At 36.7% G+C, this 60948-nt stretch overlaps 2 protein-coding genes and 2 long non-coding RNA genes across 6 annotated transcripts; all 4 read left to right on the forward strand.

Annotated features, from left to right (window-relative positions):
* The first annotated feature begins 11632 nt into the window (after window positions 1–11632).
* Window positions 11633–31733, forward strand: LOC134662328 (transcriptional regulator ovo-like). Of its 2 annotated transcripts, none has more exons than XM_063518513.1 (4): window positions 11633–12024; window positions 27184–28883; window positions 29224–29649; window positions 29908–31733. In XM_063518513.1, exons 1-4 carry the CDS (start codon window positions 11862–11864, stop codon window positions 30091–30093), a joined length of 2475 nt encoding a protein of 824 aa, XP_063374583.1. In that variant the 5' UTR covers window positions 11633–11861; the 3' UTR covers window positions 30094–31733. The 2 variants fall into 2 exon arrangements, with proteins under 2 accessions (XP_063374583.1, XP_063374584.1); XM_063518514.1 differs by having other exon boundaries at window positions 11635–12024; window positions 27184–28826.
* Window positions 31734–35596: 3863 nt separating this feature from the next.
* LOC134662635 (uncharacterized) lies at window positions 35597–42397 on the forward strand. Its single transcript, XM_063518908.1, has 3 exons — window positions 35597–36383; window positions 37984–38140; window positions 42204–42397. The coding sequence occupies exons 1-3, from the start codon at window positions 35748–35750 to the stop codon at window positions 42395–42397; spliced, it is 987 nt and encodes a 328-aa protein (XP_063374978.1). The 5' UTR covers window positions 35597–35747.
* Window positions 42398–51527: 9130 nt separating this feature from the next.
* On the forward strand, window positions 51528–53911 carry LOC134662991 (uncharacterized). Its single transcript, XR_010098115.1, has 3 exons — window positions 51528–51587; window positions 52949–53056; window positions 53858–53911. It is a non-coding gene; the product is annotated as an uncharacterized LOC134662991 (long non-coding RNA).
* A 1763-nt stretch (window positions 53912–55674) lies between these two features.
* LOC134662343 (uncharacterized) lies at window positions 55675–60099 on the forward strand. 2 transcript variants are annotated; one of them, XR_010098064.1, is made up of 3 exons: window positions 55675–55772; window positions 57336–57363; window positions 60035–60099. It is a non-coding gene; the product is annotated as an uncharacterized LOC134662343 (long non-coding RNA). The 2 variants fall into 2 exon arrangements; XR_010098063.1 differs by lacking the exon at window positions 60035–60099 and adding an exon at window positions 58256–58295.
* Window positions 60100–60948: the final 849 nt, after the last annotated feature.

Below are 60948 nucleotides of genomic sequence, written 5' to 3' on the forward strand. Positions count from 1 at the left end.
CAGACTGCAGTGCATCTCTCTCGCACTAATATTTAATATGTACTTACGCTATGAATGTCATAAAACCTCACCTTTGTTCTACAAGAAGAAAATGCTGCCATATCAATGTAATATTTTATATCATACTTAAATATGTACCAAGAAAACGTGTTACAAGTCCAAGTGTATTTTAAATATGTACTATCAGCAGGCACTTTAAAGCCCTTAACATTGTTAGCGCTGATAGTGCACCCGTATATTTAAATATCAAATTATCTACCTACCCATAAAACAAAACGAGGACTTCCCGATCGATTTGTATTAACATTTCCATTAGTTACCTACGTACAGTAGGTACTACGGTTTATAATTTTATATTGTAGGTTTTAATAATTTTCTGTACTTTGAGATACTTTGAAATTGCGTAATTTTTGAGAATGTTATGCAACACACACAATACTAGATTGGGATCCGAACGGGTTCCCGAACCCAACCCTGTCTCGACTCGACGATGGAATCTTCCGTTCGGAGTTGCAATTAGCTAAATATATAGCTACTGTAGTGTAGATATGCAGATTCTATTTTAATGTTAGTATTTATCGTATCCAATGACATTTGATAATTTTGTCCATTTTACGAAATAATCGATCCAAATGATTCACTTTCAACTATTACGGGATCGAAATATCAAATGGAGATAACGTTACCATAAGCTTTATAAAATGCATTAAACGTAATGCTAGTCCGTAAGGAAGGCTCGTGCGACCAATTGAATAATATGACTGTCCACTTGAGGGGTAATCATCGGACCGGTTCAAGCATTAATACATATTGCTATTGCAGCCTGCCGCACACGGGAGACCACAAGATGCAATAATCTGACTGAACAGAGTATCACTGATAAGATAATGGTAGGTAGATAGTGTTTATGCAAACAGTTAACCAAAAAAAAATTACTCGAAGTACGGAATGGGTATGTTGAATCTGTGTTTTAATCGGCAAGGCTTGCAGACTATTTGTGTTACATGCACGCCACCTGGCTGCAAATGGCATATCATGAGAGTCACGTGAGGAGATTGTTACTCGGAGATGGACTGGCGAACTGCGATCAGCACGGGTTTTCATGACTCCGAAAGCGCCCGCCTTGCAGAATTTACGCCAAATGCCAGCTCGGAAAATCTTGACACATTAAAAAAAAATATGGTGAGCTTTAGGTTAGGTACCTCCTGCATGATATATTTTACTGCCAAATATTATTTGATATGATATGTTATATGATATGATATAGACTTTTTCAGCTGTGTGTACACTGTCTTAAATATATTATTAGCAGAATACCAATCATCATCTTCTATCTCACGTTGTCCTGTCATTTTACCACGGCACATGGGAGTCTGGGGTTGCAAGCTGACCTTCCAAGCCAGAGGAGAAACTAGCCCTTGCTTTATCATAGATAAGTTCCGAAAAAGTCGTAGCTCGTAGGTACCTACGAGCCGGGGTTTAAACCCCCGAACCTCTAAATTGAAAGTGCGTACCCATATGATAAGAAAGAAGTAATTTAAAAGTTATTTATATCGAAAGAGCAACAAAATAGAGGTCAATTATATTCAAACAACAATATACTTAGTTACAATTTGATTTCAAAAGCAAGTTTAAGCAAAAAAAATCACGTTCTCTCAGTCTGCGGCCGGTCTTATACACATTCGCAATTTATTCCCCGCACCATGGTTGCGTTGCACGTTTGGCGCAATCACCGGGAATGCACACGGCTGTACCGTTGGCGCTCGATCTGTATCAACGACACACTTGATGCATTGGAGCGGGCAATCGCCTTAATTCGCGGTGCCTTAATTAAACGAGGTTATCGAGCCTGGACGTGTCCGAGCGGTTTTAAATGAGACGGCAGCATTTTTGTGGTGTCGCCAGAAAGGATATTTGCATGCTACAGTGTTACCGAATTACATTTAAGAATATCGTTATTTTTTTCTGGCGTGTACCGTGTACCCATATTGTTTTTTATTATTCTGTTATTTTCGTGATGAAAGCGGATTCCTTAATGAGCCGTTTACCAAGGACATATATTAGTATGTTATTAACACATAATAATATTGCATAAAATAAAAATGTTGCTTACTGCATGGCATACCTTGGTAATCTTGGTATAACACATATGTTACACTATTTTTTAACAAATCCGCTTCAAGTTTTTCTCCTATCTGACGGGACAGAATTACAACAAGAAATACATCGAACCATATGGCGAAGTTCGCGACCCGAACATAGTAAGTAATTATTTAATATATTCGATCAGCGCCGTTTTGATATTCGTGCCGTGACCGCCCCAGACAGGATTAAATACTCGTATTTGACATATTTAACTTTATCCTCACCCCTGGCCCCTGGTTAGGATGGTTATGTCTGCTTTCCCTTTCAAATTAAGTACCTAAATCAGTGTCATTTCTTTTTATCAAGCAGATACGTCTGCGAACGATACTACATTTTTATTACATTAAAGGAAAAATAGAAAAATTCACCGCTTTTGGCAGGATTTGAACCTGCGACTGTTGTACAGGTTGCAAAGGTCGCAGGTACAAGGCCTGCCAGAAGCGGTGAATTTATTATTTTTCCTTTAATATAAAAAAAATATCAGTGTCAGTGTCTAACTTAATAAGATGTCAAATTCTTTTCGAAACAACCAAAGCGTCTGAAACAAATACAGCAAAACCCGCTTAAGACGATTCTGAGGGGACCTAGCAAAAAAAGCGTCATAAGCGGGAAATCGTATTTAACGTGAAAAAATCAAAAAGAGTATTATTTCATGGAATTTGTTCATTTAGAATGAAAAACACAACAAATATTATAAATCAACATTAGGGTAGATAGGTACTTAATATAATTTTACCTAAATACATAATTGTAGTGTTTTTGTGCGATAATTCTGTTTATGTTCATATTAAATAACAATAATATCCGCTTTACTTAAAGTAATTATTTATTTTAATTTGACGTAGAGATTTGGATGCATTTGCTATAACAATTTTTCAATATAATTTAATTTATGGATCGCGTCTTCGCTATTACCCATAGACGATACATGACGTCTCAAATTTGCCACAACTGACAACGTCTGAGCATTTGTATAGAAAAATATACTAAGACAAGAGTGCTCACTCTTGTATGCATCAGTTAGACTATTAATTTCAGTGTCTACATCTAGCATCGAGTAGCGGAACTATCAGTACTGCTATTTGACAATAGATGTAGCACCGACCGGAAAGTCTTATCTCAACAGCATAAGACTTTCCGGTCGGTGCTACATCTATTGTCAAGTAGCAGTACTGATAGTTCCGCTACTCGATGCTAGATGCTAATAGTCTTTTTGGTACTAAACTTTTTGGTTTAAAGTCACGAGTGAGCTTAGCTACTTTGTTAAACATAACAAACATATTCCTATCATTATAGTAAATGTTGTTAAAAATGATTATGTAAACCGAAATCTACTAAACAAAAATATGAATTTACTATGTAAAAATTATAGAAACTGTCATTTTATAAATATCACTTCACAAAATAGTGATGAATTCTTAAAAAAACTGTGTTATAAGATAAACATTACAATTGACTTTCTGGATTATGAACGCACACATCTTTGCCCCAAGATGTTAAAAAACCGTTTGAGTTGCCGGTATCCTAAATCCAAATCATGTTCCGTAGCTGTAAACTACTCTGAGCCAAAAATAAAAATAAAAATGACTGACCAAAGGCTAAAACAAAAAAGTATAGTAGATTATTTCCGTCAAAAAGCACCTGCTAAGGTCACATGTAAGTCAAATCAACCAGTAAATGTTGTCAATACTCACAATGATGAAGTTAAAGTTACAGATCCTGATTTTTTTCGTGACTAACATCAGTCTGTTAAATATCATGCATCAGAATATAGCAGGTTTTCTAAGTAAGAAAGATACTCTACAAATAACGCTCAATGAATTGTCGAGATGTGACACAAATATTGACATAGATATACTTTGCTTAAGCGAGACCTTTATTAAATTAGGTGACGAGCGTAATATACAACTTAAAAACTTTAAACTAGCCAATTCATTTTCTAGATCAAAGATGAGGCGTGGAGGAGTCTGTATCCTCTGTAGAGAATACTTAGATTTCAAGGACCTTCCTATTTTAGAGACCTTATGTCAAGAATTTGTCTTTGAAGCGTGTGCCATCGAAGTGCCTTCATTCAAAAGTATTATTACGTGCATTTATAGAACACCAAGCTCAAATACATCTACGTTTTTAAAATTACTGGAAGAAGCACTGGCGATGCTTCGCAAGAGGATAAACAAGCAAATTATATTAGTTGGTGATTTTAATATAGATCTACTTAAAGAATCTAATGCTACTGCTGAGCTAAACCGAATAATACAAAATTATGGCTTCATTCTTCACAAACGAGAATCCACGAGACAAGGGGCTTGCTTAGATTTACTTATCAGCAATGTTCCAAATGCCCTTGGTAAAAACTTACCACTTTGTTTATCGGATCATGATACAGCACAGTTATTGTCCATTCCAGTAACAAATAAAATTGTCCCTCCAAAGCACTGTTTCATAAGCAAACGTGACTATAGTCCAGAGAATGTCGGTAAATTCTTGAAACATCTGAGTAGTTTATCATGGTCTGAAACATTTAAGGAACGGGATGTAAATGCTGCATTTAACAGCTTTCATGAAATGTTCACTCTCCTTTTTAATTTATGTTTCCCTGTCGTACGTATGAGAATAACAAACACTAAAAAACAGAGTGCTTGGATCACAAAAGGCATAAAAAAATCCACAGCCGCCAAAAGAAAACTACGTTTTAGTCATTATTATTCGCCTAGTGACCGCTCTAGGCTAAAATACTTGAAATACAGTAAGTTGCTTAAAAGATGTATTTTAACAGCCCAGAAAATTCAGAATACGAAAGCTATCAACCATAGTAAAAATAAATGTAGAACAACCTGGACTCTAATAAAAAAGGACACCAGTCAAAATCTCAAATCAATCATGGATAAAACTCTTGATAAAATTAAACATGACGAATCTATTATCACGGACCCGAATACCATTGCGGATTTGTTTAATGATAACTTTGTCGATTCAACAAATCTAAATAAGGGAACAAATGGGTCTTACTCTTATCCATACCGTATTGAATCAGTAATATCCAGCATATTTTTACACCCGGTGAGCCAAGATGAAGTTTATAAATATATAATGTCCTTACGTAATACAAATTCTGTGGGCTTTGACCAAATACCCACTGCTATATTAAAATACTCAGCTCTAGTCATAACACCTTTGCTGACTCATCTTATTAACATATCTTTTGAGCGGGGTACATTTCCAGAGAAATTAAAAATCTCTGTCATCAAACCCCTATACAAAAAAGGAGACAAGCAAAATATTGAGAACTACAGACCTATAGCCCTACTTTCCGTCATATCTAAAGTCTTCGAAAAAGCCATGCACGCCCGTATCGTAAGCTTCATAAATAAATTTAATGTCTTAAAACCAGAGCAATACGGGTTTCAAAAGGGAAAATCCACTACAATGGCGGTTTTCAATTTAGTCCATAAGATATTAGAACATGTAGATAAAAAAGTGCCATGCACATGTATTTTCTTCGATATGAGTAAGGCATTTGATTTCGTGGAGCATAACTTACTTCTTTTCAAGTGTCACCAATATGGTCTTCGTGGTACAACCCATGAATGGCTGAAAAGTTATCTTTGCGATAGGATACAATATGTTGAAATAAGCACTCTATCCGATAAAAATGAACTGTGTCCGGTAAGATCAAAAAATAGACATAATAGAGTAGGTGTCCCGCAGGGAAGCATCTTAGGCCCATTACTTTTCTTACTTTATATTAACGACTTACCTGATGTATCAAATCATGATTGTACTTTATTTGCAGATGACATTTCTTTGATAGTACCCCTTAATGATAATTATAATAATGAAGAATATAATAATGACATAAACAATACTATTTATACAATAATTAAATGGCTTAAATGTAATAATTTGAATGTAAATATTAATAAAACTACTTATGTGCAATTTCACAACATATATGGCAAAAAGCAGGACCTAAAAGTTGAATATGATGGTAAAACTTTAGTAGAGAATAACCAAGTGCCATTTCTTGGAATACTTTTAGATGATAAGTGCTCTTGGAAATCGCACATCGACAAAGTATGTGGAAGAACAAACAGCTTTGCCTACGCTCTTTGGCGATTGACTAAGGTAACAGATAGACAAACTGCTATTCAAGCATATCATGGCTACATCTGCTCGATACTTAGATACGGGATTTTGATATGGGGTAACTCGGTACATATAAATAGACTTTTTATCGCACAAAAACAATGCATACGCAATATTTGTGACGTAAGACAACATGTTTCTTGTAAACCTTTATTCAAAGAGCTTAAACTTTTAACATTGCCATCACTGTATATTTATGAAATGTGTGTTTTTGTAAAGACAAATCCAAACTTATTTAAAAAAGTGAGTGATGTGTGGAGTTTTAATACTCGTTACCCAGATAACTTGTACCTGCCTAGAATAAAAACAAAATTATTTAAGAACAGTTGTTATCCGATGGCCATTAGATTATTTAATGCTCTTCCGAATAGTCTCAGAAACTTGTCCTTAAGGGAACTGAAAAGAAAACTCTCAATATGGTTGCTGGAGGAATGCTTCTACTCTGTTAACGAATTCCTGAAGAGAGATGAAATTGCTCGTAGCTATTAAGGACCTATGTTAAATGTTAATTAATGTATTGAATTATGGTTTCGTAAAGATAGTTTAGTTACTAGAATAAGTGTGAATATTTGCATGTCTCTACTGACAAAGCATGTGGAACTTAATACCTCTGTATACCTTTGTACTGACCGTGTTTTAAGCAAATAAATTTCTGATTTCTGATTTCTGATAAAACTGATGTATGGAGTGAGCAATCTATGTATTTTTTTCTCTATGGTATTTGATAAAATTGGAGGCGTTTCCTCCTGTTCATGAGCCTCGTCATCATCACCTAGGGTTGGGTTTAGGATGGAACCTGCGGTTCCAATAAGGTCTTCGACTGAAAGCACTTCGTAAGTTGCAACATTGTCGTCTATGGATGAATATCCAGGATAATCCTGCAATATGGCGGGTTCTCTTTCTTCTACCCAACTTTTTAAAACAATACCAGCTTCTGATTTCAAGTAGGTGCCTATTTATTAGTTAATACTCATCTTAAGCATTTTTTTGCTTTTAGCTACTCACCACTTAAGTGTATCTAGATGGTTGGCATTGGCTGTCCTCAACTCTGCGTTTCTCCAGAAACTTCTACCTCGCACAGCTAAACTGTGGAATGAACTGTTCCCTGCGGTATTTCCGGAACGATACAACCTTCAAACCTGTAAGAAAAGAGCGTACTCCCATCTTAAACGCCGGAAATGCACTTACAACCCCTCTAGTGTTGGGTGTCCATGGGCGATGGTAATTGCTTATCATGAGGCAATTCGTCTGCTCGTTTGCCTCTTTCATCGTTAAAAAACCTACTAACGCATTTATTGAAGTGGTGGTTAGAATCCTGGCTAGAGGCTAAAGACCTTAAAATACATATTACATAAGTTATAGACATACCTAATACTATCTACGTGGAATTGTCGGCAACAGTTTAAAAAGAATAATAAGTAATACAATTTGTGATAAAAGCTGTGAAATTAGCAATCGCACACCGCAACCGTCATCGAATCGCTTTGTCTCCATTAATGACTTATTAATGGCCGTTCCAAGTGGCTGATTAAGTACGTTTAACTTTTCACTCAAAATAATATTTACCGATTTAAGTCTGTAGAACGACATGCGTTCCTCAATAATTGCGGGAAGCTTCATCGATTCCGTTCTATTCTATCACATTCCTTTCAAGATCATCGAATTTGTAAAGTATCAACTGATGACTGAATTCAACTGATGTAATCGTGCACGCGATGTCTTGCTTATATGCTGATACAGTTAGTTAACTGCACTATTATTTTTAAGGTTTCCCAATAATTTGGAAAAGAAAAACGCACAAGTCTTTACGATAACGCCTCCCGTAACGGTTTCCGAGTTATAAGTATTACGGGTAAGAATTAAGATCTAAAATGGTAATTTTATAAATAAATCAACTTCGCCGGCATTGGCTTCCAATGTTGGTTCAAAATACAGGTCTGTGGTTAAACTTGATTGAGGTTAGCGTTGCCGAGAACTTGAGGTGAGACGCGACGCAGAGCCGGCGCATTGCATTGCGCAATCTCCCGCGCAGCGGATATAAGAAGTTCTGACACGTAATACGGTATTTTATCGCTTTTAAAGTTACTAGGTACTATACTTTGTTTCTTAACTTACTATTTTCAGATACAGAATATTTTTGTATAATTACATTAATTTAATTATAGGTGCCATAATGCACACTGTCCTTTTTGTTCGCGTTCATAAGATACATTAAATGGTCCTTCGAACCAGATTCATTTTATTATTATGGAATGATCTCGATGCGATGAAATTCAAATTACAATGTATATGTGCTATGAATCTATAATATCTACTTCTGGTATAAATATTCCAAGAACAATTTATATAGTTTTTTTTTCTTATGTTAAAGTAGATACCCGCTTTACCAAATTTCGCTTGTCAAGAGGAACGAATTACATCTAAGAGTTGGAGTTCAACAAACTCGCCTTTTCTAGTTTGATGGTCGGGCGAGAGGTCCCGAGGTTTGCACGAAGCTCCGCGAGTGGCACGCTGGCGCTGGCACGCCGCTTGGGCACGTGCAGTGTCCGATTTTTAGATAATTTCATGGGAATGGTCACGCTGAATTTGACGTGCCTAGTTTTAATGATCGTTAGGATTTCTGATGTGATTGACAACCAATAAAATCACGAATCGTAAAATAAAAAAAATAATATTGGATGAACAAAGCCCATTTTTGCAACGCAGGTGGCCATATACTAATAATGTAGCTCCAATAGATAAAGTAAATAAAATAATTTTATCAAGAAAGAACATAATGTCGTTGTTCAAAACGTAATAACGACAGACCGACGGACGTTAAATTAATGCGGGTAAAAGTTTACATAAGTTTCTAATGTTTGAATCTAACTACTACTAGCTAAGCTAGTTTTTAATTTCTTTTAGTAATACTCTGTATATATCTTGTTTGTAAATAAATGATAACTACTACTATAGTATATGAACTAGCAATTTTGCATCCAATCCAAACAGGCCATTTAATCCTTAAAAAAACTCGGATGCATACAATTCCATTGAATCATTTACATGATCGGTAAATTTAGGTTAATGATACATAAGGGGCAAATATGTATAATTATATTTTAATTGGGCTATGTATTTCAGTGTACCTGATGTAAATTCAGCGTTGAAAACGGCGGCGGCGCACACAAAAACGCGTTTCATTTTTTACCAAAGTTAAAAAAGTAAACAGAGCCAATTCGGTAGCATATTACGGTTTCATTTTATTTGCTTTACCAAAACAACCTCTTGCCACTTTATGGAGTCGTTAGTTGCATTTTTAAATAAAAATGATTTATGATCCCATGCGGAAGATTTATTTCGCTTAAGTTTTGAACATTGATTAGGGTTCAAGAAATATATACCTAAAGCTATAGTTAATTGCTAAGTCGATTTGGAAGATACCGTTTAATCCTTGCATTATAAATGGGTTACAGTAGGTGTTTTATCACAACATAGTATAAAACAAATTCGCTTCACGCTGTCTGCAATGTCTGTCTGTCTATATGTATGCTTAGATCTTTATAACTACGCAACAGATTTTGATGCGGTTTTTTTAATACCTATTACGTAGAGTGATTCAAGAGGAAGGTTTATGTATAAGTTGTTAACCCGTGTGAAGCCGGGACGGGTCGCTAGTTTTAAATAAAACACAATTTTAGGTAATGTTAAAATTTCTCGAAATTATATGCAATTTGCATGGCTCCACCCCCATACCTGTGCTACATCATCAGTAACATACTATATACTCGTACATAATTTAAAGGGCAAGCCTTAATGTTTTTCAAAACATTTCTACGTATTTTCTATTTTACTGAACACAACGGAATTCTTCGGACGAAGCTAAATCCCGAATTCCCGATATAGCGTTAACGGAGTGCAAACCCTTGCAGATTAGTGCGGTTTTTAATCCCAAATCCTACATCTCTATTTTGAGCGTCACATCACGTGGAAAAAACACAAAACCGTTTTGTATTTAGAGCTGTTTACCAGAAAAAGTTACTTGCAAACGATCCTTAGTCCGACATTGTGTTTAACAAATCATTTCACCGCTCGTTTCTTTAAACAAGTGTTTAGAGTTTTTCAAATTAGTAACGTATTATCTGTACTTGCTTTCTTTGAGATATTATCTCCGACCGATTCTTCAAAAATATCCTCGGATACCGGATACCTATCAATGCTTGCGGAAGTGTTAACACTTCAATTCATTCTTCTTAACTACTTGTATTGGTAGGTTTCCTTCAAGAGATTCGAAGTATATAATACCTAATCTCCTGATATTTTTTTCCAAGAAATGATGCATCATTTCGCCGCGTGTCAAAGAAAAGACTCCTTTCGGCTATTGATAGTGACGGTGCTGGTGGAAATGCCGCAAACGTGGCGTCATGCCTCGAACATGTGAATATCAAACAAAAACGCCGCTACTCCTGCAATGAACTAAACAAAAAGATAATAATTTCAACGTCAAAACTTGGCGCAGACAATACGGGCTGTAAAAATTCTTACAATACTTTATAACCGTAATACTGTTTCCTTTTTCAAATACTTTTCACTGATTGCAACCCTACCCATGCCCGCCAGGTCTATTCTATTGTTTTGTAAAACTTGCCGTTTATTGAAGGAATGCCGGCGACTGTTTCTGTGAGGTCTATACCTAAAGCAGGTTAAGTTTTATGAAACAAGTAATGAATATGCAAGAGATTATCCGACAAGTCATTTATTTCAGATTGCTTTTTCAGCAAAAAACATGAATGCATTAACCACTTCCAGTCTCATCATTATGCTAAAATTTATCATCCGCCTGAATATACAATCTTATTGAGTAACTTCTCAAGGATTTGGGTTCGGGGTGATTCATTAGTGACTCCAATGACACAGATATCATTGCGAATAATTTTCTATATTGCAAATTAATTAAGACATTCTTGGAATTGAATATACTTACCTACAACCATGTGTAAATGACCTTTAGATCTTCTTATTCCTCATACCAATTAAGTATTATGTTAATACCAATTAAGTATCTATTTCCTTTCAGAAAATGCCTCAAGTGTATAAGGTAGGCTGCAAAACTCAGTCAAGTCGTCGGAAAACTAACAAGGGTCCCTAAATAAAAAGGCATTGTTATTGTTGATAGGATAACGTCTTAACACAAAACTGCACTTTTACTGTTGTGTAAGTGCAGAGCGGTGCCGCGACAGCATGGAGCGCGGTGCTTATGGCCGGGCTCGGGCCGCGCGGGCGCAGAAGGCGGCGCCGCGGTCTCGGCCGGCGCGGGGGCCGCGGGCCGCGGCGGCGGGGGCGGACCTGTTCAGGCAACGGTGTCGCGGGCACCGCACGCACTGGCGTTCGCTCAGTCCTCTTGCATCGGCCAACGGTACTAAACGTGCGCCGGCGCACAGCTGCGACGCACCAAATAAACAAACTCAAAGAAACTTGCCGTGCAGTGTGTACAATGCAAACTCGCGTTGATGCATCGGCGGGGTGAACTTACAGACTTAGTGATCTAGACTAATTTAAGGATTGAGTGCAGTGTTTATTAAAACGCCAAGATGCCGAAGATATTCCTCATCAAGAAGCGGATGCATGACCAGCAACTGGGGTTGCAGGAAGGTCAGGAGCTGCTCGCGAGCAAGGCGGACTCGCTCTGTCCCGGCTCGCCGCTCGACGATGGTCCCATCGCTCTCCTCTCCAAAAAGGACAACGATTGCGGTGGTAAGTCTCCACAAGCCGGCGCCCACATAATGCGTCCATTCATCGCTCCAGTCTGCATATGGCTCACGTTTTAAATTATTCAATTCATGGTTATTGTATCAGAACTCTATTTCCTGGCTGCATGTAACTGTTACTTTATCATCATTTTTAACACTGACCTCATCCGTCTGGTGCCTATTGTATTTTAATTCAATGCCAACTACAAACGGATCGCTTTCTTACGAATTTATTTAGCGATAGGTAGATTTAGGTATGTACTCCATAACAAGAACCAGTTCAGATACTTACAGTCATTACCACTCGATTTCGTCTGCCTACCGTCTTATCCGTGTTTTTACTGAAACTACCTGAGAGCAGAATTAGCGCGATCCCAATCTGGCATTGTCATCTTACGTGGGACGATTTAGTTACTGAGACCTGTAGCGGGTTGAAAATTTTCGAGTTTTTTATTAATTCTTAGAATGGTAACTTTACAAGCAGGGAAATAATATAAAACAAAATTTCTAAGTTGGTTTTAAGGCTCATCCCATTCACCGGCATCAGAACAAAAGTATTTAACGTATACTATACTATAGGAGAACTAATGTAAAGCAAGTAGGTATAATTTGATGTTACATACAGTTGGAATTATATATTATAAATTGACGTAGCTATGTATGAACACAAACAATCGTGCCTCCGCTCCGTTAACGGTCCGAGTGAATCACTCTTAACTGTCGTGTTTTTTCGCATTTCCACACTATGTTAATTCTCAATGACATGCTAAAATCCGAAGCTATCGTTTGCACGGGACTTGACACTTCGTGATCTGTAAGACTGTTGCTATTTTTGCCGACATTGAAACCACCTACAAACATTCTGATAAAGAAATTTAAAGTTTAAAGGTTTTTTTATGTTAGATAAGTTTTGTAAATTTGACCCTTTATTGATCTACAGCTGATATGATGATGATGACGTCGAACAAATAAAAGGTTATGAATTTGATCTGGATTTGGTTTTGATATGGTCTGTCAGCTGTCAAGTGTAATTTTTGGTTGAAAAACAATCAAGTTCATAACCTGTTTTCACAATCAGAATACGCCTCCTACTCCTAATGAAAATACAATATGTAAATAAGTCGAGTCATATTTGTCTGGGAGTGTTTAAAATAGGTAACATAAAAATCACCACGAACTTTTTATAACACATAGCTGCTAATAATCCCGACTATCCTTCAGGTAGGTACTTACCTAAAACTTTTATTCTCCCTATTATTTAATCCTAAAACAACAGGCGCATTACTAATGACTTAGCCTACAAAGATAATGGGTTCTTATGATAACCATGTAAAAGCTTTTAGTGTCCCAAACAATGGACAATGTTCTTTTTCTTATATAAGTGTAGAAACACACTCGTCGTTTCTAAGTTTTGTCTATTTTACCATAGAGAAATATGTAGAGTCAGACCAAGCTAAAAGCGATTTTGGTAGCCTCAAGCTTTGCAAGTTTAATTACACGTCATCGTCATAATTTCATAGAAGCTTGACGTTTAAAACAACACTTACACCGTTTGGGCTATCAAAATCGCTCCCAACATAGCTTGGCCTGACTCTATATATATCCCATTTCGTTTATCTAATGGAGGTCGCTTTTAGAATAGGTATGCATATATGAATGAATACTGTTTGAGGGACATATTTACACAATTATTGTATGGTTAACTCGTTCGCGTCTTTACTATAGTCATCACAAAGAGAATAACCAGCTATTTTCTACGCTGCAGCCTGCACATGCGGGATAGGTACACTTTTTCAGTACATGAGACTCAGACAAGAAAAACGTGACACATATATTAACGGGACGATAACTTTAGTTTTTTTTTCCGCGGAAGGGACCTTTTTCTGAAATGTGTTTGACTCATTAATATGAAGATTCGCACTATATTATGACCGTTGGAGAACGACATTGGCAGTATATATTAAATTAGGTACAGACAGCATCAATAGTTGTCGATGAAACAACGCGCCTATCTCACTAATTGCCACACTGAGATAATTTCGCATTCAAAAGTACCTGTCTGTTGTATTGTATCTGTATCTGACTATAGTCAAATTGTTCTACATGGAGAGATACCTGTATATCTTTTTGATACGCTGTTTGTGAATGTTAGATACTTTTGAGGCATAGTCTGATCCAGGGATGTTGCGGATGCCGATTTTTTGACATCCGCGGATGCGGATTTTTAAAAGCTCACATCCGCGGATGCGGATGTCAAGATAGGTACCTACATAATAAACATTTTAGTAAATTTTATTTCAATAAACCGGCCAAGTGCGAGTCGGACTCGCGTTCCAAGGGCTCCGTACATTAAGTCCCACTCACGCTTGACTGCTAATTTTTAATAGGTTTTTTTGGCCAATGACTATAAATTACCTAGCAGTCTAGCACTTACGCCGATGCTAAGACGTTCCAGTACCGACCTGTTCCACATCCGCATCCGCATTAAATCCGCATCGATTTTATGCGGATGCAGATGCGGATGTTGAAAATAATGCGGAAGTTCCGCGGTTGCGGATGCGGATATTCGCAACATCCCTGGTCTGATCCGCTACTTGTGATGCTGACTGTACAAATGATTCAAAGCCCCCCCCCCCCAATGCTACCATACGCGCCAACGATCACACTGCCGATGCCGGCACGAAACAGGAATTGACCGGATGCTGTCGGAGGTGTCAATGATTGCAGGACAATGGCGGCACTTCCGGTGCACCCGCTTTGAATTTAGGTTACTCACAATCCCTGCCATTTTAATCTAACTTCTTCACACACGTACGACTTTTTCATTTATTGGTTAGCTTGATTCATTCATGCGTCTTTGCCAAATAATTATATACATATTATAACGTTAATATCTAATTTCATAGATTCTACTCGGATAAGTAACAGGATATACTTACTCCGTAACAATGAAGCATGATTAAACTAAAGTAAAAATAACATAAACCTATACCTAAATGGGATAATTATTACTAGATCAGCTGTAAAAAAGTAATGAAATAAATGCATTTGTATTTTGTAATTTAATAAATGTAAATATACAAACATTTGTTTATTATCAGTACATACAACGTTCAGTCGCTGTAAAAACAAAATTAAATATAAAATAACTATATTATTTTCCGAAATTATCAACTTCAAATTCCACTATTTTATCGTTAGGTATGTCCTTCCAAGTTTACCAACCAGATAAACCGTAATTATCTTAATGAAATAACAAAAGAAACAAATTTAACCTTGCATATCCATATGTACGTCGAGTGGGTTTCTACTTCTACTTCTCATTAACTGAAGAATAAAACATTCCCGGAGCTATGGAAAAACGCAAACTCCATACTTATAAAGTTTTTACGAACTACTAGGCCAATTCGAGTTTTAGTTATTAGATCTGATTCCAATATGACACTGGTCCATCAGTGTCAAAGGTGTCGTTTTTGGTTGAAGAAATGCCGCTTAATACCTACACTGTCAGATCAATATCATCTTGGAAACGGATCGAATAACTAAAACTGGAATTGGCCTGTACGTTTCATCATAGGGAGCCGGTCGGTGCATCTGCGTCACATTATACAGGCTAAAGGGCGAAATAGGGATGAACGAAATGAACTTATCGCAAATACAGGTGAGGAGACACCTGTGGCTGAGGGGCGACATACAAAGGTGGCACAAGTGCAAGTGCAAGTGCATAGGGACCGACGCGAGGGGCGGACTCTTGACTAAGTCACAGAATAAATAATAGTACTAAGTACAGAAGACTCACTCTCTAACAAAACGCGTCTGTTACGATCAGCACAGATATGGCCGCTAGGTGGCGACAGCGCCACGCGCGGTTTATGGCTTTCTCCAAAATTAGGGCCGAACCGATGTACTTTCAGCTACCTGTAGCAAAGCGACGCAATCGCGGAGTGAGACACGCCTGACTAAGTACTAATTTTATAAATAAATGTTTAGATAACACTTAATCATTTTAATAAATAAGAGTACGTTTTAAAAATATGATCTTCTCATTTGGACTATGTTTAACGGGAATTAATAATGAACCAAACGAAATGAGACAAGCATACAGATAGACGACAATGTTGTATCGTTAGCGTCAGTACAAAAGACTTCAACGGGTTGCTAAACATGGGATGCATTCAAATATATCATCAATACTTTATTTACTGTCAGTATTATACAAGTTAATGCATTATTATTGAATGCGTGCAATGTTATAATATTACAGGCATACAGTTACACGCCACACTGTACTCTAAATGTATACACACACACACAGCAGAATTATTGTAACTATGTAACTGACAAGTGTAAATACAAATACAGTAGTTACAAGTACATGCCTTGTGATGAAATGTCTCAAAATACGAGTAAATAATTTGAACGGATTCTTTTTAATATGTAATTCATTGGCCTTAGCGTCTAATGCAGACGATTCATGGCGTAAACCCGGAGAAATATCCTATTACACCGCCTGGGACGAAATTAAGGAAACGCAGGGATGCCCAGCACCTGCATTACCCTCTCGGCTTCACTGTCTTATCCCACAGGAAAGGCGAGCCAATACGTGTGGAGACAGGTCAGCTGCAGGAATCTGCCGCTTATTTCAGGTTGGACCCTACTCGCGCCTTACGGAAACTCCATTCCGGGTTTTATTTGGAGTATCCTTCTCCTAGATGGATTGCAAACCAATGCTAAGAGGACGACCATCTCCCCTGTAACGAAATACCTTCTTGCTTCGTTTGTGGACTTAGTCGCCTCGTACGACACCCTTATCCTATGTGATGTGTAATATGTAATTAGGTAATAGTTAATTCAGTATTCGTTTATAACAGCATTCCTTTAAATATTTGCAAGAAGCTACCAGTAAACCTAAATAAATATTAATTAGACACGTAACGAGGCCCTAATTGTCTTATAACGATTACTAATTTAATTATTTTTTATAGTAAATGCATTATACATATGTATGTCTATAAGGTAAACGTACTAGTGCTCGACATGCTAATGCCCAATAGATGACAGCCTACTGTCACCTCTATTGACAATGACTTAAGTTTCAAGATGACACGTACCGCGTCGAGCACCAGTACGTTTACCTTACTCTAAAGGTGACAGTCCATTTCCAACCGCAGCTGCACTACTGTTCATTTTACTATGGAAATTAAAAGTAACAGCGACGCGTTCAGTACCAGTAGTGCAGCTGCGGTCAGAAATGGAATGTTACCCTTATGGTCCAACAATTCAAATGTGGATATTTGAATGCAGTTTTTAATTACAGCAAAAGAATTTAACTTGTTTTAAAGTCATTACAGGGACATTAATATTAGAATATTATTGAAACTAATTGCCGTCAATCGCGTAATGCTCATGTCATCTTCGCTGATTATAAATAATATCTGGGAGGAGCTTTGCTCGGAAAACATATAAAATCTCAAAAATTTGCGTTTTCCCAGAGATAAGACCTAGTTAGATCGATTTTTCGCCCCCGAAAACCCCCATATACCAAATTTCATCGAAATCGTTAGAGCCGTTTCCGAGATCCCCGAAATATATATATATAAATAAATAAATAAATATGCAAGAATTGCTCGTTTAAAGGTATTAGATAGATAGATTAAGGCAAGTGATGAACTTGCAATCGTACTGCAATTACCTATAGGTAGGTAGTGGCATACATTCTGAAACGACGAGTGGTAGACGCAAAGATGCAATCAATGTAAAAATTGCTTTTTGATAATCCCGATCTCGTACGTGATGGTTTTGGATTTATTTATATACATATTGACACAAAGCTTACTACAGAGGTTATGGTAACATTCGGGTAGCGACTGCTGAGCGACTGCTGCAGCTTTGCTGGTGCGGCATAACAATTTTCTTACGTACAGACTGTTTTACACATTTTGCCAATTAATCTCCGATGCCACGGATGAAATATTTCAAGTCGAGCAAAATATAATCTCTTGGGTGATTCGGAAACAAAGAGTAGTATAATAGGAACACCTACTTCAGAATGTCGGGTTATTCCGACCACCAAAAACCACCTCCATGCCCATAATATTCGAGCCCATTATAGGAATTACACGAATGTATCTTTCCAGAAAACATAAAATAATTCATTTCAAAGGCAAGACCTTACCTTTACAACAGTATTTAAATAAACAAGAGCCATATACTCTACTGGTAATAAACTACTATAATGCTGGCAACAATGCTTATCGCTACCATGTTGCCACTTGCCATTTACGAACAGTAAAAAATCTGCATCTCTTCGAAGAAAAAAACAGTTCCACCATGTGGCCGTCTGCGCTATTGTAGCCCGCCCCATTGTGTTGCACCTACCTTTTTATTTTTGCGTTTTATTACGATTACTGAGTAACTAAAATACGAATGGACTTGGAATAAATAATAAGTCTTAATTTAATAGGTATATAATGAAAAAACCTATTTATGAAAGTAATATTGAACAGTCGGGAGTCTGGATGTTGACGTTGACACGAATGTAATCTAATTTAATTTTAATATTAATGGGTAATAAGAAAACAGCATCCCAGCCAGCGTATCACATTGGAAGTCTATTAAAGCACAATCTATTAAAACTTATAAATATTAAGGGTTTGTTTTTATAAAAGTAAATTAAATCTAAAAAAAAAAAAATTTTGTGAGTTGAATAATAGTCTCGTTGAAGTATTATTTCAATCACATTAGCAAGTAAGTAATGATATCTCAATTAAAATTACTTTGCTGCGAAATGATGGGAAGATCCGGCGCAAAGAAATGCAAGCCGCCGCTCGTCAAAGAGTACTTAAGAGTATGTGTTTTTTTTACAAAAACACGTCTTCGTCTTAAATACTTTTTTGCAGCATACAAATGTGGACTAACATTTACATATATGTAAGTATAACGAAACATGTTTAACTATTAGCTATGAGAAAATACTTCATTGGGGGATGGTTGCTTTACAGGAAATTTGTTTTGAAGTGTCAACATCCGATCTAGAGGTACACGGTCGATTGCATGCCATCGCCGTTTTGTTTTTGCAATAACGAGTGTTCTAGGAACACCGGTCGGAGCGCCCGCGCCCTGAGAGCCTACCGCGAACCAAGTTCGACGTGATGCCTCCCTGTCACACTTACGTACGAATTTACAAGTGCGACAGAGAGGCAATACGTCGAACGTGGTTCGCGGTAGGCCTTCTGTCCTGTCCTGTCCGAGATGCGGGAACGGCCTTTAATTGCCATTCGCCCGTTTCAGCCAACACATCTGCTGATCGCACCTCGCCTTGTCCTTAGCAAAGCGTAATTACGCGAAACATTAAAGTTACGGCATTAAGAGCCATTATGAATATTATGATCTATGTTGACTCACTGTAATATAATAATAGTCCAGTAAAGTATAGTAATAGTCGTTTCCAGGGCAGCCCGGAGGACCTCTACACCAATCTGACACCTGATGCGATCGATTGGCTGCGTAGCCTGGATGTCGACTTATAATTAGTTATACTAGTTGCCTACAATATTAATACGCCATACGCTTAAATAAATAATAGTAGTTTTATAGTGCGGAAGTGCGGTATCTTAGATACATTTGCGAAATGTTTATGTAGTTCAGAACAAAACGTGTTTTAAATAATGATCTCGAGACGTCACGGTTCTGACATAAATCCTGAGCTATTACTGTAATCTCCATGCCATTTTGGTCAAGTAAAGCTCATCAATTAGCGGACCTGAAAAGGTAGATACAATGCTTCTTGCTTAAGTATTCTAAACAAACACATAAAGAGGCCATAAACCGCAATAATAACTGTAGGAGCGTTTTCTTAATGTAACCGTCATTACCACGTAGTTACTGGACGGCATCACCGGCGCGAGGGCGGGGCGGGAGGGGGGCGAAGCCAATCGTTTAAATTGCGGAAACAATAAAAGTAATAGAACGCGATGTTCGCGTGATTGATATTATAAAATCATCCCGAACGCCTCTTTTCCTCGCATATGACGCTAACGGGGACTGCTAGTACACTTAAAGATAAAGATAAAACATAGTTTATTCAAGTAGGCATAATTACAATGCGCTTATGAACGTCAAATAAAGCTCCAACCCTACACCTCTGCCCCGAGAAGATTTAAATCCCCCCTCAATTGGAGGAGGGTATCCCAATATGGGACCGGCAACAAACTCGACGGGACACATCTTATCAAAAAAAATTACATCTTATAATTAACATGCATTACGAGAAAATAAGGAAAAAAATACAATTTAAATTACTATAGAATTCATGCAATTATACACATAAGAAAGATCCCTTCTGGAAGAGATCCCTTATAGGGATAAGTTCGCCTTTGTACATTGTATACATTCTTTTAATTGTATCTTAACCTGTCTTATGTACAATAAAGTGTTTACATACATACATACATAAGGTGTAATAGAAATTTGATTTAAAAAATATACCTAGATAATATGTAAGTACATGGAATCATATAAATACGTAGCTCTTTCAGAAAACATATCAAATTCTTACAAAAGGAAAAGAAAATAAAGTTATTAAAAGAAATGGTAAAACTTGGTGGTACTAATGGTTAAAAATTGATACTTTCGAAACAGGAGACTCGGTTCATGTTCAGCTCAGGTAATTTATCCCTGTGATTATTGATATTAGTCATGGAACTGAAAGCTTTGTTATCGGATACCATTACGGACCATCAAGACCTCAGGTTTATCTACCTACTCAAAATGAACGCTGTCAAAATAAGCTTTCGTTTCTTCAATTTTAACAAATAAATAAAAAATTAAAAAGTATAATAGGAAATATTGAGGTACATTTAAATCAAATGCAATAAATTGCTATAAGTAGCGATTCAGAATAAAATAAAATAAAATATAGCTTACATGCTTACACGTCGCGAGCGTAAGGTCATCTCCGCCATTGTTGTGTCGTGCAGCTATAAAAGATAATCATTTCGTGTATTTTGGAGCAATTTGGGTTCCATTGCAACCTTAAAGAGACCGCCCACAAGTAGGCACGCTGAGGACGTCTGTAGTGCGGACAATTACCTACGCTTTATGAGACCAATCTCTTGACAAAATCTTACCAACATCCGTGTAGCAGATTTATAAGTAAGTAATAAGGTAGATATTGAAACCGGCGGATGAAATTAAAGTGTTATTTCTCTGTATTAGCATAGAGAAATACAATAAGACAAGAGTGCTCACTCCATACATTTGTTTTGGTACCAAAAAGACTATTATTTTCAGTGTCGACATCTAGCATCGAGTAGCGGAATTATCAGTACTGCTACTTTACAATAGATGTAGCACCGACCGGAAATTCTTATGTTGTTGAGCATTATGTAGTTTTAGTTTGCCATGAATAAACGAATTTATTCTTATTCATTAGACTTTCCTGTCGGTGCTACATCTATTGTCAAGTAGCAGTACTGATAATTCCGCTACTCGATGCTAGATGTCGACACTGAAAATAATAGTCTTTTTGGGACCAAAACTGATGTATGGAGTGAGCAATCTATGTATTTTTTTTCATAGATTGTCAACTACGAATTATATTAGTACTAGCAAGCATTGTACTGTACTTACGATAAGCAGTAGTTTGCTTTGACTTGAAAGGAAACCTTGCCGGGAATGCTTATACATACATAATAGCAGTATATTTCAGCGACTGTCATAGGATGATTAAGGGCTAACTGAAAGAAACCCTACGCCGTTAGGGTAGGTTTATGTATGTACCTACGAGTAACTAACTCGTGATTACGGTTACATACTTTATGTAACTATGTAGTACATTTTGTTATGATTACTTATGATTTACGATACATTTTCCATAAACCACTTAACACTGGTTATTATTTCCGTCATTCAAAAATTCAAATAACGGTACCGGTGTTAACGGATAAAGCCGTAATAAAATTCAAGTTTCCTCCATAGAGCGGTGCGGCCGTGTGATCGAAAACAAACCGGCGCGGCGCGGAAGGCCCCCTTGTGGGCGGCGGGTTTTTTCTACTGACTATTTGAATTATTCGGCAGCCGCTAACCTTGAACATTCGCTAAACACATTTGGGTTATTAACCCTGGCCAAATCTGGTTGTGATTCACGTCGTGAACAAAATAATAATAAAGGTGTTTAACAGTTTTTGTGACCGTTCGTTTAAATTTAAAGAGACGGCAATTGGAACCAGCATTTTCACTGCACAGGAGCCGCGGCTTGTAACTATGCTCCGTAGGAGACGTAGGTGCTTCGGACGTCGTCTCCTCCTAGCCCGGCGACGCATTCGTGAACGGTCTTTAAGCAATTTTGTTGCAAATTGAAAAGCCTTTGTTCTTTCAATGTCAGACAACCGTGTTACAGCATAAATTACACTAAAGGAAACATATACATAATTTTCCGCTAAGCCTTCCATTTGTTAACTGTAAATTGGCATAAACCTACGGTTGTATTACACAACATTTCGCACAGGCAATTTCACATCGCAGCGGTCGGCCACGTGTGGACTCCACATCTGGTAAGAACAGTCTCCACATGTGACCAAAACCAGGGCACTATAAAATTCGAGACAAAAAATGTCCTTCGGAACGACCTTTTGTCTTGGAGCGATCCTCTCGAACGCTCCCGCGGTACCGTGTGCTATCGGTACCTATGGAAAAAAGACTTGAACGGAATTTTATTTACCGGCCGTCCGGAGCGGGTCTTCATAGCTGTTTTATGTTTTATTTAATGCGTTAAATGCTAACAGCGTCCAATAACCTCGCCGCAAGGACATGCTAGTCTGCCGGCAGCTCGTTGGCTCGCTAGTTCAAAAGATAATTCAGCCCCAGGCAGTTTTACTGCCGCTTCATTCTCCGTCTAGAAGAATACGTATACATATATGTTAGTTCATATAACGCATTTTAAACAGAATCTTATAGCTTGTTAAAAATATTATGACTCAGATTAGACAATCGAACATTCTCCATAAAACGTGACGCCCTCGAAGGTTTCGGACAAGAGTAATACTTTATGCTCTGCATTTTAATTGTAACATTGTGCTGTACAGACAGACAGGTTGCAATTAATCATTTCGACGTAACGATTAGAATAACATTTCGTTAGTGATTAATGTCTGGATAATTACTAGCAACGCGAACACCTTAACGCCAATAAGTATAATGGTACCAGCTGTAAGAATGTTTTAAGGCTACGTTCATGTATTGGCCAAAACGACCGACTCGCTAATGACGAAATTATTATCTAAACAATTATGCCCGTAATTCATATTTCTTTAAATAGAGTCCTCGATATCACAGTCAAACACGTTTGCTATTTGCCAGTGTTCAAAAAAGCCGAAATTATTTAATAAAAATTGCTACGCTCCGTTATTATCTAAAAATTGGTTCTAATTTACACGAGGCTCTATAGTTGATGAGTTCTCGTACAGAGATCTAACCAAGATGCACTAATTATTGCCAAAAGTGTTGCAAAGAAGGCTGTGTTTAATGGTCAAATAACGAGCACTCCAAGGTTGCGCTGTTCCTCAGCAGGAAACCGTAGGTACTAATAGATATGGTCATGGCAATTACGGGGCCTTGACTTACCGTTTTAGAATAAAAAACCGCACAACTTTTAAATAGATTAAAGGTAGGAATGAGTCTATGCGTAACGCTTCGCCATACTGAGAATGATTAACAAAGAAGTTCGGAATTGTAGTGCTAATAACTGCCCAAGATGGCGGGTGTTTAGCGTAGAATGCAGGATGACGGCACTTATCTGTCGCTCTTTGTTGGGGCGTAATAATCCCAAGCTAAGTAAATTAAATGTATGCAACGGCAGTAACAAAATTCACTGGTATTATGATTATATGTCCAAGTGACTACAGTATTTTTTTGTCTCATTGTTACGGTACACCTATAAGACAGATCCGATACTTCGACGCCGTTCGACCCCGTACGAGGCAAACGAAAACGATGCATACAAATGTGTGATAAGGTTAGCACAACACGGCCTGAATGCGTAATGTTTTAGGATGATGTAAAGAAAACGATAAAGGTAGGCATATAGGTATATATGCGATACAACCGCGAACCTAGCACAAAAGACCTACACGTGTTTTTCACTTGCTTTGAGGTTTATTGACAACAAAAATAAGTCTAGATGATTTTACTACGTGTGTTTGTTGTTTGTTGTAAATAGTTATTTACAACAAACGTCACGTCACACCTTTTATACTACAATAAAGAGGGTCAATTATTTCACGCCAAGGTAAAACTTAACTACGAAACATTAAAAATAATTATTTTTAAATTAAGAAATAAAAATATATCTATTACCGAAAATGTTTTCCGTCGATAATGATCGACACACCGCAAAGCAAATATGTAGGTATTGATTAACAAGTTATAGCCATCAGGTACTGGTAATGATCGGTAGTTTTTAGGGTTCCGTACCCAAAGGGTAAAAAACGTGACCCTATTACTAAGACTTCGCTGTCCGTCCGTCCGTCTGTCACCAGGCTGTATCTCATAAACCGCGATAGCTAGACAGTTGAAATTTTCACAAATGATGTATTTCTGTTGCCGCTATAACAACAAACACTAAAAACAGAATAAAATAAAGATTTAAGTGGAGCTCCCATACAACAAACGTGATTTTTGACCGAAGCTAAGCAACGTCGGGCGGGGTCAGTACTTGGATGGGTGACCCTTTTTTTTGCTTGTTTTTTTTTGCTTGTTTTGCTCTATTTTTTGTTGATGGTGCGGAACCCTACGTGCGCGAGTCCGACTCGCACTTGGACGGTTTTTTTATTATGCACACATGGCACTTTAAAAAAGAATTAATTTAATGTTGTTATTGGGATTAATTAATTTGATTTGTATAAAATGAAGTCTTCAAAATATCCAGATAAAAATCGCATAAAGTAACCTAAAATATGATAGGTACGTACCTAAACATATTAGGTATGTATTAACTTTTTTGGACCGATTCTAAGAACCGTTTCCCGTAAATCACAAATATATATATACCTACAAACGTAAAACGTACCTATCGCCTTTAAGAACTGTTTTACGTAAATCTAACTCACTTATAATGTCATATGCATCTCAAATCCCAAAAGGCGTATAGCCATAAATAATGTATACAGCATTCCACTCCTTTTGAAGTAAATTTTATATTCCAAACCTGTCGGCATGGTCTTGGGCGGGACGTTTTTTTCTTGACAACCTACATTTGCATGCAGTTATTTACAGTAAGTAGGTACACTGAGTTACCTACATATATGCAGCGGTATGTATTTATAGCTTAATTTAAAGATTATTTAATGAAAGTGTAATAAGTAATGTAGATTATTCAAGTACATACATATAGTTAAATTAAATTATTTTATGTAAAAATTGCACTACATAAAGAAGTTAGAGCCGGATCAAGCGCTACGTGACATTCGCAATGACAAAGTGTGTAAATGTCGAATCTTCAATAATGTCAAATTTCTATGAAAATACGGCGTTTATAATGACACTGCCTTACTTCGTTCTGTTCAAGTCTGTAAAAACTTACAAAGTTAGCTTAACTAATATTATATCAAGAAGAAAACGTCTACGAACGATGCTAATAAATTAAAAGTGGAAAATTCACTGTCTTGGGTGAGACTTGAACGACCACTTCCACTCCACTTCCACTTTTACTTGTTTCTAAGCTTAAAGTTAGCTTAGACAGTTTCTACGTACATGAGTAGGTATACTCCCCAAAAACGTAATAAGGTACAATGTAACAAATTTATTCTAAGCTTAATAGCATCGATCGCAGACATTTCTGCTTGTTAAAAATTAAAAATGTATATTTATTTCTACAAATATACATATTTAATAATATTATTTAAACATAGCTTGTCCTTCAATTGCAGCTTAACCTGTTCCGTTTTGTTGATTCTGATCAACAGCGAAAACGACTGTCAACAGTTTCCGAGAACCCAGTCCCGAGTAGGACGCATATTTCAAACCAAACATACAATATTTACGTGCACATTTGTGCGGCTTAAGTGCTGCTATAAACCTCGTCCATGTCTTTACACAAAGCGTCCTTTGGTGAAATATCGCGCAACAAAAATATGGTACGCTATGCTCGGGACCCGTCACGCCTCGCTGACTAGACGCATACAATTACGGACCACGCACAAAAAAGAGTCCCAACAATGCAGGCTTCGTCCTTGAATCAACAAAAGCCGAGAAAGGGCAAGGGAACTCGTTTAACCCAACCTTGGGACTTTCACTGACGCATTTTTGCTACAAATCTCTTTTTAGAAATTCATTAAGAGCAATTGTGTTCCAAATGATTATTAAATGGCTCCAAGTCTACCGCTGTTTTTAATTATTATATAGGTACGCAAAATTATGTTGATAATATCGAAAAATACAAATATATGTTAGGTATTTGTGCACGAAACTATAGTGACTGACAGGAAGTAACGACACCGGCTGAATGGCCAGGTCTGGCGTCAATGGTTGGCAGATTTGGGTCGAGATTGGATTTGTCACTGACGCGCCAATTACAATAATGCGACACACACATACACAACTACGGTGGGTGTGTATGCGGAGGCGAATGTTACCGTTATGGTACATACCGTGACGTCAACGAGGTCTCATGCCTCCGACGCAACACGCATACATTACAAATAATCCGAGGCCACATCATATTAAATGTATAAATACCTACTAAAAACTAAAATGCATTTTCAAAAGATTTTTTGAGTCTACTAGATGCTTAAGTTAGCGTTCTCTGGAGCCAAATCGGTACCTAGTAGGCAGGGTCTACGATGTTGGAGGTCCCGGGTTCGAATCGCGTTAAGGGCATTTAAATATTTGTGTGTAATGACAAATATTTGTTCCTGAGTTATGGTTTATGGATGCTTTCTATGTATTTATATAAATAACAATTGTACATCTATATATTATAGAATATATCGTCATCTAGTCCTACCCATAACACAACACAGCCGTTATTGAGCTTTTACTGTGGGACTTGGTCGATTTTTTTTAAATCGTCCTATAATATTTAATTATTCATGATGTATTTATAGTCATATCCGATAACTATATAGTGCCTCATTAAATTTAACAAATGTTTCTATTTTCATTTCAGATCGTGATGTTTTCGGAGAAAGATCTATCGACCGCGGCAAGAAAGAACCAAGAAAATTTGTTTCATCGATTCTGGGCGGTGACATCCCTTACGGCAGCCACAGGGGTCACGTCCTCACACAAGCAGAACGAAAACAATATTCGCCAGTCCTTGTAGAAGACAAGAAAAAAGATGACAAACCATTAATTAAAGAGGAAAAGGATCCATTAGAAAGCCAATACGTTGTGCTCCCTTCCAGAAGCTCACCTTCACCAGAAACTTCCCCATCTCCCAGTATTGATAACAATATCACATGTCAAAAAGTATCAGTAATACAAAGAACACCCTCACAGTCACAATTCCGCGACGGCAAAAAAGATTTGATAGATGTCAGCATTCCAGCGACACTTCCAACAACAGAACCCGAACAGGACCAACCTATTGATTACGTTATTGCAAAAAAGCGGGGAGAAACGGAGGATGAAGAAACAGAAAAAAAGATAAGAGAGCAAAGACGAACGAGCAGTTCTAAAATTGCAAACGGAATTTTAGCGAGACCTACATTAGTCTTAAGAAACTGCCCCGCCAATAAAATCCCCGGAATAATCAGTGCTGCTGCGGGTCATGGTCGATCCACCAGTGGCGGCGGATCTAATGGTGGATCTCAAAATAGCGGTGGTTCAGCTAATTTCAGTTCTGGTGGAGGCAGCACTGCTCCTTCATCGGGCGGAGGTGGCGCTATTGGTGGTGGTTCAGGGAGTGGTGGGAACGGCCGCGATGGACGATCCAACTATGGACCAAATAGTCCGCCGACTGGTAGCCTGCCACCGTTTTATGAAACTCTGGGTCCCTCCACGAAGAGTGGCCAGAACTCTTACAACGCTAATGGTTCCTTCTCAAATGAATTTAATATGATTAATGGCTTTAACATGGACTGTGAAAGTAATGAGAATACAACAAATTTCCCCGAACAAAGTAAACAGTATTCATTAATGCAAAATGCAAATTACGGACTAGCTTTAAAAGACGAAGATATCGATTATGAGAACAAAATGGAGAATTTGGGTGCGATGGGAAACTATGGAAGTAATTTTGATGACTCTATGGTAGTTGATATGGGAGACGACGTCATAGATACGTACCACTTTACTAACACATTAACTTTTCCCGGATCGAACGAAGGTATTTTGGGCAACTTGTCTGATTCGACAGAAGATTTTGAAAATCTGCTAAATAATCATGTAGAACCTATCACTGACTCTGATCTACGAGAATCATCATCAATCTCACCAGCATCTGTAGACATTGAATCACTAGCAGAACAAGTTACGTTAAGTAGACAGTATTATGAAAAAGCCAATAACTATTTGGCATTCGCTAGCCAAGAAGCCGGATCGTCATACAACTTCGCTAAAGATCGGCCGGACTTATTAATGCAACTGAACCCAGCACTTCTTCAACACAGCGAAGGACAAATGCAACAGCTACAAATTCACGTTCAACTGCAGCAAAGGCAACAGATCATGTCGTCCCCCGGCTTCCCGTTCAGTCACCCGCTGGAGCTGGACTCGCCTACGGGCGTGTCGCTGCCCTCGCCCGGCGGCAACAACTCGCTGGACGGCAGCAGCCACGTGGAGAGTTCCGCCCTCAGCCCCGCCGCTGCTGTAAGTCTCAAGAAAGGCTCTGGCGCCGATAGCAAAGTCCAAATCTTGCAACACAGGGTAAGCATTACTTGATTTTAAGGCGAAGCTTTGATTCGTTTTTCTCCTTCAATGTCGCTCTCTATATATATAAAAGAAAGACGACATCGAAGTTTGATAATGAAAATCATTGTTACATTATGCTGAGCCTGAATCAATTTATGCTTTATCTTATTGCAAAAATATTTTAATTTTTCTTTTTTGGACAGCTTCTATTGATTTAGCTCAGCTATATAATTTAATAATGAGTAAAAAGTTCCTCTTAACGTCTTTAATGCGAACCGCATCATATTTTGATAACAGTAGAACAAACTGAGCTGTCCTTATAAGAAATTTAATCGATGTGTTAACTTCTTCACAGTTGGGATTACCGGCGGAGCTTCCGTTGGAGTTCATCAACGGAGGTCACGGTGTAAAAAACCCTTTGGCCACAGAAGCCAACGCCAGACAACGAGAAGAGGAGAAAAACAAACAAGTATTAGTCAGTGAAGACGACCCAACCAAGTTTGTGTGCAGAGTTTGCTCGAAGAACTTCAGCTTACAGAGGCTCTTGAATCGACATATGAAATGCCACTCCGATGTTAAGAGATATCTATGTACATTCTGTGGCAAAGGCTTCAACGACACCTTTGACCTGAAACGTCACACAAGGACACACACCGGAGTCAGACCTTACAAGTGCAATCTGTGCGAGAAATCATTTACCCAAAGATGCTCACTAGAATCTCATTGCTTGAAGGTGCACGGAGTTCAACACACATATGCATACAAGGAGCGAAGAACTAAGGTATTTATATAATTTATTTCACTATCTAGTTAAAGAAGAAACCATGATTTAATATATCATTTCAATAACCCATTTTTTACCAATAAATAACCATGTAATGTGTTTATTGGGACTCTTTGTAACTTTAATACGATAATAATAATTATAATAAATTACAATACCTAGCTACAGATTTTCCCCTTTTACTTCAGAGTATTTTGGGTTGTAATAGCGTGTTTTTGACTTACTTGTATTAAATATTGTATCCGCACATTCCAGATGTACGTGTGCGAGGAGTGCGGCCACACCACGTCGGAGCCCGAGGAGCACTACATGCACCTCAAGAAGCAGCACCCCTACTCCCCGGCGCTGCTCAAGTTCTACGACAAAAGGCACTTTAAGTTCACGAATGCTACTTTCGCCAACCAACTCTTAGGACAGCTACCAATGCCAGTCCATAATTAAATTAATGCGCGCATTTGCACGCTTAATTATTCAAATAACATCATTATCCGCCTGTAGCAACTGGCACTAAAACATCGTGTTCCAATAACTATACCATTCTAGTTATATGCATGACTGAAAGGTATCTTTACGAATTTATTCCGTCCCTAATTAGCTGAATTCTATTTAGTTTGTGTACAATAGAAATCCCAGTGTTTGTATAGCTCAATTGACTTTTTTTTTATGTGAAAGGACAACATACATGCAGACGGGTCGCCTGATGGGAAGCAGTCTCCGTCGCATATAGGGACTGCGCTCCAGGGAGACGCCGATGCGTTGCCGAACGTGTTGTTCTTACTTACATCTTTCTCTAACCTCATTATTTGAACTTTGTTCGTCCTAAGCGTACAGACTAACCTAAATCAATCGTCTTCCAAGCACAGTATCACAACTGTGTTTTCTGTATTCTTTCTTACCGGGAAACAATATTCAAATTATGTTCCCAAACAATACCTAAATTTTTAACAGTCAAAGAGAACGCCAATGGCCCAGGCATGACTGCAATTAAAAAATTTAAGTATCGGGTATTATGTGCAATCTTTGGTGATGGTACGGGATTAGATTAACTTTTACTTGTAATTTAGTTTAAATCGTAGTATAACTTTAGTCATTTACGAATTTTTATATGACAAATTGTTAGTAAGCTTCATTTCAAATCAGCCATAGTAGCAAAGAGAAGATTATTGTATGGTGCTAATGCAAGTGCAACGCTGACTTGAAATGAAGCAGGTATGAACCGGATGACACTTCTTGTCCGATTCATTTGGAACGTTGAAAATCAGAATGGTTTTTAATGAATTAATTCCACAATAAGGAATCTCTTTCCTCGTTTTAGTGATACTAGCTTCTAATTATCTTTGAAAACATTAACACAAATTATGTCACAAGTTTTACGAGTATGTACCTATAAAGTGTTATGTTTGTCCTTTGTACTTATTATTGAAATCGGAATTTTTTGATTCGAATGTGACTTCCCGTGCGAAGCATACAATGTCGTACCAAGTTTAATTGCATTTCTAGAAAATATTTATATTATTTAAATTAAAATATGGATCGGTTACAGTCTGTGCTGTGAGCCAGTGAGTGTGTGCGTGCGAGAGTTTATCTATTGTGATTGTGTAACTGAGTTATTTAATGTGTCGATTGTTATATTGTTAAGGTCAAGTCGTTATATCGAGGATTCGACGGAGCGCTTCCGACTTATAGATTACGATGCTCAATTGATACATTTGCGCTTTCACAGCGAAGCTTGTGGGACCAACTTTGTAAATATGTCTAAATTTATAAATATTACAAAATTAAAGGATAACGTACTTAATATAGTAGTACCTAATTAGACTAGAATGAGATTTTTAAATGATATTGAAATTTATAGTATTTTGAACAATTTTGTAGTTTTTGATAGATCTGAATGTGAAATTAATTGGCTTATCAATAATTAGAAATGAATGCATGTTTGTGATAGCGCAATGCCTCTGTTATACTTGTCTGTTGCATTTACTAGCATTTTTAATCGAATATCAATGTGTTGTTTCTTATTTAAAGGAACATACTCTTTGTTACTCTATATTGATAAGCAATATATAAAGATTAAATAATGATTTCTATCGTTTTATTGATCATCTAATTGTCTAACTGTTGGCACCCTTCATGCTCTCTGGACCCCAGCCTCCGCTGTCTGTCTGTCCGTTCGTTTATATGACTGAACTTATCGAATTGTGACAGGTGTTCCAGTAATTTATTTCAGTGTTTATTGCCTCATTAAAAAATATGCATACCCTGCACTAAATATGTAGGTACCTACGTTGACTCAATAGGCAGGTTTATATGAAAACATATAGGGGTATGCATCTTCCACCCTTGACCACGTTGGCACTTACTGTTAGGTGAGATTGTGGTCAAATGCTTTCTTACCTTTATCCGTATGACTCTTAACCTTTTGAACGCCACAGACGGCAATTGACGTCAACGCAAAATCGTGACAACGACGCCAAAGACGGCATTTGACGTCGATCGTTTTTTGATGAAAATCTACTGAAAAACACCCCACTTTTAGGTTGGCATTATTTATTCACAAAACTAAATTTTACCCCCGTGGCGTCAGTGGCACGGCAAATGGATGCGCTGTTTGGCGTTCAAAAGGTTAATAAAGACTTACTATGGAAATAGGGTATTTGACACATGTTGAATTTTATAACTAAATCTAGTGAGATAAAAAATGAGCAATTTATCACAATACATTTGAAATTTAAAAAATATATGGGAATATAATAAAAAAAATACAAGACCTTATAGTTTAAAAAAAAATTAACTTCCAAATAGGAAAAGATAATGATACCATTCGATTCCTTATATTTCATTTAAAAAAATAGTGTATAGCAACCACATACATAAACGCAATATTTCACCGACAAAATCGCAATTTCCTTATTTTACATACATCGAAACGGCTTCTAACGTTACATGGTGACGTCACGATGTATTGCCATTTTCTATGAAGCATTTCGTCAGGTAAGTGCGGGTGCCAGACTTTGACCATCATTTATGACTTTTGTATTGCTTTAAGACAATGGGTCCCATCCTCCTGGGTCATTGATCCTCAAAAGAAACCTGATCAACTGATACCATTCATAAAAAAATGTCATATACCCTATTATTTAGAACTTAACCGGTAAAGTTACCGTTTTTAAGTTTAGCTAAAAGTCATCGCTTCTAAGTAAAAGGACGTAAGCTCTGCGAAGATCACTCCCTTTGCTGATCATGCCCCTACAAAAAAAGCCCCCTTCTAAGCCTGTCTTTTGTAATGGACGAGCAACTACGGAACTCTACACACCATTCTGTTATTATCTGATAGGAAAATGACTAGGTACTCATGGGAATTCAAACCACGTTCAATAATTACGATTTTAAATGTTGTATGACATAGGTTCCTACTCGAGCAATATTTTCACTAACGTAGTGATCATGAAGTTTGCCTTTAAAGCGGTTGTATAAAAAAGTACGTAGACTGCACGTTCTTATACAATAATAGGGGAAACTTGCCTTGCTCTCTCTCTCTCTCTCTCTCTCTCTCTCTCTAACTGTATTTTATAATTCTTTCCAATTATCACAAATAAAATTACGAACTTTATTGTCAACTCCATCACTAAGTTCATGAATCCAGGTTTCACACCATCATGTCTTTTTGTACAACGTATAAACTTGTATAAAGTGACGAGTACGAATTAGGTACAAGAGAACTATAACGAATTCAAATTTGCCGTGTAACAAAATAGAGCTGCTAGGCTGGCGTACGGACGTCTAGTAATAAAATATTAATATGTAAGTATAGAATTAAGCAAGATACTTCTAAGTTACATAACTCAGCATGAATCAAATTGAAAACCTTATGAATCAAGGAAAAAAATTAGTCATAAACAGCAAAATTACTTACTTTTTTAATATTTTTTAAAGGAGCGAGTCGTTGCTTGGGTCACATAACATGGCGAATTAATTAGTATTTCAATTTTCTAGCACTCTCACTGCCCCTGCAGTTTCACGAAACGAGTACTTGATAGAGTAAGTAAGATTTAGGAACAAAAGAAAGTTTACCCCTAGCTAAAAAAACGAAAGGGTCTATACAACACTATATACACCTACCTCTATAAATTGTAAATACAGATGTCAATCACAATGAAAAAATCAACGATGATCAAATTACATAATTATCCAGCTCATTTCGCCACAGTCTGATAAATAAGACAAAGACCTGATTTGGTTTTTAGTTTGTTTTTACAGCACATTTATAACTCCCGTATCTATGCCAACCTTACTCTGCGTGGTACAATTACTGTCGGTGGCGACACGAGCACGCTCGATCAAAAATTGCTGGCGGTTAAAAGGTTCGTGGGACTCGAACCCACATCCTTGGATGGGGTCCAACCAATTCCGCCAGCTGACCATCCGTCAATCAACGCGAATTTTGTCATTGCAACAACATGGTTGGAGTGTTAAGCCGGTCCGAGAGAACCGCACAATAAAAAAGGAATTATTAGTTAGTTATTTACGATACAAGTGCGAAGAAGAGGAAATTCGAAACGAGTGGCGATAAATTAAATTACCTATTCGCACGTGTATCGTACAACGTTTTACAGTAGGTACATATGGCCCTTTAAACTTTTGACATCACACGAAAAGTGCTATTTTACGCACTAGTGCGGGAAAATAGGACTGTAAAATATATTAACATTTACTATAATAATATGAATAATATATATCTAAATATAATAGTTAGCAAAAACGTTTTAGTTAATTGTTTGAGTTGTTTTCATTTTTAAAAGGCGGCTAAAGCAAAATTGTAAGTATAGCTGGTCAACCAGATCTTGTCAGTAAAAAAAGGCGCGAAATTCAAATTTTCTAAGGGACGATATCCCTTCGCGCCTACATTTTTCAAATTTGCCGCCTTTTTCTACTGTCACGATTTGGTTGACCAAGTATAGTTTTATATTGAATTTCTACACGTTTAATCAAGAACAAATGTCATGATAAAATAGTTATTTACGATACAAGTGCGGAAAAGACGAAATTCGAAACGAATGGCGATAAATTAAAACACGACCGAAGGGAGTGTTTTAAATCGACACGAGTTGCGAATTGCCTATTCGCACGTGTATCGTACAACGTTTTACAGTACATATGGCACTCTAAACTTTTGACATCGCACGAAAAGTGCTATTTTACGCACTAGTGCGGGAAAATACGACCATATGTATTGTATTTTTTTTTTTTTCATTTTTTTTCAATTATATTTTATTTGTTTCTTTCTAAATTCTTGGCTTTATTGCCTGCTCTTAATGACATTTTATAATGACGAAGAAAACTATTCCCGAAAAATATCAACGTGTTTTTGGGCAAACCTTGTTATTATAGGATTTATAAGAGACCTACCCGTTTACAACTCGATTTGCCAACCCATTATCTAATGGGAGTTGAATCTCAACCCTATATTTTGTAACTCACGTATTTAAAAAAAATACCTTTCTTAGTCTTTTATAGATTTCGAGAGAAAGAGTTGAGCTACATGTATTTCAGATAAGTCACATCTCTGTTTGTTGCAAAGGCAAGGCAAGGTTCATTAAATCACCAATCAATGGGCAGGGACGCAGAAAAATGAAAGGAATACATCCTCTAAAATTTGTCATTTAAATCAATAACTTTGCTTTTTAACAGAAAGTTCAATTTCTATTGACAGATTTATGAAGTCCACTGCTAAGATTACGTACTTATAGTGCTGTTATTACTAAACTTATGAATAACCTATATGAGTAAAAATTATATTTATTGCAAAAACTTAAATATAAATACAAACTAAAAATTTAAAAAATAACCTATATTATTACCATTATGTTGCAGATCCAACATTACAAGGGCATAATATTTCTTGAATATCAAACCACGTTAAAATAGACCCCTATAATATGGAACAAAGAGCAAGAACTGAACTCACAAACGAGTACATTAAAAACATTAGGATTTATTTGATAATTTTGAAAATAGGTGCATTCAACAGATTTGATGTTAAAGACGGTCAGATTGTCAGCATTTCAAGATTCTCGCAATTCTGGTCATTGTTAGCAATGATAACGGTATCTCTCGCTGCATACACACTCATTCTCCAAACATCAATTAAAAACAATTATTTAATCTTGCCAGAATTTATAACAGTCATTGAACTCGCGGTATTGAATAATGTAGTACTGCTGAATATACATATATTCAACAGACATTCCGGAGCAAAATTATTCAAACAATTAATAGAGATAGATTTATTCTTAGGCGTAACCCAAACAAAAGTCATGAGGGATATTGTAGCTAAAGACATGCTAATTTGGTCCAGCAGTATAGCATCATTCGAGTTAGTGATAATGGCAGTCCTGATCATTGCATTTTATAATAAAATACCGGCGTACATTTACTTCGTCGGAATAGTTTACTTCCAACTACTGTTCACTTTGTGTTACGATCATATAGTTCACGTGTGTTTATATAAATTTCTATGTCTGAGAGTACACCACTTGAACGTCGGATTAGTGAAAAAAGCTAACTTGTATACAGAGTATTTAATAGAGCAACTGATATCGTATCCGTTTCATTGGAAGAAAGAATACGATAATAATGTAGATTTATCGAGGAAAGATACGAAATATTTTACTGAAAGTCTCAGGATGGTCGATGCTGAGGTGCGCCGCGTGCAGCACAGCTACAGGTTTACGGTAAGTTCCATTGGGTGAATTCCCATTGGTCCCCGCCCCACGTGAGCGCCGCCATGCATAAGGCGGGAACAGATGGGATTGATTCATAATTATTATGAATGCACCTATTCCCATCTGTGCCCGCCGGGGACAGATGGGAACAAACGGTTCCATTGCATTCAATATTGTTCCACCCCTATTCTTCTCTATTCCTCCTAGTCGATAGTGATCCTGGCCTACGAAGCTAAAGATCCCAGAACGCTATATAAAACTATTTTTCAAAATTCCTTAGTTAAAACTTCGTTTTTTCAGTCAAAGATTAAAATTTATACAGAGACTAGAAGAAGGAATCAATCATACTGTTTCACATCTCTTGTCTAAATGCATGTAAGGTCAATGTGGCTAATTCCGGCATAAGGCCCACTTCGTCTACTAGCGTTTTTCTCGAACAATGAACAAAATTGATAATTTTATCGACAAAGCAGCGATTGCTTTGAGTTTCAGCAATCAAAAGCAGATGGTTTTTTTCCTACGATTGAAAATCAAAGAAATATAAGCTCGTGGACGGAATTAGCCACATTGACTTTACCTACCTACTTTGCAGATTTTTGCGTGTATGACATCTTTGGTAATTGGAACATTTTTGGCTGTTCAGGCGGTTATTATAATCATTAAGGATAAGGTAAGTTGAAAGTCATATTAAGTCTTCTTCTTCGCGTAATTTGTGGCTTATGGGAACATGGGGTCCGCTTGACAACTAATCCCAAGAGCTTCAGAACTAATCAAAATTATTCACAGTTTTAAATCAACTTTAAAAAAGTTTATGCTCAAACATCAATTAAACGAAGAATGCCTCAAACTTATAAAAGCTACATTGAAGTAGTCCAGACGTGTAGTACCTAAATACTTACTGTCTGTTTTCTCTTCCACAACCGCCAATAACTTTAATTTTTATTATTTAACATTAGTACCTAGTTATTAAGTTTTTGTAGTTTAGTTAAGGCCCACGTTTTGTTGTGTTTTGCTAATGTGTTGTTATAATAATGGTGTGTCTTTTAATTTTTCTTTTTTTATATAATATGTTACACTTCGCGCTGTAAAAGATCATGGTCCCGACGGGAGACCAGCGCTAGCCTAGCCAGGCTAGCACCATGCTGAGTCGTGACCATTTAGTGGCTATTATGTTGTTGTTGTTGTGTTACTTGTTGTTTACTTTTATGTGTTGATCATGCACATGCACATTCTCTAATCCAAAGAGACAGACTGAATTACCGCTATTGTTACTATTTGGCTTGGCACCGACTTCAAACATATCAGTTGGTAACGCATAGGTACACTTAAAAAAGGATAATATTTTATTTCATCCTTTTTTAAGTCGCTTTTGTAAATATAATCGGGTACTAAACGAATAAAATTTTTAAATTGTTTGATTAGAAAAAATAGATTATTGATTTTTCGGGTCTCGGCTTTAGACAAGCAAAACTAGAGCCAAGTAAAACCTGTGCTGGCGTCGTCTACGCAAACCTTTGGCAGTTGCCAATCTCATTTAGATGTTTATTATTACATACACCTGTTTTGGAATAATGATTGTAGCTATTTACGATTTTTATGTATATTTCAGGATATACCCGTGATACGAACGTTTTCCCTGGCGGGCTGGTTCTTTGCCAACTGGTCCATATTCATCGGAATAACTCAGCAGACAGATAAATTGAACGTGCAAATTCAGCGTACCAAACTTATATGCACTTATATTCAACTCAAACCTAACAATTCTGGTACGTATGTAATTTCACGTAAAACCCTATAATATACTACGTGGCACCAATAATGAAACGTTAAGACGATTGGAAGGCCCAATGCCCTTGAGCGTCAGGGCGGAGCTAAGCGCTCTGTACCCGCACCACCCGCTTACCCCGCTCGCTGCGATCGTACGTGAATTTTGTATCGCTGCACCGCCACGAGGTTCAAAGAATAAGATACAGCCCAGAGGCGTGCAGTTGGCGCTATACTCGTATACCTTTTGTTTGCAGATATTTTGTTGTTTGAGTATGAGTAGATAATGCATTTAGTGGAGGTCGTAAATTACATTTCACGGTTAATACGACTCGCGTCCTGTTTAAAACGCCGTATAAAATTATATTATTATTATATATTACTTACCCATCCCGTTACGCACCATGCTGCACGTTTGTGTAATTGACATAACCGTCGTATTGAATTGGTAGAGTGTCATTCGATGGAACTTGCTAACTATGTAAGTAATCAAACTTGATGAATGAATTTACTAGTGACTATTGTTGACATAGTTAGTTCCATAGAATGATACTTTATGCAATACGCCGTCAGCCAACATTTTTTAATGTGTTTATTACCTACCTTAGGTTTTTTGTTTTGTCTAATATTTAAAATATCTTTTAAATTTGCTCACTAAGATTAGACTGACAAAGGAAATATTACATACAGCCAACGACCACTCTCTGTAAGCTGTAAGCATACTTGCGACATATATTTTATTATTATTATTATGTATCATTTGGTGAGTCAATCGGTCCTCCCTAGAAATACGGGCTATATGTGATGTGTCTAGTAGGTGCATATTACAGATTTGTTGGGGCATACTTGCGACATTAAAATTAAAAAAAAAAAAGAAAACAAATCTATGGTACTATATTTATAAGCGGTTAGACATGGTGCTCGAATAGCTTTTTCTAATGTCAAGTTAAAAAAATAAAAAAAGGCGGCAATTTACATTTTTATTTTCTTACATTGTTTGAGAAAAGCACTATACAATGCTTGGCCGGAACAGGGATTGCAAGACTCGCTTTATCCGGCCTCGTCTACGACTCGGCCGTCTACCGCAATCTCGTTCTACAGTCCCTTACTTCACGGCCTCTGCAGTAATGTACTATTAATGAACGTAGGGCCGGTGAATGTTATCGCGATTGAAATAATATGTAGGTATGTATAGGTACTTACTTCTCTAAAAAAATGCGAGGATATATATACCTATAAAAGTTCAAATAAGGACGGGACATTATGGTAATATTTCAACGCATGTTTGAGAAATTTCCACGCATGTTTGAGAAAACTTAATCCCATCAAAAACATTACATGTAAAAAGGTGCAAGTTTCGCAACGCTTCTACTACAAAAAAGTTTTGAGATGTAATGTGAAACCAAGTCGGTTATTTTAATTAGTGCCAGGGGGTGTTAAAACTGTATCAAATATATATCTTTAATTTGTAATACGTATAATGACTTGGCCATCGCACGGCTGCATAATGACATAAGGATCATCGTCACCTATTAAAAATATTTTTAATTGAACATAACGCTAGCGCTAATTGCAGTTCGAGCATTACACATATTTACGAGTACGGTACGAATAAAGCATTATGTGCGATTGCCAAGTCATTATATGTATTACAAATTAAAGATATATATTTGATACAGATTTAACACCCCCTGGCACTGATTAAAATAACCGACTTGGTTTCACATTACATCTCAAAACTTTTTTGTAGTAGAAGCGTTGCGAAACTTGCACCTTTTTACATGTAATGTTTTTGATGGGATCTCATCTCTTTTTGTAGGCAGTCCTTCTTTTCGGATACTCATACTATGTATACACATATCATAAAGAAACACGTCTTCATTCATACTCACATCGTACATCGTAGTGTACCTTTACTTTACTACCTACTATTTGTAGGAACTGCAACAGTAACTTTGTAATAGCAAATATTTATATGGGATTACAAACTTACTTATGCAGTTCTTAGATCTTTAAAACGTGACTGATATTGCAATATTTTTAGGTTTTCTATGGCTTGATAAGCTGAAAACTACTTATGTTTAAAATTTGAAGCTTGTGGATATACTAGAAGTACCTTAGAATTATGATGATCGTAGGTGAGTGAGTGAGTGAGTGTGTCAGTGTCGAAAATAAGGAACTTTGACGTACAATAATTCTTAAACTACTAGTTCAAATTGAATGTTTTTGAGAATATATCTTAAGCATGTTTAGCCCTATATATTACTGAAAATTCAGGATTTTAGCTTCAGCCAGCACAAAATTACAGGACGTCGAAAATGGCCTGAATCGCTTCGAGAAAAGGATGGTACGGCCGTGCCTCTTTTTTTGCTCGACTTGGCGGGGGCAGTGCCCCCAGATTTACTTAATAAACTAACATCATTTTAATGGGTAACAATCCTAAAAATGTAATGGTTTCTGAATCAAACTATATAGTATATACCTACAACATAAATTGCCAATGTTGATCAATTTTTTTTAGAAATTGAACTTTATTAATAACGTTAAATTTTAATGGCAATATGTCGGCGCATGTTCGAAAACATTTTTTATATATTTCAAATGAAGCTTTCTCAAACATAAGTGGAAATATTGTCATTACGTTCGTAATAATAGGCTGCGAAACACCGTGTTGCGCGCGCTAAAGCGCGTCACAACCAAATCAACATTCTGCAGTTATTTAATCTTTGGCCACAATAACTCCAATTTTATAGCACCTCGGCTCAGAACAAACATGCAGAATACAAGGAAGGCACGGAGCGACGAGCGACACAGCCTCCTCGTCTCAAAGCTAGCACACGACTGCCGGCCACGCCTTTTTCGAGCTACATACGCACAAAATGTTGAAAAATATTCGATTTCTTAAAAAAAAATTATTTATTAACATTATTCTACGTTGCATTTGTAGTATCTGTTAAAACAATTATTCTAGTCTAAAAATAACTTTAATCGAATAAACCGTTTACTAGAAATAGGCAAAGTTAGTCGCAAAACGGCCTGTCGTAATGTTCCTTTTTTGGAAAAACTATAAGTCATAGGGAACAAGTCAAACGTTAGAAATGTTGTACATAAAACGTAAAATCATATATATTTTTTTCATATTTTTTTGTTGAACCGTTAAGAAGATATAGACTCTAGAATGTTAGAGTTTTCGGCCAAAAACAGCGTCTAGCGCCTTAACCACAAATGCTGTAACATAAGTATTTAACATCAGTAACGTACCTAATCATATGAATTGTTTATTACCTATGTATATCGAAACTAAAAGTAGGGCTCGGAAACCCGTTTTATTTTTCAAACCGGTTTCGTTCATTCACCCGGGAACGAAAAGGATTTCGTTACCGTTTGCGGTTACCGGTTAAAGAACTGTTCTATTGTGATACCTACTAATTTAAGCCAAATTCGCTCGCCTTCCATTTTTAAATTAACCGGTTATATTGAAAATGTCGAAGCCAGATAGAACGGGTTAGTATTGCTATCTCTTTCACGTATGACAACGAGTTTAACCGAGAGTCTCCGAAAGCCAAGAGTAACCTGTATTATATCGTTCCCTGCGAACCATAAAATTCCGTTCCCAGCTTCTTACGAAAATGTAATTTTTTAGTTCTCCGTTCCATTAACTAACCGGTTTTTAATGAACGAAATAATATAACGGTTTTGGAACGATATTAACAGGTATTTCAATACCGGTTCCGAGCCCGGAAAAAAGTAAAGATAGGCCCCGTCCATATAACTACGAGCGAACATTCGCCCCAACGAACACGTGCAGTGCAAACGCGATTTGTGCACAAAGAACTGGCCTACTTCGTAGTGCCCGTAAGGCAACCGTAAGGCCCGTCTTTGCGAAGTAATATAGATATACTTGGTCAACCAGATCTTGACAGTAGAAAAAGGTGGCAAATTTGAAAAATGTAGGCGCGAAGGGATATCGTCCCATAGAAAATTTGAATTTCGCGCCTTTTTTACTGACAAGATTTGTTTGACCAACTATAAGTCAATGAATAACATACTATCATTTCCTTTCAGATGAACTTTTCTCCCTCTCTCGAAGCATCCTGGATACACTGGAGATAAGCGACTGCAGGATCTCCATCTATAACCTGTTTTACTTCAACCAGAGCCTTTTGCGCTCGATCGCTACATCAGTGTTCGTCTACATAACGATGCAACTGCAGCTTGCTTTCCCGAAACGCAATAGTCCTAATAAAAGAGACATATAGAGGAAGGAGCACACTAGCTAAGCGGCAACGGGAAGGAGATATAAATGATTCCATATAAATGTACGCTACACTATAGTTGGTCAAATCAATTTGTCAGTCAAAACAAAATACAGATATCTATTTCAGGAAATACAGAAGTATCAATAAAAGCAGTACATGACACTAGGCACAGCCTGTATCATGGGAATCATAGAGAAATACCGAATAATGATCAAAAAACTATACTCATCCTTTTCTTTAGGGTGCTAGTACTAGTGTAAGACAAAGATAGTAGGTATGAGACACAGAGAATGTCTATGTTTGAAATGAGACAATGCTTTGACAAACTATGTACCTACTTATATATGTATTTCTGCCGTGATTTTTGACACTAGAGAATTGATTTATTTTATTCAACACAGATTAGTATTGTAAATATCTGTGTCTGACTGTTTTGTTTTCTTGATAATTTTTTTTAGCGCTGGACGCCATAAAACACTGGAACAATGGAAGCTTCGTATTCATAATAATTAGCGCAAAAAGCATAACAGTCTGACACAGAATATTTAATTATCATTAAAATAAATAAATAAATCGTAACCCTCGGTTAAATTTAGTAGTACAGGGTGGCCAAATTAGAGGTATACAACTTTTTTTTGCCGCCATTTTATTTTGGCGGTAAATATGACAGTTATTGCATGAAAATTAGTTTGTGTAGATACGGCAAATTTATTATGCAGCGTTTTACGACGGAACAACGTGTTTTAATCATTAAAAACAATAGAAACATTAAAAATAACGTTTCCTGGTCGATTAATTTCGAGAAACGGTGACATTGACTGGCCCCCAAGATCGCCTGATTTAACAGCTCCTGACTTTTTTCTGTGGGGCTATCTAAAGGGACGTGTCTATGCTAATAGGCCAACGAACCTTCAGCAATTAAAACAAAATATTCGAAACACTGTCGCTGAGATAACGCCAGAAATGTGTGAAAAAGTGATGAAAAACGCGATGAAAAGGGTTCGCATCTGCCATGCTGCTAGAGGTGGACATTTGTCTGACATTATTTTCCATGTGTAATTGCTGACCCTACATATTATATTTAACAAGGAATACTTAATATTTTTTATGTTTTATAGAATAAAATTTCAAAAATAAAGTGTATACCTCTTATTTGGCCACCCTGTAGTAGTAGTAGTAGTAGTAGTAGAGTACCTAGTTTAAAAGTTTTAGATACGATATACCGGGTGTGTCCTGTAACACAAGCAAATAATTTAAACACATATTGTACTCCTCAAACGATAAAACTTTAGTTTAACGACTTTTAAAAATTATGAATCCTTTAGACTTTCTATTTGACATAGAAAATATAATGTATATTGCCTTCAATGTACGCTAACATCGTTGTGATTGACGTTAATTGTCACGCTTCAAACATAACAAAATTCGCAATACATTGCGTCTTAGAATAAACTTCAAGTGTACTAAAAAATCAAAATACAAGTTGTTTTTAAAAGTGGCTGAACAAATGTTGGTCAGTTTGAGGAGTACAGCCTACAGTTTATTAATGTATAGCTCCTGTTACAGGACACACCCGGTAGATAAACGGCCAAGCCACATTTTGACTAAAGTGTTGTAGAGTTTGTGAAGTTAGGGCTTGTAGAGTTAGGGCGTGTAGGATTAGAAGCCTAATTGGTTCTACATGAGATAATATATACATGAGATGAAATGAGATTGGAACAGATCTCATATTATGAGATCTGTTCCAAAATTCCAAATTATTTATTTGTTAAACATAGGTAGGTACAACAGTAGGCCTTACTTTTTGACAGTGCGAAACGGGTGTGTAACGTATTAATTATAATAAAACTATCATACACTCGCCATAATGCCATTTGATATATCATTCATTACAATGTCATTTCACTAGTTAGAACGAACATGCTTTAGAGTACCTATATACCTATGTAATAATTATTGTAGCGTAAATTAGACGTGTGAACTGTGAAGATACTAGCTTACATAACTTTCAGCTGTCTAAAAACATATTTCTTCAATTATTTTTTAAAAGGAGCCCAACCAAAAGAGACTTGAAAGAACTGTCATAGGGAGCATCATTCGACGCGATACAAATGAAGCATTTAAAACCTTCTGAATTATTATTCAGAGGCCAATTGCGTCCAATCGTTTTGAAAATATAGCTGATGTATTCACTGTATTATTTTCTTCTATTGAGGTGTTCAATAAAGAGAGAATTAATTACCTAAGTGTTTTGTGATGCTTTGCTTTACCAAACCAATGTTTTTTTTAATTCAGAAACCATTTTGCTGTTTGAGGTAAATTTGAAGGACATTGGCAGTTGTCGCGGCCTTTACGGTTATTATTTATGGAAAAAGATTGTAATCGAAGTTGCCTGATAAGCTGATAACCAAATGGCGTCCCGCGGGTATAGCTATAGCATGTAGTATTTGGTTATAATAGAATAAAATAATGATTGTTTCAACTCTACTATAGTCAGCTCTAAAATAGTGAGCTCAGGTGTATAAATAATCTGTGGAAATGTTATACATATTTAAAACTAGTGTAGGTACATATACTTCTAAAAATTGGACTTGCAGTAGGTAGATTGAGTATAAGAAAAATGGTAGCGTATCAAAAATAAAGTAAATTAATTTGCTATACTTAGTCATCATTTAAATAATGCAACCGATGTTATCGTCAATGCATCGTTAATGTTAATATTTTTAGCAGATCTGTAATTATTTCCATAAACTCGCTAAAAACTATTTACAAAGATTTGTATAAATCTTACAATGTAACAATATTGCGATTATAAAATTTAAATAAAAAAAATGGTCCATGTAAACATTTTTGGGAAGTTTTTTTTCTCTAGATACCTATTCTAGAGAAGCTAAAAAGGCTTAAAAAGTAAATGCCTGAAGTTAATATTCGAGCAATTCCTTTATTGTACATGTCAAGTTTGAATTTTGCAATTAGATTTGGAAGAAACAAGCAAGCACCTGGTGACAAACAAGCAAAACTTTTATGATTAACAGGACTTACTTATTTTGAACAAAAAAACTTCTTTTAAGGCGATCACTGTCACCTGCCCGACGTGTATGTAAAACGAATTGATAAGACCTCATTTCCTAAAATCGGCTCAGTAAATTTGACTTTACGGTAGAAATTAGAATACACGATACACACATACCCACACATACTCGTAAACAAAATCATAACCAATCATAACCCTTCCTGTCAGTGTTGCCAACTCGGAATTTGAAAAAATGCCAGACTTATGTCTAGATTATCCCAGATTATGTGCTAAATAATTTTGAAATGTGCTAAAAAAAATGCTAAACAATATATTGGAAACTATACTTGGTCAAGCAGATCTTGTCAGTCGAAAACGGCGGCAAATTTGAAAAATGTAGGTGCGTCGGGATATCGTCCCATAGAAAATATGAATTTCGCGCCTTTTTTTTACTGACAAGATTTGCTTGACCAGCTATAATAAAAATGAGGATCTTCTACATAAATCAAACAATGCTGTTTCTAAAATTTTTATAGAGTCAGACCAAGCTAACTTTGCACCGACTTGGTTAGCTAATGCCAAATTTCTTTGAAACGTGACTTTATAGTGGCTCTCAACACTTTGTAGCTGTTGATGCAGAGAATAATTGTGATAAGAATGGCATATATTGGAAAATTTGGAAACAATTTAAAACAAGCCTTTGTGCTGTCAAATTTAATGTGATGTGGCTAAATGTAAAATAGGCACAACAAAAAATATAGTTACACTCTGGCTGGCGGCTGGCACACCCACTTTGTCAAGTAGAAAACGCGCGAGATTCAATTATCTTATGGGAATTCAACCTTTCGCCTCAACATTTCTTTAAATATAAGTACTCTCGTCTATTACCGCGGTCTGTTACCGCTTATAATTCCTCGTATGTATAAAATTTCCTTTGACGGTTGTGCCATGGATTAAGTGCCAAGTAGGTTTCAAACTTGGTTATAGGGACACAATTCACTAATTATGCTAAAAATTATGCCAGATGCTAAATGGAAAATTTTAATGCCAAAGAGTGGAAAATATGCCAGATCTGGCATCAATTATGCCAAGTTGGCAACACTGCTTCCTGTATTGAGTTAGAAAATTACCTATCTTCTAAATAGCATTAAACGCAGTAGGTTCTTGTATAAAATATCAACGATATTTTGAGTTTTTTGCAAAATATCGCATCATTTATCTGAGCCTCACACAAGTCACATACTTACAGGATCGGATGTGACCAACGAAAACAGTTACTCTCTTTAAATATCCAGGTAGTTAAATTGTACAGAATAAACTGATAAATGATAATAGTACATTATTGCAGAGGCCGGGAAAGGGCAATTCGTGGATGAGTTTCGATTTTGTCGGACGAGTCCGACAAAGAAGACGAATCCACGAATTGCTATTACTGCCGAGGCATATATAGTGCTTTTCTCCAAACATGCGAGGAAATAAGGTAAAATAATAATAATTTAAGCATCAAGCATCACTCAAATCGAACCTTCACATCAAAAATGTCAAAAACAATTTCCCTCTAAAATTATTTTTTTAAAGTTAAGGGCACAAACTTATTCTGCCATTCAGTACCATTCAATATATACTTGGTCAACCAGATCTTGACAGTAGAAAAAGGCGGCAAATTTGCAAAATGTAGGCGCGAAGTGATATCGTCCCATAGAAAATTTGAATTTCGCGCCTTTTTTTACTGACAAGATTTGGTTGACCAGCTATAATTGTGCAATATAGTAGTAAGAACCAGGAAAACTATACCCATCCTTTTTTTTTGGGTGCAAGTACTAGTGTAAGACAAAGATAGTATGATTCTCTCTGTCTATGTTTGAAATGAGAAAGTCCTTTGACAAACTATATCAACTTTATGTACACGGATGAGATCCTTAAAAAAATATTAAAATATTCTTTTATTTTATTAAGCAGTATTTGCACGATCATACACGAGCACAACGGTCTTGTAAGAACGAGACAAGTAAGGTCGTTCATCTTACTATCTCACTCTATCCTATAGTTTGAAATGATAGCTGATCGGGTCGTGTAGACGCGGCTCGCAGCTATAATAATTGGCCGTTTGCGTTTTTTATTTTTAAAAAGTAAAAAACACTACAGTAATAAGTTATTATAATACTGTAGTGTTTTTTTCATTCCCGTCCGCTAGAACAGGACAGCGATAGTTAGATTTTTTTAAATTAGAGTTTGACAATAACGTAGAACTTCCCGTACTATTTTTGCTACAATAAGGTGAACATTTCCGAGCATATTGGAGAAAAGAAACTAATCACGCTATAGTTATTTGTACAACAAGAGATCAAAGTTTGATATTTCTTCGAGTGCTTATTTTGAGTCCCGTGCAAGCGAAAGATTCTATAATAGATTCACGAGCGTAGCGAGTGAATGTAATTTAGTATCTTGAGCGTAGTAAGGGACTCGAAAGCGCACGAGATGTAAATAACTTTGATCTCGTGTAGTACACAATTTTTTTCACCTGAGCAGTGAGAACATACCTATTAGACAACTTGAAAAATGTAATCCTTCTTCATCACTTGATAATACCTGCACTCATGTTTTCTTAAGATATACAAACAATTAAGTTTAATTACCGCAATCGAACACAAAAACAAAACGTAATAATAAATGTCAGTAAAATAATATGGAAATAACGAACATCAACTGACAGTTCAATCGACAACTTTTTTTATGTAAAAAAAAATCTTTGTAAGATACGGTCCGAATTGCGGATATGTACTATTTGTCAACTATGGTAGAAATTCTTGAAAGTAAAATAATTAATTTTGCGTGATGATCTGTGTATTTTTTGAGTTCATCATTTTAATTGTACAATAAAATACTTAAAATATAGTATTTTATCAGTTTTTATCAAATCTTAAACTTTATTTTATTAATTATTTATTAAGAATTCATACTCGTACGTGGCTTGGAACGATGCGGTCTGAAGTTTTTCGGGGGCCTATTATAAACCGTGAATATACCGTTGAATGTCGTTTTAACTTTTTTTTTGTCTGTTTCTTTTTGCTAACAGTGTGAAAGGGACAGATACAATAGAACCCAAGTACATATTTCGAACTTGTATTAGACCCCGCATGTTGAAATGACAATTGACTATAAAGGTCACTTGAATGTCATTTTGTCTCACTCAGTGAGCAAAATCGCATTTCGCTCACTGTTTTTAAGAAGCAAAGTACCCTTGTTCGAGCTGCTGAGGTGAAAAAAGATATAGCTGTGAACGCCATAGATCTAAAGCTAACAATAACTGTTAGCCTTAGTTACTACTAAGCGTTAGAAAACCTCTTCAAACAACATACTTGTATTACCAATTTCAAGAACAAACGACAAGCATGACTAAAATCAGTACAGCGTGAAAACAATTGTGTATTCTTCACTACCTACTCGCTTTGGATTTGAACTCGTAGGTATTATTTGCATAGAGTGGAACGAATTCTATGTCCGTTCCTGTTATGGCTTAAACCTCGAAAAAATAGTAAATACATTAGTAAAACGTATGATTTTAAGCTACTTCCAAAATGCTAATTTTTCGCTAAGCGAATTATATTTTTATATTAAAGGGGCACCTTGCCTATAATTTGGGTTAATTTTGAAAAATTGGTGTTTGGTGTAATAAAACCACGTGACACATTTTATATAGTCCGTAACCCTCTTAAAACGCTCAAGATTCCACTTTTCAAACCACTATTAGCTCTAGCTACGCTCGTGGTTGTATTTTGGAATATTTCGCTCGCTCGGATATCAATATTACAAGGGGGCAATCAACAACTTTGCCCCCTTGTAAAACGAATAGCTAACTAGCTAGCTAGTATAACTATTAATTGATGGGGCCCCAGTGCAGTGAGGCACCCAAAACTGAAAGCCAGGGGCCGACCTGCGCTGCGCCGCCCTTTGCAATCTGCCGTCCAGCCATGGCACCCGTGGCCCTAGGGTAAATACGCCCCTAAGTGTAACTAAGTTTGGCATAGGGAGGAGCGTTAAAGCTAGTATAATGTCGTAAGCGCGTTAACATTCTACAATCTAATACTTTCTTTATGTTTCATACATTTACTTAACAGATATTTATCATACAAAAAAACAACGAGTTGCACTCCGGGAGTGCCGGCAGAAGTGAAAACTCAATGACATTGTAACAGTTTTTCGATCAGGTCACGTGTCCGTCTTACGAATTTCCAATCTGTCGAATCTGTCGGTCACGTGACCTGTCGCGAGTTTAACATTTTTTCCCCACCTCAAAAAGTGCACAGCGCCGATAAAGAAGTTTTCACTTCAAAAGAAATCAATAGAATTGTGGACGCATTTTAAATACAGAGTCCTGTAACAAGAGCAATAAATTAAACTGTAGGCTGTACTCCTCAAACTGACCAACATTTGTTCAGCAACTTTTGAAAATAACTCAGGTTTTGATTTTTATTACACTTTAAAGTTTATTCTAAGACGCAATGTATTGCAATATTGTTATGTTTAAAGCGTGACAAGCAACGTCAAACACACTGATGTCAGCGTACATTGAAGGCAATATTTATTTTGTATGAAAAAGAGGAAGTCTAAAGGATTCATAATTTTTTTAAAGTTGCTGAACAAATGTTGGTCATTTTGAGGAGTACAGCCTTTAGTTTAATTTATTGCTCCTGTTACAGGAAGCACCCTGTATACATACATGTAGGTACATACATTTTTTAATGTCTATCTAGGTAGTTGTCTTACGTCGCCGCTGTGCTTTTTGTATGACGTGATTAGTTCGGTAACAAGACTATGTGTTTTGAGAAGTCGTCAACGATGACAGCACTCACAATAGGCGTCGCTCAAACGTGGTTCTAGTGATTACCGCGTAATTATAACAATCCCTACTTGCTGGAACTGTCATAATTTGCATACATATACTACTAAACAGCTTTTGCATATATATATATAATACGGTCGCAAAATTGTGAATTTAGTATTGGTTTGGCAGAAGATACATTCAGTCGCTCAGAAGCATTGCAACAAACACCCAAGATGATGAAAACAACACTTTGCTCGCTTTTCGTCCTGGCTGTCGTAGCTCAGATTGTAAGTTTTTTGTAATAAACATAATAATTAATATGTTAGGCCGTACGGCAGCTTTAAGTTTCAAGAGAGAAATTTGTATTCCTTATCCATTTCATTACTCGTAAAACTTCATTACATTTAAGACATTGACAAATTTTAATCATAATCTGCTCTACCAGTCTTAGAAGATGGCGAAAATGTTGCAAACATCATTGAAGCGCAATTTAAGTTCATAATATTATTTATTTCGATCAGAAATATTCTAGTATGTTATTAAGTATTAACTTTCAAAACTTTAATCAGGTAACTTTATAGTTAAGGAAACTTTATTGAAATCTCTTAGAACTTTCCTAAGTTAAATTAATTCTTGTTAAGTTAGTTAATGTATTTGGTGCAATTACAATTTTAATAATGTATTAGCTAGTCGTTTATTCTTTTACATTAAATAATATACCTTTTTTTCAGTGGGCCCTTCCAGCGGGTACAGGTACGTAATTATCTTTATTTTTCTAAATAATGCATGTGACAGCTTCAAGCCGATAATTGGCAGGAAACGGCGCAGGATCGGGAAAAGTGGTGTGCTCTCGTTTCGGAGGTCAAGATCCTCTTTGGGTCGCTGAGCCGTAATAGTTAAACTGTTTCTAAATAATGTAAAATTCAGGGAACTTAAAATACTTAAAAAAAAAGTTTGTATAAGATTCATTTTTTTGTGTTTAAAAAAATAATTTATAATTGTTTTTATACAAGAGGGCAAGGTGATTCCTGCGTACTAATATTGATACCCTAGCAAGCGTAAGATCCCAAAATTGAACCACGAGTGTAGCGAGAAAATTTGCAAAAAAATACTTCTGTAGATAAAGTGTATATTTTCACGAGTTACGTTGTTACGAGCTAGTTGTGGTGATAATTTTATTGTATAACTAACAGATGCCGAAAAAGAAGTCAAGGGGGCCGTAGACCTCGCGGCCGCCGCGGCGAAACATGCGAACAACACACACACAAAACACCCAGAACACGCAAAGCACTCAGAACACGCAAAGCGCAACGCGAGTGACCACGCTGGAGGCGCAAAGCATGGAAGTGAAGGTAAGCTCATTTGTTTATTTATTTAATATTAAAGGCGGACTTAATGCCAAAAAGCATTCTCTCCCAAAGCAGAGATATTGTTCCCAACAAACAAAACAAAACCTTGGAATAATAGGTAAAGTTTATACCTATCGCGTCGAATGATGGTTCCTGTGACAGTTCCTTCAAGTTGCTTTTGATCAGGTTACATTTAAAAAAATAATTACATTAAATAAAATCGCATTTTGCTCACTGAGTGAGACAAAATGAGCAAAATGCGATTTTTCTCACTGTTTTTAAGTAGCAAAGTACCTTGTTCGAGCTGCCGAGGTGAAAACTTAATTGTTGGTATATCTTAAGAAAACATGAGTGAATAGAGGTAAGTGATGAAGAAGGAATACATTTTTCGGGTCCTCTAATATGTTCTCACTGCTGAGGTGAAAAGTTTTGTGAACTACACGAGATCAAAGTTATTTACATCTCGTGCGCTTTTGAGTCCCTTACTACGCTCAAGATTCTAAATTAGTATAGAATCTTTCGCTTGCACGAGACTCAAAATAAGCACTCGAAGAAATATCAAACTTTGATCTCTTGTTGTACAAATAACTATTTCTCAAACATGCAATGAAATGTCGTCGCTCCGGGCGTTATATCAGGCTTCGAAGTATCACGTTTAGGGCGGAGCAACTCCAGAGAACTGTAAAGGAATTTCATACGAAATTGAAGGCCTAGGCCGGGAAATAATTTTTTTTTTATTCTAATGTAGACATGGGGTCTGTGTCCATGAACAGACTAAACAGCCGAATTATATATATATTTTTTTTTTTGGTGAATGAATAGGTACTCCCAAGGTCGTCTGTTTAAAACGAATCCTCAGCCTGCAAGTAGCTACTTCCGAACCTCGACAATAATGTACTATTACCATATTTTTATTTCATTAACCTACATATCTTAATAAATTAATGTTTTAAGCTTCCAAAAAAATACAAACATTTTACATGACAGCTACTCCTCGAAATAGTAAAGATATGTGACGTTCCACAACAAAAGGTACCATTGCCCCGGCTGAATATTGGAGCGGCGTTAATAATAGCGTAAGCGCCAGCCGCCATAAGGTACCTTTTGCCGTGGAACGTCACATATCTTTACTATTTCATATCTAGTGAATGTCTAAGTAATTCATTTCCCGAATCGCCCCCATCGTTTCGCTTGCGCCTATAGGTACATGTAAGGATAAGTTACGAGCGAGTGCACGATAACTAACTGACATCAAATCGGCGCGCGCGCGCGACTCCATATGTCTCAACGCAACTCATGCTAGACCGTCTGGTCAGTATTATCAGTGTTCGTTCGAGTTGGCATAATTATTACTTTGTTAATAGGTGGTCAAAAGAGAGGTGCTGGATTGGAGCTCCCCTTTACAAAGATAATAAAAGGGTCAGAAGAATTTGGCAAAAAAATGGCAGATAAAGGAGTTGAAGTAGTAGAAGGTAAGCATCACAACAGAATACATACATATATTCAGTTAGAATGTCACAAAATCGTTTGGAGCTTCGTGTATAACAAGGACTTTAAATGAGAACCATTTTAAGAATACTACGTACAACGTACTAGGGAACACATCAAATTATTTTAGCTAATATTTTTGATTTCCTTGTGTATTAAGTACATAGTCACAGTTGTACATGGAGGAGACAATAAAAGCTATATAAAAAAAAATTATATAGGTATTTATATATCTCGACCTCGAGGGATAATCAGTACAAGATTACTGCTCCGTCTTCGCATTCAAACGATTTGATATGTCGTCTCGTGCCTCTGACTCTTATAAGAGCTCTTATTGCAGAAATTTGGATTTTTATTATGTATGCCTTTCCCCATTTATCATTTAATTTTGATGCTATTTTCTAGTTCTATTCAGTACCTAGGCCTCCATCGCATTGAAATGACTAGTAGTGTAAAGGAAGCTCTTAGGTCCTCTGTTGCTCTGTCGTATTACTCGTATCTATTTTATTTAGATGTTTCCCTCGCCTCTGTCTCTGATGTGCAATTCTGTTAGTCACACTACTGTATACAAATTATAAAGGCGCTTAGCGTATCAAAGATTGCATATAATAGAGAATTTGAGACAGGTGCCGCCGTAGGTCTAGTGGTCAGTGTCAGTACGTACGTTAGCCGCGTAAGATAAATACAATGGTTTGATTCCGGCCTCGGCCACCGGGGGGCTTGGAGATTCTCACCTATGTGCGCATGTTAATGAGATTTTATATATCCAGCTTGTTTTTTTTCAGATTTTTTTGGACTTTTCAACGTGTAAGAAATGTATCGCCATACAAAGTACTCATGATTACAATATAATTAAAATGAGCTTTTATAATTTCTCGGTTTCTGCCGAAAAAGATCGGAAACGAAAATGGCACGAAATACATTGCTTATTGTAAGTTACAATGTATGAAACTGTGTAGCGTCAAATTACACTTAATTATGATATTTTATTAAAATGAATTTAACTTAAGTATTTGTTTTATTTTTGTGTATGCAAAAGTTGTTTAATTACCTGTATACAATCCCTTAAGAAACGGCTCCCTCTGATCAACTCTAAGGTAGAACAGTATGATCTCAAACTGAAATAGATAATCATTTACGAAAGAAAAGTGTCCAAGGTCTCCAGTGTTCCAGTTTATAGGTAAGTTATTGAATTGAGAAACCAGATATGTGAAGTGATTCCGTTTCTTTGCGCTCATGCGCATTAATTGCACTCTCGCGAGAGTGCAATTAATGCGCATGAGTTTCATACAACGTTTTTCAACAGATTTGCGAGGAAAAAATCGCAATCTTTTAATTGTGATTGTGGTGTGTGATGTTGTCGTCGTTATAGATATTTACGAAAAATTGGGCGATATTTATTTTTCTTGGTGCGCAAGCTGAGGCGCGAACTAGATCTATTAAAGATCAGAAATTGCTATATGGGGGTTTTCGGGGGCGAAAAATTGATCTAGCTATGTCTCATCTCATCTCTGGGAACGCGCATTTTTAAATTGTATATAACAAATTAAATGCATATATTCGTATTTTTTGAAACAACTTATTGTTTGGCCAAATAAAAAAAAACCGGCCAAGTGCGAGTCGGACTCGCGCACGGAGTGTTCCGCACCATCAACAAAAAATACAGCAAAAAAATCGTATTTGTTGTATGGGAGCCCCTCTTAAATATTTATTATATTTTATTATTAGTATTTGTTGTTATAGCGGCAACAGAGATACATCATTTGTGAAAATTTCAACTGTCTAGCTATCGCGGTTCATGAGATACAGCCTGGTGACAGACGGACGGACGGACGGACGGACAGCGAAGTCTTAGTAATGCATTTAATTAAAAACATTAGTCGGTTAAACAAAGTAACGGTACCTGTAACTTTTAAGTAACTGCCTCAAAATTGAGACTTCATCTTCATATACATGATATATCTAACTTTTAGTGAGGTAAACTGTTAACCTTAATTAGGTATTACACTAGGATAATAATATACAGAAAAAGGGGGTTTAACTTCTTGAATTACGAGTATGAGCTTAATAGCGGTGTTATAATATGTACTTTTAAGAAGTACTTTATAAAATACATTCAAATTAAATGTTAAAAAATAGCTACACCTATGAATTTTTTTAGTTGTATTTAATAAGCAAAAGATTGGCTATTAAGTAGTTCAGACGGTAATAAATTATTAGGTAATGACACAAATACTTAGGTACCTGTTAAAATACATAGTCGATAGTCGATACATAGTCTTTTATATTTATTCTTGATATGTGAGGTGTGATTCTATTAGTAATCTACGTAATCTCGTATCAGCACTACCCGTTCATTGTTGTAAGTTATTGGTTTCCTACTACCCAAAGGTTGTCTGGAAGAGATCGCTTTTGAGCGATAAGACCACCTGTTGTTACCTAATGTAATGTCTGTTCTTTTCTGTATTCTTTTTCGTTATGTGGTGCACAATAAAGAATATATTATTATTATTATAGTCGATGTGCGCAAGTTATTTGTACAAGTGGCAGTAACCAACCAACCTACCAACTTGTTGTTTCCTATAAGAATTTGGTATTTAGTGTTCGATCAGAAACAGCGAAATTTGGTCGGTTGCTCTTCTCGGCATCATGAGAAAAATACTTTGTGTTTTAATCCTTGGCCTCCTGGTAGTACAAATTGTAAGTGTCATTTACCACCATGTTGTTTCCAGTGGTAACAACTGAGATTTTTTATCTCACCTCTCCCAGTGATGTGAAGTGAGAAAAAAATTCCAGTAGTTACCATCAACTTGCTTTGTCAGTAACTGTTGGGATTTCTTATGAGAGTGGGTTTCTTTTTTCGTCGACAGCAGATTCAGTAAACTGACCTAACACTGAAGTAAGCTTTTTTCAATAAGCTTATCGGTACAAGTATGAAACAATATACTACACATCAGTTTAAGAATAGGTATAGTCGCGAACAGCAAAAAATAAGAGTTATTTTTACACACACATATTTTACTGAATCTCCTGCACCGTAAAACATTATTTCATAATAATCTATAATACATAATTTTATGCGTTTTATCAGGATTGAATATTAAAGTATGATTGTAATGGAGTGTAAGTACTAGTTACTTACTGAGAAAAGCAGATCCCAGTAGTTACCACAAATATCTAACATTTCAATATTTCTTTGTTATAATGTACTATTCTTCGCTTATCTGAAATAAAAACATTCAGAATAATCTGCAGTACAAGCTTCGTTGGGCGGGCGAATGCAAATGGCGATTAGCTATGTATACAGGCTTCGTCACATAACAACAAATAATAAAACTTGCAACTGGTTGCATCAATTTTAAACCACTCTCACGCTCCGTGCATACGCTAGTGGTGTGACTTCAAAAGTGCTACGTGTCATACTCATAACGTAGGTGGCGTCCCAAGAGAGGCACCGACACTTCAGCCAATGTTAGACAATCTGACTTTTTCCCATCCAAACAACACAAAACAGCCCCAAGTCAGTACAGTACACGGTGTAAATTTAATTCGATAGCGGACGTGGCGTAGGTACTTAGGCGTTTGCGGTAAGCCTCATTTTGCATGGGATTTTGAGTTTCCAAAACATCCCGCTTGGCGCGCTGTTCAAAATCTCTTACAAAATGAGACTGTTTTACTTAATGCAAACGCGTACCTACGTCACGTCACGCTATCGAATGAATTTTACACTAGCAGTTACACTAGGGGTTCTACTAAAACAAGTGCCCCGTCAAACGTCGTATCACGCGCCATGTTGCGGAATTTCACTGGAACTATTTTTTTCCATACTATACTGTGAACTGTCACCCTATACATAAGCATAACAGCGTCCTCTTGACAATGATCATAAATTACTGGTCAGGCTTTACATGATTATGATTGTCTGTTGCGCAGGAAAAATAATTACATTTAACGAAACACCAACTTTTAACCAACTTCAACGAGCGGAAAATCGGAAGTTCTGAATACTTATTTATTGAAATATAATAATAAAATAACAGTTCGTTGCATTGCATATAATGATTTTGTACACGACTATGACATGACGTGATGCATTATTTTTTACCCGTTGACTTTACACATACAAAAGTACCAACAGACAGACAGACATATAATAAAGCAAGTGTTAAGTATGATATAAAAGTATGATCTGCCGGATTATTATATTTATGCCTGCGCGCATGTGATGTGCATTATTGTATAAGTATACTATTTTAATTTCAGTGTGCTAGACCAGAGGACAAAGGCAAAGGTTAGTAAGTAGATACTACTATTTTATGTACCTACAGTTGTAACTTTAAGCTGACCGATTAGCACTTGAGATTATCTTGTGAACAATGACACTAATTTTTAAATCTACCGCCGTTACATTGAAAGCAGTACCCAGGTAACCCGTCTGCGTTGTAACACTCGTAACCTACAGCTTTCAATGACAAAAATAATTTTTTCATGAGTTAGGCCAGGGGTCATCAAATGGCGGACCGCGGTCCGCATCCGGATCGACCGCCGACCGATACCCTTCACAATAGGACGAATACCCACCGCGCCTAGATTTTTTAAGTTTGCCGCTTTTTTCTACTGACGGAAATGGCTTGACAGACTATAAATATATTAATATTTAATAACAGCGTTCGATTGAAATTTATTTCCAATGTTATACAGTATTTTCATCGTGTTGGTGCGGCAAATAAATCTTTCACTCCACAGCAAACTTTGTTTAACCCTTGTGCTAATATTGATACTCGAGCAAGCGAAAAATTCCAAAATTTCGTGATTCGCACGAGGCAAACTTGCCCCCTTGTAAAAAAACTATTATTCAAATAAATTAAATTTAACAATTCGGTACTAAATTAACGTGTCAAGTTGAATTGTACTATATTATAAACCAGTTTATATAACCTATCCTATCCTGCGCTCTATTGCGGACAGGTATGACTGTCCATACTTGAGGCACTGCTGTGAGATGCAGGTTTCTTGCAGTCCATATTATGTGTAATTTAATTTATTAATTAGGAACTAACATTAGAGTTAAGAATAAATAATGTTTACTAACAAATTATATGAGTCATGTTACTTGAATTGAATAAATGAAATATGAAATATGATATGATAAAAGTTTTAATCGCTATATTTAAACCTACAAGGTGCCGCTGAAAAAGCCCAAGACGTCGTAAAGGACGCCGCAAAAGATGCTGCCAAAGATGGGAAAAAAGGTGCTAAAGTAGCTATAAAAGATGCGGAGGATGCCAAAAACGCTGCTGAAGAAGCTATAAAAGCTGCCGAGGCTGCCAAAAAAGCTGCTGAAGATGCTCTAAAAAAAGCCAAAAAAGCAGCCAAACTTGCCAAAAAACATATACCCACACCGGCTCCAGATGATGATGATGACGATGATGACGGTAAATCGCGCCTGATTTTACAAACACATTTGCTTTTTAAACGAACTATAGGTACCGTAACCGTAACACCACCTTAACCGTAACCGCTTAACCGTAATACCACCCAACTACATATAGTCCAAAACTGATAGATCTAGTAGGGTGGCAAATCGGGTTTTAGGTTACCTACTTTCAGTTCAAGCCATCTCAGATACGGGTATATATATATGCATTCAGTATGATGTCCTGAATACAAATAAGTATATGAGATGAAAAGCGCAAAAATGGTGGGGGTAGTAACTGTGACGCCCATCGTCATACGAGTATAGTCGGCGGTACAAAGAAATTTATTTTTTCTTTTAAACATACCACATGGAGTATCAAATGAAAGGGCTTTGTAAGTATTTTACTTACTAATATATAACATACTTTAACATTTTCACTAAGTACTTGGTCTAACAAATTAATAGAAAACTTTCAAAAAATTTCCCAATGCAGAGTTTGACTTTAAACTGCTCTAGATTGAAAACGACTGAATGGATTATTTCAAAATACACACCATGTGACTGTGAATATCCCCTATAATTATAATGTTCAAAAATAACTAACCAGAAATATTAAATAGTAGATTGTTAACCAAGGGATGAAAGGCACTTATTTCTGCCGAGTAATTTAGTCCGAGGCTGAAGTTCATCCGACTTAAACACTCTACTTTTCATTTCAAATACGAGGATAGCAAAATGCATGTGTTTTTATTTAAACATGAGTAAGTATGTACCTATACATTATCACAGTATTTCTTGAGGGTACTATCAATTAACAATTTTAGCCAAATTAAGTATCTTTATTTATGGAATCCTTACTCTGCGTGGTACAATTACTGTCGGTGGCGACACAAGCACGCTCGATCAAAAATTGCTGGCGGCTAAAAGGTTAATACAATAATATTAACCTGTGTTGAAAAAAATCATTGCTCTACAGGTCAAAATCCGCGGACTTGCGAACTATAGGTAGGTACAGTCAGCGTCAAATACTTTGTAGCAGTCAAAGTGGCCAAATAGTTCGGTACACCATATATATGGCGTACCAAACTATTTGGCTATTTTGGTTGCTACAAAGTATTTGACGAGTATTTGACGAGTATGCACACCCAACTCAGCATAATGTTAGCTATAAAGCCAGCGCTGGAGCCCCGTAGGGCCCATTCGGCGATGCCACGACAGATAACACAAATATACATAAATATTAAAACATTACAAAACAAAACAATAAAATGATGTCGTTATTCCAAGTAATGGCACAGGGCGGACACGCCATACATCAAAAATAATTTGCGTTTATATGTGTGCGCGGCACGTCTGTACACGCGTCATTGAGTTTCTGACGGAATCCTGACATGCTCTCAGTAGAGCGACTTGCGCACACATTCAAGTCGCGGCCTGTCGCGGGCGAGGTAATCCGAATCGGGGCGGGGCGGTGCGTGTCCGTTCTGTATGATAATACTATTACTTATTCTGTGGTTACGGTAATACATAGTTGGGTTTTCAGACTGTCCGCCGACTACCACGCCTAAACCGCACCACAAACACCGACATGGACAAAGACATGGTCATGGCCATGGCCATATCGCCGAGGTTCCTGTGAAGATGGCTAAGGATGTTGTTGATGACGGTTTTGATACATTGGGCGGTAAGTTTTGGGACAACTTCATATAAAAGTCAATGTGGCACATTAATCCCTAGGTACTAATTATTACAAGCTTTTACTTAACTTGCATTGAATGTCACCTAGTCCATCCACTGGGCCTTACTGAAAATCAGCGTCGCGGAGTGTGCCATGTGGCTCATACCGTGACACCTAGCTGAGTGAGGACCATTTAGCGCAACCTCTCATTTTGTGTTCTCTTTTGTTAGTTTTTAAGTTTGTTATTGTGCTAATAAATGCTTTTTCTTTCTTTCTTTCTTTCTTTCATTGTATGTATGGTACCTACCTACGCCATTTCGAAAGATGTTTTGCCGATAGTTGTTTCGTCGAAGACCTTTTATCGAATCTACTTTTAGACGAAAGCTTGATCAATCGAAGGTACCATTCATCGAAATATCATTTCACCGACAATGCGTTTTGTCGAAAGCTTAAAACATCGAATATTCATTTTATCGAAACTTTTTTACACATGATATTTCATCGACATTTGAAGTACTTACCTACTTATGCAATGTTTTATTTTATCGAAAAATGGAATCTTGACCGTTGCGAGGGTTTCAAGCAAAAATTCTTATAAAACTGGAAAACCGTTTATAGGTTTTCCTTTCCTCAAAATTTGCAATAAAAAATACAATATAATAAAATATGTATTTTTTTTAAAGCGAAACCTATAAACCTAGAATATATTATGCTGAAGCGATCGACATCAAAATCAGAGTGGTTTGTTAAGATTAGTATGTCGTACGATGAAACGGAGG

The sequence above is a fragment of the Cydia amplana genome, chromosome 3 (genome assembly GCF_948474715.1).
Source record: "Cydia amplana chromosome 3, ilCydAmpl1.1, whole genome shotgun sequence".
NCBI lineage: Eukaryota > Metazoa > Arthropoda > Insecta > Lepidoptera > Tortricidae > Cydia > Cydia amplana.

Excerpts from the sequence above, each read along its gene's own strand:
- LOC134662328 (XM_063518513.1), top strand. The coding sequence starts at position 11,862 with ATGCCGAAGATATTCCTCATCAAGAAGCGGATGCATGACCAGCAACTG. Across the intron at positions 28,884-29,223 it reads TCCAAATCTTGCAACACAGG|TTGGGATTACCGGCGGAGCT; the intron begins GTAAGCATTACT and ends ACTTCTTCACAG. Across the intron at positions 29,650-29,907 it reads ACAAGGAGCGAAGAACTAAG|ATGTACGTGTGCGAGGAGTG; the intron begins GTATTTATATAA and ends CGCACATTCCAG.
- LOC134662635 (XM_063518908.1), top strand. The coding sequence starts at position 35,748 with ATGATAACGGTATCTCTCGCTGCATACACACTCATTCTCCAAACATCA. Across the intron at positions 36,384-37,983 it reads AGCACAGCTACAGGTTTACG|GATATACCCGTGATACGAAC; the intron begins GTAAGTTCCATT and ends TGTATATTTCAG. Across the intron at positions 38,141-42,203 it reads ACTCAAACCTAACAATTCTG|ATGAACTTTTCTCCCTCTCT; the intron begins GTACGTATGTAA and ends ATTTCCTTTCAG.